Source organism: Musa acuminata, chromosome BXJ2-4 (genome assembly GCF_036884655.1).
Source record: "Musa acuminata AAA Group cultivar baxijiao chromosome BXJ2-4, Cavendish_Baxijiao_AAA, whole genome shotgun sequence".
Classification (NCBI taxonomy): Eukaryota; Viridiplantae; Streptophyta; class Magnoliopsida; order Zingiberales; family Musaceae; genus Musa; species Musa acuminata.
Window position 1 is genome coordinate 23,034,039 of NC_088341.1, and position 72,089 is coordinate 23,106,127.

Below are 72,089 nucleotides of genomic sequence, written 5' to 3' on the forward strand. Positions count from 1 at the left end.
CGCAGGCCGAACCTTCGCAGGGTGTCGAATGTTTCAGCTAGGTCGGAAGGATGGGCCTCCGCCGTTCGGCTCTTTACGATCATGTCGTCGACATATATCTCCATGTTTCGTCCAATCTGGTGGGCGAATATCCTGTTCACCGTCCTCTGGTAGGTCGCCCCGGCATTTTTCAACCCGAACGGCATGACTTTGTAAAAATATATCCCTTGCTCGGTGAGGAAGGCTGTGTGTTCTTGGTCTTCGGGTGCCATCCTGACCTGGTTGTACCCAGAGAATGCGTCCATAAACGAAAGACGGGCGTGGCCGGCCGTGGCGTCAACTAGCTGGTCGATCTTCGGTAGGGGGTAGCAATCTTTTGGGCAAGCATTATTGAGACTGGTGTAGTCAATGCACATCCACCAGCTTCCATTAGGCTTTTTGACAAGGACTACATTGGAGAGCCACTGTGGGTACCTCGCCTCTTCTATGAAACCGGCCGCCAGAAGTCGGTTTACCTCTTCTCGGATGGCCAGTTGCCGATCCGGGGCCTGCCGCCTGGGTCTCTGTTTTACCGGGCGGGCGTCGGACGAGATGTTCAAGTGGTGCAGCGCGACTTCCGGGTGGACTCCGACTAGGTCAGTCGGCGTCCAAGCGAAGATGTCGGCGTTGGCTCGCAGAAGGCCGATGAGCTGCTGTTGCTCTTGTTCGGGCAGTCCCGACCCGACTTTGACTGTTTGGTCGGGCCTTCCTTCGATCAGTGGTAAGTCAATGGTGGATTCCTTCGGCTCGGGGCGGGGGGTCAGTTTTTTTCCCTCCCGGGGGTCTTCCAGCGGGGATTGGATCCTCGCTCTCTTGTTTAGTGACACAGCGGTCAAGTAGCAGCGCCTGGACTCCCAGGAGTTCCCCGCCACTTCCCCGACCCCATCGTGGGTCGGGAAGTTGATGGTTTGGTAGTAAGTTGAGATGACGGCTCGGGTCTTGTTGAGGGTTGGCCGTCCGAGGATGGCGTTGTATGCCGTGGGGAGGTCGACCACCAGAAAGGAGGTCATCACTGTTTTTGCCTTCGGGAAGACTCCCAAGGTTAGGGGCAGAGTGATGACCCCTAGTGACGAGATTGAGGCGCCGGTGAACCCCGTGAGTGTTGAGCATACCGGCTTCAGGTTCTCCTTTACCAGACCGAGCTTTTGGAAGGCGTCCTAGTAAAGTATATCGGCCGAGCTTCCAGTGTCGACCATGATCCTTCTCACTTGCGCGTTGGCGATTCTGGCTGATATTACCAACGCGTCATCATGTTCGGCTGGTTCAGGTTCCCCGGTCGGGAAGGTGACTTCGGGGCCTTTTTCATGTTTGGAGGCTTCAGCCCGGGAGGCCCTGGCGTATGCCCTTCCGCCCGCCATGGAACTCCCTCCGGACACTGGTCCGCCGGTTATGACATCTATGTGCCGCTCGATGGGGCCTTCCGGGCGTGGCGAGAGCTCCTTGTCTGGTCGGAGGTATGAGCCGAGGTGCCCTCGGCGGATGAGCTCCTCAATTTGCCTTTTTAATTCTCGACACTCCTCGGTGTCGTGACCGGGCTGTCGGTGGAAACGGTAGTATTTAGAGCGGTCCGCGAGTTCGCGTGGGCTCCTCATCGGGTAGGGGTCTTTGAGAAGGCCTTTCTCCTTAATGTGGAGAAATATTTCGGTCCGAGAGGAGTTCAGGCCCGGGGGGGGGGACCTAGGTGTCACGTCATTGAGGCCGCCGGCCCTACGCCGGGAGGTAGCGGGCTGTTGTTGTTGGGACTGCTCTGGCTTGACCCTCTTGCGCTCGTCGCGCCTCCCGACCATCCATGCCTCAGCAGCGATGTACTGGTTCGCACGCTGCAACATTTCGGGAACCGAAGTGGGGGGTCGCTCCAACAGAGACCAAAAGAATCGGGTAGGGCGCAGGCCCATCATGAATGCCTGCATCGTCAAAGAAGGGTGAGCGTCAGACAGCCCGCGGATTTGTGTGGTGAAGCGGTTCACAAAGTGAGAGAGGGGCTCATCCTCCCTCTGGTTGAGCCCGAGGAGCATCGCCACCGACAGCTTCGGTTTGGCATGAGCCAGGAAGTTAAGCTCAAAGTCCCTGGCCAATTGGTCGAAAGAGGCGATGGTCGCGGTCTTCAGATTGCTGTACCACGCTCGAGCTGGGCCCCGCAGGGTTGTCGGGAATGCCCTGCACATCAGGGCATCGGATGTCCCGTATAGCGCCATTTGGGCGCGGAAAGCAGCTACGTGGTCCGTCGGATCGGTGGCACCGTCATAGGCATCCAATGACGGGAGCCGAAAATGCGGCGGGATTGCTTGCTCTTGAATCTCGGGGGTGAAGGGGGACCCCTGGTGTCGCTCGGCCCCCGGGTCTCCCCTGGTCCGGCGAACCTCATGCTGCACCTCGTCCAGCCGGCGGCCTACGAGGCGTAGCTGGGCCCACAGGCCCTCCGCCGAGTCTGAAAGTGGGGCCACGGGCGTCGGGTGCGTCGCTGGTTCCTCCGCTCCTCGGCTCTCGGGTTGGGTCGATTGGTCCGGAGGCGAAGCGGGAGACTCGGGGAGCGGTGCGGGGTTTTGAGCGGCGGGCCGTTGTCGTGGTGGAGGTAGGGTTGAGTGTGAAGACGTCGGGGGAGAGACCAGCGGGATGATGGTCTGCATCACTCCCGTAAGAGCCCGGACCTGGTGCGTGAGGTCGTAGAAGGCTTCGGGTGGCACGGGTGACGGGCCACCGGGATTGGCGATGGGTGGCGATAGACCCGGATCGTTGAACAATCGCCAATAGCGCTCCGAGATCGCAGCGGGGCGCTCGTCCCGAACCCCCTCCTGTTGGGGATGTTCTTCCGTTGCGTCGGTCGTGTGCGACCGGACGGCTGGGGGTTCGTCGGAGTGAGCCTGTTGATCGTTTGACATTCGGACCGGCCCTCCTTCTAGCGCCATTATGTTAGTGTAAACACCTTTTTTTCTTAGCCGTGGCCCGGGAGGTCGTCTCGGCTCGTTCGGGGGTCCGAATGGCGGGGATCTCCCTGGGGCGATGCTCGTCTCCACCGGGGTGGTCGAGTGCGGCCTCGGACTCGGGGCGATGCAGCGACTTCCTCCGGGTGGGGACTCCTTGCCTGCGTGTCCCGAACGGGAGACCTCGGCTTTATACCTGCACAAAGGTCGGGTCGGTTCGACCCGACCCCTCCGACGATCAAGTTAGAGAGATGAAGTGGCGGTTGTTCTGGGCGTCCAGTCTGCTCTCTTCCCTCTGGCTCGAGGACGTTTATAGGGGAACTCGGCATTATCGGGCGCGCCATCCCGTCGGTCGGGGTCGTATCTCTGATGGCGTCCGACATCGCCGAGGATGTTGCGTATGGGATCGGGGAATCGCAGGGTATGGGCGAGCTTCAACCGCTACCTACTTCTGTCTCGTCCTACTGTGCTGGGTTGACTGAGGGGTTGCGGGCTCAGTGAGGCTGACGTCCGGACGCAGACCGTTGCCCTCGTTGCTCTCCCTGGGGCGCCGCGCCTATCCACGTGCGGGGGGCGTTGCCGGGAGTGGGGTTTACCATTTTTTGCCATATCAGGGGAGACTCTACCGGGAGAGATGAGCCGACGGGGGTCGATGATGCCGAGGCCGAGCTTGTTGCTGGGAGAGGGGGGAGCTGTGCAAGTACCACTGGTGAGATGGCTTCGGCGAGGGCTTGTGGGTGCGGAGGTCGCCTCGGGATGAGGAGCGGCAGCGGCGGTCGGGACTTTGTAGGACCGCGGCGAAGGAGCAGCACCAGACGCGGCGGATGTCGGGGGCCCGGCGGCCTCCGGAGGCTGATCTCCGGCCTCCGGCATCCGCCATTGCTACGAGGGGCGACGAGGAGCAGAAAACTAATGGCGTCAGGGTTGGGGGTTCGTCTTCGGCGCCAATGGAGAGTCCGGAGAGAGGCGGCAAGAAACCAGGATCCAATCCAAAGCGGAGTGTAGATGAATAATCAAAATCCTGTTCGTTTCGATACACGTGGGCAAACGATACACGTGAGTTGTGCAACTCCGCTGTGAATCTGATTTTGTTCTTGTGATCGTAATGGGCATTAGGTTTGCTCAAAATCCCTGCTGACAGTTCTCTGATGTGATGAAAGTGTTGGAAAAAATACGACAAGAGGATAAAATTATTATGAAAATAAATAATAAATATAAGATCAAAAATATTATAGAAAATATATTTAGTGTATAAATATTTTTTAAAAAATAATATTTATATTTTCTTCTCGATAAATTTGCTATGGGTTTGATATAAATAGTTTTAGTGGATATAACAAACCTTTAGAATATATGTATTGAACAAATAATAAAGAATCTTCAAAAAAGAATTAGAAAATATCTAATTTAATCACTTGAAGAGTAAAGAAGAAGAGTATGAAAGAGATGTATACATTATTTACCCTCAAATACCTATTTATAGATATTTTTCTTAAAACACACCATCTTTGAAAAATAACTATCAAACTAACTATAAAAGAAACCATCTTTTCAAATAAATCTTTTTTAAAAAAAATTCTTTTTTCTTTTTAATTTGAATAATTTATAACAATCCCTCACTTGTTCAAATTTAAAATTTTCTCCAAGTGATTAAATAGTATTTATGAATAACGTAATATATCTTTCAATTTGAATAATACGTTAGTGTAAACAACACAAAGTGAAGTCGAAATCACAAATAACATAAAAGTTTTGAATTTATTATTCATAATGACAACACTAGTGATACCACACACATAAATACAACATCCTTGTATTCCTCATAAAATCTCGCTCAGCTTTAATATGGCCTTGAGCTCATCCAAGTTCATGAACTTTTACTTGTCCTAATTTGACTGAACTTCATTAAGAATATAATTAACTCAACCCTCATTTGATAACAACCAGCACTTTAACATCTTTAGATGAGACTCGTAAAATTTTTTAAAGTGCCGAACCACTCCACATGTCAATGACTTGTTCATAAAATTATATCTCACTCGTAAAATTGAGATGAGACTGCTCCATTTCAATCACATAATAAAAACTAGCACCAAACAACCTATTGCTTTGATACCACTTGTTGGGAAAAAGCCTGTTAAAACAGAATATTCTTTTATCTCTCTTTGTGTATCAAAATGGGTTCCTCATCAAAATACCAATTTGATATCCAAATGAAAATATCAACCACCACAACATAAATAATAGAGCAAAAAATCAATCACACAGTGAGACCAAATCTTTTAACATGGAAAATCCAATATGGGAAAAACCACGGGACCGTAGTCCACCTCAAACTTCCATTATCAATAGTAATGATAACAGGTTTACAATAGGTCTTCTCTAGAATAACTAAAGGATCACAATAGTATCAAGATTATAAATCTTGGCTCAAGAATAGCATATCTTCATAAGGTGGATCTTCTCATAAGAGAATTCTAGATCTCACAAAGTAGATATAGTAGAAAAGTACCTTAGAGAGGGTAAATTATAGATCAACACCGTTAGGATTATAGAGTTTTCTACAAGGATTCTCCACATAAAATTTGAGCAAAAACTGACAATGTTTGACCACCGATCGTCATTCAAAAATCTCAGAAACCTTACTTTCTCTCTCCTCTTTTCTTTACACGCCGTCGCACACGTTCACTGCTCACACACACACACGCTGCACTCTAATTTTTCTACCCTCACCTTTTCCCCTTTCTCTCTTAATTATTGATTTGGGCTTATGATCCAAATTGTCCCCTTTACCAAAGTCATTTTGGGGGGAGGCTATGAGAACTACAGTTGATCTAATAAATCTTTCTCCATCAGTTCCTCTGAAAGGTGATGTTCCAAATATAGTATGGAGAGGAAAAGATATATCTTATAATCACTTAAGAGTCTTTGGGTGTAAAGCATTTGTTCATATTCCCAAAGATGAGAGGTCCAAGCTTGATAGTAAAGCAAAAGCATGTATCTTCTTGGGATATGGTCATGAAGAGTTTGGGCACAGATTATGGGATCCAGTGAATAAAAAGATTATTAGAAGTAGAGATGTTGTGTTTCTTGAAGACCAATTGTTTTATGATGGTGATAATGTTGAGAAGCCAGAAACCTCTATTTATATTCCTTAGAGTTTGGGTCCAGTTCCTTCACTATAGTTCATGATGATCATGGGGGAGATGAACAAGAAGATCATGGTGAGAATGTAAGTGATGATACTCCTACAATTGATGATGCTGAACCAACTGAACAAGCACCTTCACCACCAGTTGAGATTCCATTGAGAAGATCCACTAGAGAGCGACAACCATCTACTAGATATCCTCCACATGAGTATGTTATACTTACTGACGGCGTGTAAAGTTGCCTAAAGAAAAGAAAGCTCTCAAGAATAAGTGGGTTTACAAATTGAAGACTGAAAACAATAGCTCACAACAAAGATACAAGGCATGACTAGTTGTGAAAGGATTCAGTAAGAAGAAAGGTATTGACTTTGAAGAAATATTTTCTCCAATTGTGAAAATGTCCTCTATCCGAGTTGTTCTTGGTTTGGCTGCCCGCTTGAATTTAGAAGTTGAACAACTTGATGTAAAAACAACATTTCTTCATGATGACTTAGAAGAAGAAATTTACATGGAGCAACCAGAAGGTTTCAAACTCAAGGGAAAAGAAAATATGGTGTGTAAGCTTAGGAAAAGCTTATATGGACTCAAACAGGCACCTAGACAATGGTATAAGAAGTTTGATTCCTTTATGATGAGCCAAGGGTATGATAGAACCACATCTGATCATTGTGTGTTTATGAAGAAATTTTCAGATGATGATTTTATTATTTTACTGCTATATGTTGATGATATGCTGATTGTTGGCCATGATGTTGGAAAAATTGGAAAGCTTAAAAGAGAGCTAAGTAAGTCTTTTGTCATGAAAGACTTGGGATCGGTGAAACAAATACTTGGCATGAAGATTCTTCGTGATAGGAAGAAAAAGAAGATTTGGCTATCTCAAGAGACTTACATTGAAATAGTTCTTGAAAGATTCAACATGAGTAAAGCCAAAGTAGTTTGTTCTCCACTTGTAGGTCATTTCAAGCTTAGTTCGAAACAATGTCCTACAAGAGAGAAAGAAAAAGAAGAAATGTCCATAGTGCCTTACTCATCTACAGTAGGTAGTTTGATGTATACTATGGTTTGTACTAGGCTAGATATAGCTCATACAGTTGGAGTTGTCCGTCGATTTCTCTCTAATCCTGGAAAGGAACATTGGGCAGCAGTGAAATAGATATTAAAATATCTAAGAGGTACTTCCAGGTTATGTTTATGTTTTAGCAGTGATAAGCTTGTGTTAGAAGGGTACACAGATGCAGATATGGCAAGTGATACTGATTGTCCACTTCGGGGTTCTTGATGACATTTGTAGGGGGAGCAGTCTCTTGGCAATCAAAATTACAGAATTGTGTTGCTCTATCAACCACAGAAGCAGAATACATAGCAATTCCTAAAGCCTACAAGGAAGCTTTATAGATGAAAAAGTTTCTACATGAATTGGGCTTGAAACAGGAAGGATATATTGTTTGCTATGATAGTCAGAGTGTCATTCACCTCTCCAAGAATTCAACATATCATTCTAGATCCAAGCATATTGATGTGAGATATCACTGGATTCATGATGTGCTTGAGATGAAAGAATTACAGTTGGAAAAAGTGCATACTAATGAGAATAGATCATATATGTTGACAAAGTCTTTGCCTAAGGTGAAGCTTGAACCATGTAGGCGAAGAGCGGGCTTAGTACAGCCCATCATATAAGTTAGAGGGGGAGAATTGTTAGGTCCAACCGATATGTGGGCTTGGACAATTTGGGCCATAAGCCCAAATCAATAATTAGGAGAGAAAGGGCAAAAGGTGAGGGTAGAAAAATTAGAGAGTGCAGCGTGTGTGTGTGCGCGCAGTGAACGTGTGCGGCGGCGTGCAGAGAAAAGAAGAGAGAGAAAGTAAGGTTTCTAAGTTTTCTGCTTGACGATCGGTGGTCAAAAGTTGTCAGTTTTGGCTCAAATTTTATGTGAAGAATCCTTGCAGTAAACACTACAATCTTAACGGTGTTGATCTACAATTTACCCTCTCTAAGGTACTTTCCTACTATATCCACTTTGTGAGATCTAATATCTATGATCTTGATGTTATTGTAATCCTCTAGTTATTCTAGAGAAGACCTATTGTAAACCTATTATCATTACTATTGATAGTGGAAGTTTGAGGTGGACTACGGTCCCATGGTTTTTTCCACATTCGATTTTTCACGTTAAAAGATTTAGTCTCACTATGTGATTGATTTTTTGCTCTATTGTTTATGCTGTGCTGGTTGATATTTTCATTTGGATGTCAAATTGGTATTTTGATGAAGAACCCATTTTGATACACAAAGAGGAAAAAGAATATTTCGCTTTAACAGGTTTTTTCCCAACAAGTAGTGTTGCTATCATTGGTGAATCTTTTATTCAAGGAGTTTTAGCTCCATCCATTTTGATGTTGATCTTACAACTTCTCTTGTAAGAGGTTTGGTGAATGGATCAGCCAAATTCCCACTTGTTTTCACAAATGTGAGTGAAATAATCCTACTCTTGATTAATTTCCTCACATAATCATATCTAAGACTTATATGTCTTGACTTTCCATTATATATTTCACTATACACACAAGCTAAAGTGGCTTGACTATCATAAAGTATAGAAATTGAATTCACTCTCTTAGAAGTCAATGGAATTTCTAATAGAAAGTCTCTCAACCTTTCAGCCTCCTTTCCTGCATTTGCTAGAACAACAAATTCTGATTCCATAGTTGAGTGAGTTATACACGTTTGTTTCTTGCTCTTTCAAGAAATAGCACCACCTCCTAAGGCGAACACCCAACCAGTAGTAGATTTGTTATCTCCAAAACTCGATATCTAACTTGCATCAGTATATCCTTCTAAAATAACAAAAAAATTTGAGTATTGTAGGCTATGATCTTTGGTTCGTTTAAGGTACCCAAGAACTCTTTCAATAGCCTTCCAATGCTCTACATTTAGATTGCTAATAAATCTACTCAATTTACTAACTGCAAATGCTATATCAGGTCTTGTGCATTACGTTGCATACATAAGACCTCTTATAGCACTTGAATATTCTAATTGAGTCACTATTCTTTCAACATTCTTGACTAATTTGATACTTGGGCAAACGGGGTATTTGTTTCTTTGATTTTTAAGTGACTGATCCAGTACTTTCTCTATGTAATGAGTTTGACTTAAAATATATCCCCCACTATTTCTTTTTACCTTGATACCTAGTATAGTATCAACTTGCCGAAGATCTTTCATCTTAAATGTTGAAGATAGAAACCTTTTTGTTTCTACAATACCTTTCATGTCGTTATTCACTATTAGCATATCATCAACATAAAGGCAAACTATCACCATATAGTTATCATAAATTTTGAGATAAACACATTTATCTGCAATATTATGAACAAATCCAATAAAAAAATTATTATATCAAATTTCTCATGCCACTGTTTTGGAGCCTGCTTTAAACCATATAATAATTTAATAAGTTTATATACTTTATGTTCATTTCCCGGTAGAACAAAACCTTCGGGTTGTTCCATATATGCCTCCTCATCGATGTCTCCATTTAGAAATATTGTTTTGACATCCATTTGATAAATATAAAGATAAAAAATTGATGTTAAAGCAAAAATAATTCTAATAGATGTTATCCTAGCCACAGGAGCATATGTGTCAAAATAATATATTCCTTCCTTTTTGTTGAAATCTTTTAGCAACTAACCTTGCTTTGAACGAGAGTACTATTTGTATGATACTTCCTACAAAATACCCATCTACAACTAATAGGTTTATAGGCAAAAGGTAAATCGATAAGTTCCCAAGTATGGTTTGACATAATAGAATTCATCTCATCATTAATAGCATCTTTCTAAAAAGTAGCATCACGAGAGGCCATAGCTTCTTTAAATGTTTTAGGATCATCTTTCACTCGTAAAACAAGAGGAATTGTTTTGAAGACTCTCTCATTAGTTCCTTCTACAAGGTAAAAGGAAATACTTTGAAAATCAATCTCATCTGATCTTAATGTTTTTACTTTTCATACACGAGTGCTTCTCCTTAATTCATAAGATTGCTCTCCAACCTCTTGTGAACTTAATTAATGTTCAATCAAAGAAATATTAGGTTGCTCACCAACCTTTTGAGATGTCTCCACTAGTGACTCTTCACTAGTTGGAGGATGAACATTATTACTTAAAGTCATTAAATGTTTAAAGAACTTCACATCTCGAGATTCTATTATGATATTAGACTTCAAATTAAGAAGTCTATATGCTTTACTATTTGAGGCATAGCTTATAAATACACATTTGATTCCTCTATGTCCCAATTTTATCTTTTGATGATCATTATTCTTACAATATGCAAGACATCCCCACACTTTAAAATAACCAATGTTAGGCTGTCTTCCTTTTCATAACTCATATGGAGAGATTTTATTCTTTTTAAAGGGAATACTATTTAAAATATGACATGCAGCCAATAAAACTTCTCTCCACAAATTATAAGATAATTTAGCATGCAACAACATAGCATTAATCATCTTTAGATAAGTTCTATTTTTTCTTTCTGCTAATCCATTTTGCTCAGGTGTTTTAGGTGCTGAACATTCATGAATTATGCCATGTTGTTCACAAAACAAGTTAAATTCATTAGGAAAATATTATCCTCCTCTATTATTTCTTAAAGCTTTAATTTTCTTCCCAAATTGATTTTCAACTTCTGCTTTATATGCCTTAAAAGTATTATTTTTATGTTTCAATAAGTACACATATACGAATCTAGACATATCATCTATAAAAGTAATGAAATATCTATTACCTCCTCTCGTTAATATGTCATTTAATTCACATATCTCATAATGTAATAAGTCTAATAAATTAGTATATCTTTCAACACTTTTGAAGGGTTTCTTCATCATTTTTGATTTAACATAAATTTCATATTTATTAAGATCATCAAAATGATAATTTATTAAGCCACACTTAACCATTCTTCTAATGGTGCTAGTTCCAATATGTGCTAATCTATCATGTCATAATGAATAAGAATCAATAATATAAATAGTGTTGAATCTCGTATTTTGATGATGAAACTCCTTGAGATATGTTTATGATTTAATCTGCGTTTTGAGTGACGCAGGGTGCTTCGATCAGGATGAGACAATTAAAGCAGGAACATCATGTTGTGCCGAAGGAACATGTCAGAAGATTGGACGTCGGGCCGGTGGATCGGTCGACGTATCGACAGAAGGCTTCGGGTCGTGGACTCGGGCATCGGGCCAAGAAGAGCGGGTATTGTGCCAAGGATATCGGAGTTGCGGAGTCAACTGGCCAATTGGGCAATAGGCTGCAGGAAAGGACGATGCGCCGAAGAATCGGACGAAGCGTCGAGGGACCAATGACATGCCGGACAACTTGGTTAATTGCTTAGGATTAATTGTCTCGATCGAAGTTTTTGTTTTGAGTGTGCAGGATTAACTACGATGGAAGAAAGACATGCAGAAGGAGTTGCGCCGGAGTCAAGTTCATGATCACGTTGGGAGTTCGAGAGTTCGATGGAAGTTTGGACGGTCGTCGGAGGTTCTACGAGAACAGATCCGAGAAGTCCAGAAGCTTGCCAAGCGAAGCTCGTCGGAACTTGCCAAGTGGATCGTCGCAAAGTCCAGGAGTTTGCCGGAAGTCCGCAGGAGCATCACCGAGGGTTCATCGGATGATCGACGGAAGTTCGCCGGAAACTCGCCGGAAGGAGCGACTGACGCACCGAAGCAAAGCTGCAGAAATTGTCTTAGATCTAATCGTAGTTAGCACGTTGATTAAGTTGGAAAATGGGAGGTGATCCCATTAACTTAATCTTGGGCCAATTGGGCCCGAATTCGGACTGGTTTGGGCCAAGTTTGGAGCCCAACCAGTGATCTGGAATAGTGCCAGGAGGTGCAACCGCCTAAGCCAGGAGGTGGCACCGCCTGCGCTAAGCCTCCCAGCGAGACTGGGCGGTGCAACCTCTCCAGCCGGGAGGTGGCACCGCCTGAGCTCAGTCTTCGAGCAAGACTGGGCGGTGCAACCTCCCTGACAGAGAGGTGGCACCGCCTGAGCTCAGTCTTCGAGCTCTGGCAGAGAGGTGCAACCGCCTCTGTCGAGAGGTAGCACCGCCTGAGCTCAGTCTTCGAGCTCTGCCAGGCGGTGCAACCTCTCCAATCAGGAGGTGCAACCGCCTGATCCCGGAATTCCGGGATTTGATCGTTTTGAGCTCCAAATTTGAACTGGGTTGGGGCCTATAAATACCCCACCCATTCAGCACTGAAAGAGCAAGAACTCAAGCCGAAATCTTGATCTTTTCAGTGGTTCTTAGAGCTCAAAACTGCTAGTTTTCCTCCTCCTTCTGTTCTTCAAGTTTATGTTGTAAAATGAGGAGAGAAAACATCTGTAAGGGTTGTCTCCTGAGCCCGTCAAAAGGAGTGAATCTGTAAGAGGGTAGTTGGCCTTCGCCTATTGAAGGAAGGCTTCTAGTTGACGTCGGTGACCTCATCGGTGGAGGAAGCCAAAAGTGGAGTAGGTCAAGACTGACCGAACCACTCTAAATCTCTGGTTTGCGTTTATTTTGAGCACTTTATCATTACTGCAAACCTCCTACTTAGCCTCTGCTCTCTGCGCTTTTACGAACGAATTCTGTGCAGTTTACGTTTACGTCTTGATTTCATTTACAACTGCAAACTGTCTTCTGCGCTTTAACGAACAAGGTTCTGTGCAGTTTACGTTTACGTCTTGATTTCATTTACAACTGCAAACTGTCTTCTGCGTTTTTACGAATAAGGTTCTGTGCAGTTTTCGTTTACGTCTTGATTCCATTTAGACGCAAACTGCGTTTTAGACGTAAAACTGCGTTTGGACGTAAATCTGCGTTTAGACGTAAAACTGCGTTTAGACGTAAATCTGCGTTTAGACGTAAAATTGCGTTTAGACGTAAAACTGCTCAAACTGTGTTTAGACGTTTTAGACGTAAACTGAGTTTAGACGTAAATCTGCGTTTAGACGTAAATCTGCATTTAGACGTAAAACTGCGTTTAGACGTAAATCTGCGTTTAGACGCAAACTGCGCTTAGACGCAATCTGCGCTTAGACGCAAACTGCACTTAGATACAAACTGAGAATTAGCTTTTGCATCATAATAGTTTTTATTGAACGAACGCGGCTTTTGGTTTTAAATCGCTGTAAGTTTTCCGCTACACTAATTCACCCCCCCCCCCTCTTAGTGCTCTCGATCCTAACAATTGGTATCAGAGCGGGGTATTTCTCATTTCGGATTTACACCCGAGAGAAATGGCTCTTCAAGAGGGCTTTTCGGTCTTTCGTCCACCATTCTTTAACGGATTGGACTACACTTATTGGAAAACTCGAATGAGAGTTTTCTTGATTTCTCTAAATCTGGATTTATGGAATATCGTTGAAAATGGTTTTCAACTTCCCTCTAAACCGATGAACGAATGGTCGGATTTAGAGAAGAAGTATTTTTCTTTAAACGCAAAGGCTATGAATGCCTTATTTTGCGCTTTGGACAAAAATGAATTCAATCGGGTTTCTTTGTGCGAAACGGCTTTCGATATTTGGCGCACTCTTGAAATCACGCACGAGGGAACTAGTAGAGTCAAAGACTCGAAAGTTAATATTTTACTGCATGATTTCGAGCTTTTTCATATGAAACCAAGCGAAACCGTTGTTGACATGTACACCCGTTTTACGGATGTCGTCAATGGTTTAAAATCACTTGGTAAAAGCTTTTCGGATTTTGAACTCGTTAACAAAGTTTTGCGCTCACTTTCTAAAACTTGGGATTCAAAAGTAACTGCTATTCAAGAATCGAAAAACTTGAACCAATTTCCACTTGAAGAACTAATTGGTTCATTGATCACCTATGAAATGACGTGCAATGCACGTGAAGAACTTGAGAACCACCTTCCAAAGAACAGGAAGGATTTGGGACATAGAACATTTGAAGACCACTCGAGCATAAGCTCAAGTGATGGTGAACTTAAACTACAAATGAAACAAAAATTAAAAAATAAAAAAAACGGAACTACTTGCTTTGAACGCAAGAAGAAGAATAAAAATTGGGATGAATCGAGCTCCTCCGAAGACGAGGAGAAAATCAACAAAGGCGAGGTGGCAAACTACGCCTTTACGCCTTTCGACGCTGAGGTAATCAAAATGCCTTTAATTTACTTCGAAATTACATGATGCTTTTCATGATGCAATTTTCTTTTTCTTTAAATTTTCTTGAAAATTACATTTTTAATAATTTAATAATGAAAATGCAAAAATATGATCATGCTTGTAATTTTGAAAATGATAATAAAAACTGCATGTCTTATGTTAATGCAAGATAGAAATCTAATGATTGTACACCTTGTGAGATTAATCTTATTTATGTGCTTGAAAAGCAAGAATGTATATTTTGATGATTTTCATATTGCTTTTCAATGACGATACATGGTTTTTGATATTTTTCATTGTCTTTGATTGTTAGAGATGATGTATGGTTTTGACATAAGAATAAAGATTTGAGCATGTTATTATTAAGTCAATCATATAAATTAAAGCTAAAGAAGTTTTAGGCATTTATAAGAATCATTCAAAATTAAGTTCAATGAAACCTTGCTTAATGTTGCAATGAAAATATTAAAGTTTTGATACTATGATTTGATGATTTTATGCATGAGATTTTAAAGTTATACATGATGATTTTTGTGATTGATGGTTTTATGATGAAATTCATTTTACGATCCTAAACGTTGATGCATGTCTTTATTTGACATAAATGAAAAGGCATGCTAACATGAAATCAATCACTTAAGATGAAACGCTTAAAAAAAGGGGAGAAATATATGAATTGATATGATTGCCATATTTATATGAATTGATGCTATGATTGCCAAATTTGCATTATGCCATGTTTGCATCATGCGTTAAGATATCAAGAACTTGTATCGTAATTTTACGCATTGATATCTTACCATGTGATGAAATGCTACAATTGATAAACACTTGAAATATAATCCTCTATCTTATTGATTTTTCAATAAATCTATGCTTGTCATATATGAATTTATTGAATGTAATTTTGAGGATGATTTCAGATTTTACAAATGCTTGATTCGTATTTACGACATAAGATACACTTTAAATATGAATCATGCTTCAATCATGTTAAATGCTTCAATCATTTTCTATCTCTAGAGTTCTCTATTTTGATGAAATACAAGTGATAAATTCATTTATAATATCTTGTAAATCACTTGAATTATGAATGAGTTTTTTATGATCACTTAAAAAGAAAATACTTTTCCCATCTTATCGAGATTAATGATTTCATGATATTGTGTGAATCTCGAAATTGATTTTGATAAAATAGTAATAACGTTATTCATGTTACGAATCTCAAAAATGATAATATGCTTCATGTGATAATATGAATACATGAAACACTTATGATATGATTTTTATACAATTCCGTGTATTCATAAAATATTTATCTCATCATCCAATAATTCTTCTTGATATTCCTCATGAGATGAAATGAAATAATGCATGAAATACAAATGAGGAGTTAATGATCATGCATAATAAGGATGTAATGAATTCTGACATTTAGATACCATCGTTTGAATATCTATGATCATGTTGCCAAAATGATATATCATGAATACTTGAATATCATGTTTGATATGCTCATGATGATGATTGATTTTTCGGTATCAAAAAAAAAAAAAAATGAAATGTAATGTTAATGAATTTGTGCATTGAAACTATAATGATGCACAAATAAGAATGATTACTTACCTTTGTCATGATTTAGAAATTGATGTAAAGGGTTTTTCCCTTCTTTTTGACAATGACAAAGGGGGAGATAGATTGCTAGCACAATTCAAGAAAAAGGCAAAAATTATAAAGGAGAAGAAATTGCTATCTTGAACATCACCGATAATTGCTAGCTTGAAATGTCAAGAAAATGCAAAAACTTGTTTATTTTCTTGCACATCTAAAGAGAAGATGCAAATGTAACACTTGCCAAATTGTTTGCTTGCCTCATGTAAAACATCATCTCTTGCTAGTTTGGCATTTTGCTAGCTTGCACTTTGCAAAGAAAGCAAAAATGACACTTCTCAAAAGAGAAGAAAGAGCTTGTTATCTTGAACATCACAAGCTTGCCAAACAAAAATTGCAAAAGTGCTATCTTGCCTATCTCAAGAGGCAAAAATGCTAACTTGCACATCTAGCAAAACTTGACAAATTTGCATATCTCAAGAAGCAAGAGTTGCTTTCTTGAACATCTCTAAATTGCTAGCTTGCATGTTCTAAAAGTGCTATCTTGTATGCTGTAAAACTTGCATATCTAAAACTTGATAGCCTGAATATTCTAAGCATGATGTAACATTTGCTAAATTTTCTGGCTTCAAAACTGCATGATGATAAAACTTGATAATATGTTTTTCATGCAATGAGTTGAACCAATATCACAAACACTTGATTGTGATACTTCTCCTTTTTGTTGATGACAAAGGGGGAGAAGTATGTTGATGAAAGTATGTTGATGACATGACATGTTATGCATAAGTTTATGCATATGTTCATGTTGACGTGTTGCAAGTATTCATGATGAATATTGCAATGACTTGAATACAGTTTGAATTCAAGGTTCTATCAATATGGCATATTGATAGGGGGAGTTTGTTTAAACTCTGGGAGTTAAGGTTAACTCCGATTATGATGACATGTTGCTTAGATTTTTGAATCTAAGAGTTTCTATCAATAAGGTATATTGATAGGGGGAGTTTGTTTAAACTCCGGGAGTTAAGTTTAACTCCGTCATCAAGTAGTTGTCATCATCAAAAAGGGGGAGATTGTTGAATCTCGTATTTTGATGATGAAACTCCTTGAGATATGTTTATGATTTAATCTGCGTTTTGAGTGACGCTGGGTGCTTCGATCAGGATGAGACAATTAAAGCAGGAACATCATGTTGTGCCGAAGGAACATGTCAGAAGATTGGACGTCGGGCCGGTGGATCGGTCGACGTATCGACAGAAGGCTTCGGGTCGTGGACTCGGGCATCGGGCCAAGAAGAGCGGGTATTGTGCCAAGGATATCGGAGTTGCGGAGTCAACTGGCCAATTGGGCAATAGGCTGCAGGAAAGGACGATGCGCCGAAGAATCGGACGAAGCGTCGAGGGACCAATGACATGCCGGACAACTTGGTTAATTGCTTAGGATTAATTGTCTCGATCGAAGTTTTTGTTTTGAGTGTGCAGGATTAACTACGATGGAAGAAAGACATGCAGCAGGAGTTGCGCCGGAGTCAAGTTCATGATCACGTTGGGAGTTCGAGAGTTCGACGGAAGTTCGGACGGTCGTCGGAGGTTCTGCGAGAACAGATCCGAGAAGTCCAGAAGCTTGCCAAGCGAAGCTCGTCGGAACTTGCCAAGTGGATCGTCGCAAAGTCCAGGAGTTTGCCGGAAGTCCGCAGGAGCATCACCGAGGGTTCATCGGATGATCGACGGAAGTTCGTCGGAAACTCGCCGGAAGGAGCGATTGACGCACCGAAGCAAAGCTGCAGAAATTGTCTTAGATCTAATCGTAGTTAGCACGTTGATTAAGTTGGAAAATGGGAGGTGATCCCATTAACTTAATCTTGGGCCAATTGGGCCCGAATTCGGACTGGTTTGGGCCAAGTTTGGAGCCCAACCAGTGATCTGGAATAGTGCTAGGAGGTGCAACCGCCTAGGCCAGGAGGTGGCACCGCCTGGGCTAAGCCTCCCAGCGAGACTGGGCGGTGCAACCTCTCCAGCCGGGAGGTGGCACCGCCTGAGCTCAGTCTTCGAGCAAGACTGGGCGGTGCAACCTCCCTGATAGAGAGGTGGCACCGCCTGAGCTCAGTCTTCGAGCTCTGGCAGAGAGGTGCAACCGCCTCTGTCGAGAGGTAGCACCGCCTGAGCTCAGTCTTCGAGCTCTGCCAGGCGGTGCAACCTCTCCAGTCAGGAGGTGCAACCGCCTGATCCCGGAATTCCGGGATTTGATCGTTTTGAGCTCCAAATTTGAACTGGGTTGGGGCCTATAAATACCCCACCCATTCAGCACTGAAAGAGCAAGAACTCAAGCCGAAATCTTGATCTTTTCAGTGGTTCTTAGAGCTCAAAACTGCTAGTTTTCCTCCTCCTTCTGTTCTTCAAGTTTGTGTTGTAAAGTGAGGAGAGAAAACATCTGTAAGGGTTGTCTCCTGAGCCCGTCAAAAGGAGTGAATCTGTAAGAGGGTAGTTTGGCCTTCTCCTATTGAAGGAAGGCTTCTAGTTGACGTCGGTGACCTCATCGGTGGAGGAAGCCAAAAGTGGAGTAGGTCAAGACTGACCGAACCACTCTAAATCTCTGGTTTGCGTTTATTTTGAGCACTTTATCATTACTGCAAACCTCCTACTTAGCCTTTGCTCTCTGCGCTTTTACGAACGAATTCTGTGCAGTTTACGTTTACGTCTTGATTTCATTTACAACTGCAAACTGTCTTCTGCCCTTTAACGAACAAGGTTCTGTGCAGTTTACGTTTACGTCTTGATTTCATTTACAACTGCAAACTGTCTTCTGCGTTTTTACGAATAAGGTTCTGTGCAGTTTTCGTTTACGTCTTGATTCCATTTAGACGTAAACTGCGTTTTAGACGTAAAACTGCGTTTGGACGTAAATCTGCGTTTAGACGTAAAACTGCGTTTAGACGTAAATCTGCGTTTAGACGTAAAATTGCGTTTAGACGTAAAACTGCTCAAACTGTGTTTAGACGTTTTAGACGTAAACTGAGTTTAGACGTAAATCTGCGTTTAGACGTAAAACTGCGTTTAGACGTAAATCTGCGTTTAGATGTAAAACTGTGTTTAAACGTAAATCTGCGTTTAGACGCAAACTGCGCTTAGACGCAAACTGCGCTTAAATGCAAACTGTGTTTAGACGCAAACTGCGCTTAGACGCAATCTGCGCTTAGACGCAAACTGCACTTAGATACAAACTGAGAATTAGCTTTTGCATCATAATAGTTTTTATTGAACGAACGCGGCTTTTGGTTTTAAATCGCTGTAAGTTTTCCGCTGCACTAATTCACCCCCCCCCCTCTTAGTGCTCTCGATCCTAACAAATAGAAGAAACATCTTTATTAAATTTAAAATCATTGTCAACAATAGATAATTTGATCATTCCCTCGGAATAGCCTTTTCCAATAAAAGTTCCATTACGGGATAGAATTAATTTCTCTGATTCAAATATAGATTTAATTACATGTTTGCCAAGGAGATTCCCACTCAATAAATTTCTACTCATATCCGGTACATGAAGAACATTAATAAGAGTGACTTTCTTACCCGAAGTGAAAGTGAGTTCCATATTTCCCTTGCCATTCACCTTAGAACGAACTTCATTTTCCATTTGAATCTCTTGCCCTTCTGTGACTTCTTTGTAAGTCTTGAAGAGTGCCTTATCATAGCAAACATGGATGGTAGTACAAGTGTCATACCACCAACCAGAATCTTTACCAAATATGGCATTTACTTCGCTCACCGTAGCAATTATATTATCATCTTCCTCAATGTAGTTGACTTCCGATTTTTGGCCCTTTTTAAATCTGCAATCCTTAGCAAAATGACCAGGTTTTCCATAAACAAAATAACCTCCACTCTTTAGCTTCTTAAATTTTCTTTGATCCCTTTTGGGGCTAAAATGATTTTCCTTGTTTTGCTTGTCTTTGTTCGAATTCTTAGGTTGATTCATAATATTTATTTTTATATTACCAAAAGAGTTCTCGCTCTTGTCTCTCATCCTTGATTTCTCCTCGATTCGAAGATGTTTTTGAATTTGCTCGAAAGTGATATTCTTGGAGTCATGCAAAATCTTCTTCCTATACCCTTTCCAAGATGAAGGCAACTTAGCTATTACAGCCCCTACTTGAAAAGGTTCAGGAAGTTTAATTTTTTTAGCCTTCAATTGATTAACAATGACCTACAACTAATGCACTTGTGCCAAGATTGGCTTGTCATCCACAAACTTATAATCAAAATATTTAGAAATTAAAAAAAATTTTGTACCTTCTCCCTTGGCATGATACTTGAATTCCAAAGTATTCCAAATTGCTTTTGAAGATGGTTCCACTGTATAAAGATCATAAAGGCATATAGAAAGAGCATTGAGAATGTGTCCTCTACACATGACTTCATCTTCATTTCTCTTCTTTTGTTTAGCCTTGACTTCATCGATGTCATCATCGGTTGGATCAGGAATTGGTTAAAGATTTGGATCAAGTACATAGAAGATCTTCAAAGCAGTCAACATGAACTTCATCTTGTCTTGCCAACGGGTAAAATTCGTTTTATCAAAACGATCCAAATGAACAAAATCTTGATTCAATAATTTGATGGTATTTGTAGCCTCCATGGTGAATTTGTATAAACTCACAAAATATCATTTTTAGATTGTTGGAAAAATACGACAAAGAAGATGATAAAAACACTATGGAAACAAATAATAAACACAAGATAAAGAATACTATAGGAAATATATTTAAGCTTGAAACGTGTATAAACACTTTCCTAAAAAAATGATATTTGTACCCTCTTCTCAATAAGATTGCTATGTGTTTGATGTAAATAATTTTAATGAATATGACAAGTCTTTATAAGATTTGTATTGATCAAACAATAAAGAATCTTTAAAGAGGAATCAAGAATGTCTAATTGTAAAGAAGAAGAGTATAAAAGAGATGTATACATTATTTACCCTCAAATACTTATTTATAGATATTTTTCTCAAAAAATATAATCTTTCAAAAATAACTATCAAAATAATTAAAAAATATATATTTTCAAATAAATCTTTTGAAAAGAAATTTTTTTTCTTTTTAATTTGAACAATTTATAACAGACAGTTCGCTTGACATCTTGTAAGCCGTCACGGAGTCGTATACGTGGGCTGTATGTGCTAAAGAAGACGGGCATCGCCGATGATGATGGTGTGCTAAGTAGATCGAGCAGTGGACGATGTGTGCGACCCGTTCCAGTGCTGCAGCACGTCCTCCCACCGGCAAAACTTCTCGAAGCACAGATGCCGTCTGGGATCGGTCACGTTGCGGCGCCAGTGCTGGTCGGGGAAGTTGGCCTTCTCGGCCTTGTGCCGGTTGTACTCCAGCCCGGCCTTCGTCACCGTGGACAGCAGGCAGAAGCGTTGGAGGCCTTCCGGCATGCTGTCGTGCACGCGCCACCACGTCGCGTGGGCTTCGTCGCTGGCGAAACTCCGGTAGAGGACGGAGTTCCAGTTGCAGTCGAAGTCCCGGAAGCAGAGCCATGGCTTCAGCCCCAGGTAGTGCAGGACGTAGAGGCCGGGCGTCTCGGCCGCGAATAGCCTCGTCTTCCTCGCCTTCACGCTCTGGCTGTCGCCCTCCCAGAAGTGCTTCAGGAAGTTCATCTGCCTCGGGATGCGGTGCCACCACGTGAAGATCTCGTTGAGGTATCCCTGGTCGCCACCATTATAAGACGTGATCTCGTCGATGTGATCCATCAGCAGCTGGAAGGTGCAATTGGAGGGCTCGACCACCATCACGCCGGAGTTGAAGATGGTGGCGTTGTTCCCCGTCGCGGATATCTCCGGCATCTTGAACAGGAAGTCGATGTTCCTCAGGATGAGGAGGTCGGCGTCGATGAAGATGACCTTGTCGTAGTCGGTGAGCTGCCACAACCGGAACTTGCTGTAGTTCCACTCGTTGTACGCGTTCTTCTCCGCCTTGGGGTTTCGGATCCGTTGGATCGTTCTGACCTTCCATCCTGCGGCTTCGAGGCCGCCCAGGTGGTGGTCGCTTATGGATTCGTCGACCAGTATGACGAGGTCCCTCTTCGACCCCGCCAAGCGGATGCTCCGAGCCACGGCGATGGCGCCGCAGACGTAGACCTCTGCAGAGTGCAGTATCGTCGCATATGCTTCTCTCGTTCCACTCCCAGTCTGTGGCCGCACTGCAGGGAGAAACAAGCAGCTCCGTCAAGCTTCCTTCAATTTAGGCTGACGAAGATGATCGAGTAGCTGACCTCGTGCTTTCAGTGGAACAGCGAGTTCGCATGACCCGATCGGAAGCCGGAGCTTCTCCCTCAACGTCGCTACGCTGGGCTTGTACAGCCAAGCGGTTCCTTCTCTTCTGACGAGGTCTCTGAAGATGAACAGGTTGGGGATCGGGAAGCACTCGGTGACGAAGAGGACATGGACCGGGGAGCGTCCTGCTGCGGCGAGTTTGGCTGCAGAGAGCTGCAAATGCAATCTGGCAACGTCTCTCGACCAGCTGCCTGACCTACGGCAGGGCAGCTTAACAGCGACGACGTCGAGTTCTAATCCATTCTTCACTCGGGGCTCAGGAAGCGATGGACAGGCAGGCACTTCGTTGTCTTCTTCCTCATCGATCCACTCCGGGTACAGAACATTCCAAGTGATGCTCGCGTCGGCGTACTCAAGGTGGACGCCGGAAAACTCAGCATTTGGCACCGCGCGCCGCCAGACGCCGACCTCGGTGAAGTTGAAGTTGAGCAAGCCGATCTTGAGACTATGCTCTGTGCCATCAACACTTGGCAGAGCGCTCGATACTTGTTGCCAATCGACACCCGTATCTGATACGTATCGAGGATCTGACGATGTGTTCTGCCAAATCGACCCAACGTCCACAAATCTAGACCTGGAATCGGACTGCTGGCGATGCTCATTGCGCTCTGTTGGCGAGTAGAGGAGGGTTAACACCGTGCAACATGTAATGACAAAGAGGGCCAGTTTCAGGGAGTGAAACTTGCAGCTGGAGAACACGATTCTGTACTTGTCTCCGAGTTTGTGATGCTTCAACTTCATCTTTCTTTTGCTTGTGTCGTCGCTGCACCAGAAAACAAATCCAAATGGAAGCATCAAGATGAAGAAGGCCATGGCACAAAAGATACAAGAACAAAAACAATTTGTCATCCCGTAACTAAACAAAGGCAGCATGTGTAGATAAGGATCTGATGTACCCTCTAAATTGGAAGTATGCTAACTTCCATTTCCACCATGACCATCGAAGTTACCAAACAAAAAAGAACGATTAGGCTTACAGCTGAAGCTTAAATGAACAGAGAAGAAGACCTATATTTCGCAGTGCCTCATTTGAAGGAATCTTCCTTTCCATAGTGCATGTCCCTCTCATCCTGTCATTCTTGTCCAGCTAAATTAAATGGGTGGGTGGAAGAATTAAATGGGAGGATCGATAAGAATGAAAGATGATGAGCGTTGATGACACAGTGAAATTACTGATTTACGATACGAAAGACCATGATTCGATGCGTTCATTCCGTGAAGGTTTGCGAGTGAGAATTCTCAAGGTTTGGGGATTCCGGAGGAGAAAGAAAGACTACAGCCATACTTGAACCTCAGTTCAGGCAAAATTAGTCAGTCAATGTTTCAGACCAGACTTCGTTGCTATTCCCAAGTCTTCTTTCGGATTTGCTCATTCATTTTCCGTGTTTTCTGGGTAGAATTTCTTGGTCAATCTTGAGCGCCCATGGTTACGATCAAAAGACTTCTTCAAAGCAAAGCATAGGAGCTCATTCTCCTCGTAGCAAATCCTTCTTCTCGTGTATTGAAGAACACGTACAGAGAAGTTTCGGATGAAATAGAAACCATAAGCGCTTCTAAGATGAGCACAACATATGAAGATACAAATCAGGTAAAACGAATAGAGCAACAAGACCAAGAACTCAGTACTAACCAAGGAAACAGACGGAACCATCAGGCACGAGAGAGAACAGTATCAGAGGAACAATTTATAATGGCTTCTGCACCGAACCAATAAAACCAGGAACAAGTAGCCAGGAAAAGAAGACAAGGTTGTGGCCAGTGCATACCGTGCTTCGTGGAGGCTGGGGGATGTAATGGTTAGCCCTTTCATATCGATCGGTGGGACGCAGAGGAAGGTTTCATCTGCTCTCCCATCAACATAAAGAAGAAGAAGAAGAAGAAGAAGAAGAAGAAATCATTCTTATGATGACCACTGACCACTGTTGGCGCAACCACAAATAGGTGCAATCTGAGGGTCTTCAGACTGCACTGCAGCATGGAAGGAAGACAAAACCACAATTAGAGAGAGGGAGAGAGTAAAGAAAGATGTGGTTGGCAACTGCAAGAAGGAACTGTTCCACTGGCAATCGATTATGGTGGTAGACCAAATTAAAAGAATATAAATGGGAAAGAGAGGCAGGTTGACAACTCATTTCATGGGAAGAAATAGTCCAACAAGTACATTAATGCCAACAGATATCTGTTGGAAATCAATAAATTATAAGCTATCAACCTTCTGGTGGTAACAAAGCACATTAAACAGTGATAGCAAATTTGCAGTAGAAACAAATTAAGTCTGAAAAAGAAGACAATGTCAGTTTGGTCAAATCTTATCGTAATCTTCGTGCCGTCTCTGAAGACTTATACCGAAAATTCGCATAAATAATCATTCTTATACCGAAAAATAGTAATAATAGATAACTTTGAATGATATAATCATTCTTTTTAAGAAAAAATATATATATCTATCTTTTGTATTTAGCTCAATATAAATAAAGAATCGGGAAACAGACCTACATGTTCTTCTTTTTCCTGATTAGACAGACCACTGAATCCGAAGCCAGTTTCTCAAGATTCTTGTTGGGGAATAAATTAGTGAGAACTCCAAAGCTTAATAATTTGGAGCACATGGGAAAGGATGATAAATAATAATGGGAAGAGAATCTAAAAGATGTTCACATCTTGAAAAGAATAAGAGTGTAGGAGATAGGAAGAATTGGTAGCATTTGATGCTAATTTCAATCAATTGTGTAAGACTCGTCCGCGAACAATCCAATAGCTCTCTATTATTGTTTTTCATGTAGCCTACACAAGAATGGTTTGACTTGACAAAACTTGGAGAACTTTGTTGCTCATAAATGTGATAAAAATATATCCATCCAACCAATCATACCTCTCTCTCACTCTCGTATAACATTTATACCACACTGACTTCATATTCTATAAACATCCTAAGGGTTAAGGAGGTACCACAATCGAATCGATTGATCAAAAGTTTTAGTCTCATCAGGCCAATTAACTCTCAACATGAGATGCAATTAACACGACTCAGAACATGTAGCAGCGCGTCTGTATATACATATTATATGATCAATTAAATTAATTGGCATCATCAAATTTTATTAGATATGATACGATGATTATGACATATATATATATATAGATGATTGTCTCGTCATATTCAATCTCATTCGATCAATGTCTACATGATGTCAACCAAGAGATCGAATGTCGACTCGGGGAGTTTACCATGTCATTTAAATGAGAAGTTGGCTCAATCGATACTAACCCTATGCCTTCCGTGTTAATCATTACATGATCGCAATTATTTTTGAAACCATTCTCGACATTTAACCGTTAACTCAAATGTAATAGTATCATATAATATTATAAAAGGCTCCTCGATACACTTTCAAACATATAAAGTATTACAGTACCATTTGATCGAGTCCTTAAAAAAAATATGACTTAAATTTTTTTTTTATCTAATATCATATCTATTGAAGTTAGACACGAAAGATGATCTAGATTAGATCCGAATCAACATCCATATCGAATAATCAAAATATGATTTAATAAGATGAAATTTAAAATCTTGAATCATAGATCTAATAATATCATATTAATGTTTTAAATGGAAAGTTAACGCAGTCGGTACTTACCCCCCATGCCTTTCGTATTAACATTTATTGTCGAAACCATTCTCGACATGTAATCATGAAATCAAATATAATAATAAAGCATCATAGTTCCATTGCATCTATATAAATTCTCAAGCATTAAAGAGATTATCGGTCTACCAGTACAGTTTTCGGCTCAAACTTTCTCTTGTTTGATCCCATAGCTAACTACATGTCAAAAAATCAAAATTTGATTTAACAAGATGAAACTTCAAAATCTTCGATCATTGATCTAACAGTATCATATTAGTGTTTTAATTCATTTGTTCAAGAGCATCGACAAATAATTAATCCCTGTGTTTCTTCCCTCCCCGCGGACACGTCGTCTTGGAGGCTTCTTCTCCTTTGTGTGACACGCTGTTGTGCGCATTGAATGCATGGAGTGAGTAGTCTTCGGAAGGCAATGCCTCGCTACATGCTAATCTGCTGCCTTAGTCTCCGTCCCGAGTACAAGTCATCGACTCGAGGAGTAGCGGACAAGTTGGGCTCCGGAGAAAGGTAGTGAGTTGTGTCATTGCCGTGGTCGTCGGTGACGAAAGAGCCATGGATTCATTCCCTTATCATGGTCGAGACAGGTCCCCCATCATAAAACTTAGACCTGGTTCGATTTGGATCGAAACCTAATTGGGTCAATGGTTCTAGAGTTTCGAATCGAACTGAAATCGGAACCATAACTAAAACCCATGATTCTAAACCGATTAAATAAATAAATAAATATATATATATATATATAATATAAATAGGCTGCATGCTAAAATGCTATGGAAAGTGTGTTTCGTGTCTCGGCCGTGATAGCGTCGAGGGCTTGGCCCTATCAATACTTGACCAACTAATGACAGTGTGTTCTTCACTTAGGCAAGGAGAAAAAAAGAAGAAGGATGAAATAAAAATAAATGGAAGTAAATGACATGGGGATGTAATGTGGAAAGGACATATTTCGTATATGAAGGAAAGAAAGTTCTTTGATGTTCTGGTCAAAATAAAGTCAATATTTTTTTGATAAGTTAACCTCCATTGATCTAAATGTTGATTCCCGGCACCCCAATTCCAAGATCCTAAATTCTTTTTTAGTAATATGATATTCATATATGTGATAAAATATTCGTATATTTCTATCGATTAATCATGTCATATAGTTTGAGTCGAACATTTAATTGTTTCGATTTGAATATTTTGTAAGATATCTCATACATAATAAAAAATATATATAATCAGATATATTTCTTCGTTCCATAAAAATCTGACAAATTTATCAAAAGTTGAAGTTTTAAATTTCACCCGACCCGATACATTTTTTATGACATCTCATCGGATAATTTTGTGGAAAAAAGGAAAATCATAGACATGAATAAAAAAAGAGTGGTAGTGTGCTCTTTGAATGGCTATAAGGAAACAATCAGTATCAATTTTGTAGGTATTGTTGAACCATAACCTCGACAATGCTGCAAACATCTTTTAAGATGGATGAGGAGTGTGAATCGAATCGGGTCATAGTGATGTTGAAGTAAACCAAATGACATTTAATGGAGCAAATCCATTCCCCTTGTCTCATAGACCTTAGTTATGTCATTTGCTTGACTTGAAGACTTCTTCACCTAATGAATCAAATAGGGAGGTGAGGAAGTATGAGTCTGTCTTTTGGACCATTAGAGCACCAATGTGTGTGATCGAGGCATTGATACTAAATTTCTAGGTCTCTCTATCCATATATGTGGACCAATGTGACCAGTGATCATTAACGAATGATGCATGCCTAATAATTAATATTTCATCTACCTTGAGCTTGTTGAAACGTCGATATCAGTTTGTGTGTTTTGGAGCATATCTTAGCTACCATTAGGTAGGGTTAAATGGGCCTAAATCTATCGAAACATGAAGATACTTGTAAATTGGATAGGTTGGATTTATGGTCCTAAAAAGATTTACTGAATTGATGGAATTGAATCAAAATAATGTCATTCAATTCTGTAGCTTTCTGATGGAGATGCATAGGGCCATCAGAATACAGCATTCTTAGGCTGTAAAGCTACTGCTATCCTCCATTCAGTGAATGCTTTTGTGAATAGTGAAATTGTGCTTCTGAAGCTTTCTGATGCAGGTGCTAAAACAGAGAGTTGCCTTTGCATCGTGGATTACCGCTCGATCTTAGAAGTTTGGCTTTTCATTGTCTTCTACATTGTGCATCGACATTGGACCAGATTCTAATGGAAGCCAACATATGCATGTTTTACATGATGTTCAGGTTATTCGAATGAAATGCCTGTCTTTGTAAACCCTTTGCAAGCAACCTTAATCTCCTCATCAGGACTTCGTTAACACATAATTTGTCACTAATTCAAATATAAACTTGAAGAATCATTTTTTACCATCTCGATTAATTTGGATTACTAACGCTGCTATGCGACTATAAGATTTTTTTAATGCTTCTAATATATTTAAAAATAAAAAATTAAATTACTTGTTTGCTAGTGAGATAATGTACGCTAAGTGCTTTTTCATAGTGTAATAATGTCCATTAAGTTTGTCGATCGCTATCACTTTCTCACAAGAGATGTCGGTAAGGCGTATAGAGGTAGGGTCGACAGAGTCTGTGAAAGCCGCGATGGTCTTCGCATGAGGGTTGCGAGCAGCAAAGCCAAAAAGGGAAAGTTATTGCTATGGTTTAGAGTCCAAGAAGGGTTTAAGACTAGTGAATTTGTTTCGAGGAGGAGATGATGATGATGTAAGGTAGAGGTAGTAATGAGTTCTACAATAGTAGAGGTAAATAAAAGTAGGGATAAAATAATCTTTTCATAGGTAAGGAGTATTGAAAATTTTTAAAATTAAATGATTTTTTCGATGAGTCACCATATATATATATATATATATATATATATATATATATATATATATATATATATATATATATATATATGATGACGATGATGATGATGATTATTATTATTATTAAAAATAAATTCGCTTGAAAAGTTTTAGTATTTAATAAGGATGCATTTATTAGGTTTGAATTAAAGAGTAAATACAACTATTCAAGTATCTGTATTTTTATTTTTTTGAAATTGTCTTTGAAATAGATATTAACGTATAATATTATTTAATAATTGAAAATAGAATCGATTGAGGGTCCGATTCAATGGTTTTCCGGTCCGGTTTAATTGCTGTGCATACGACAACAGAGCCTCGACGTCTCTCCGCCATTCCCTCCCTTCCCCTCTATCGGAACCTATACAGCCGGGCGTGTCCCCTCGCCACCCATGCTTTGCGTGCAACCCTTTTGAATCTTTCAAGCCTCTCGAGAGGAGGAGGAGGAGGAGGAAGAAGAAGAAGAAGAAGAACAAGAACAAGAACAAGAATAAGATCCAACTCTCTCAGGAGAAGAGCAAGAGGAGGGACGTCAGATGGGGGCAGATCCACCGTCGCAGACGACGGCATCTCGAGGAAGGGCCGCCGACGTGTGCATATGGTTCGTGTCGATCCTCTTCTTCCTCCTCCTCCTCGCCGGCGGAGCCATGCTGGTCCTCTACATGGTCCTTCCTGAGACGAGCACCACCATGTGGTTCCCGGCCGCCGGCATGATCCTGGTCGGCATCCCCTGGGCCTTCTGGATCATGACTTGCTTCTACAGGTTCATGTCGTGGAGGGCGCCTCACGACGACGCATCCCCGGCCGCCGCCTCGGCCCCTCCCACCACCAACAAGTAGGAGCTACGTCGCTGGCATCATCTCATGGGAGCCAAGTGCGCCGTCCGCTGTCTCCGTAACTCCATGCTCTCATGCAGTAATATGGTGTAAGAGCTGCCTGTCATTGCTGTTGCTAAACCTAATGAATGGAGGGGGCTTCTGATATAGTGTTGTGATAGCATCAATACTTCCATCTTTCTACCATCTCATATGCAGCAACCATTGAAATGAACAAACCATCTAATTCATCCTAATTAGGTCATAAAAAGTTCCTCTACTTTGATTTTTTATATCTCTCCTCTCAAAATATTCATGCCGTTTTAAATATTTCTCTTATTTATCTCTTATAACATTCTCATATTACTTATAATTTCTTTTAATTTAATGCATTATTGGGTTTATAATTATCTTCTTCTTTTTTAGTCCAAGGGACATACTTTTCTACCTTAACTTTCCTATTGTTATTTTAGTTGGATGTTTTTTGGTCCATGTATCTTAATTACATATTTGATTCTTCCTCTACCATTCCTTCAATTTTAAATCAAATTCCATTTTGATTAAGATAATGCATCTTATATCTAACTTAGATTGGTGTCTACTAAATTAGTATTCTTAAAACAAAGATGATCACTAGCATCATGTTTAAAAGTGGGTATTTATAGATTTAAATATCACATAAACGGCTCAAAGTGGTAAAGAAAATGGTCCATCCTCACTCACCTCATCAGTCTTCAGGTTAAAGTAGTACGAAATTTTTATTTTTCTTTTCTCTGTAATGAATCAATCGATACTAATTTGATTATAAATTTTTTTTTAGATGCACTCTCTAATATAGTTTTTGTAAAGACTAACTATGATAAGATACACAAATTTCTTAATTTTGAGATAAATTCTTTATCGGCCGAGCTACGACTTTCGAGCTATATCTACTCGCGATAGTCTCCTCCTGACTATCTTATAGAAGCTAGAATGCTAAAAAATGATTGGGCAATCACTAATACCATCCAAGATATTCATGGAGTACTGTAGCAATTGAATTTATTAGATAACTCATATTTTTCGTGACACTTGATCGTTGCATAGAGTGGATTGAATCTATAACCTAAAAATTAAAGTTTTTGGGTTAAATTATTATTGGATTTGATACATATTAACTGATCAAGTTTGATTCAAACTCATAGATATTTGATTTTTTAACATGGTATCAAAGTTAAGCATATAAAATTTTTATACACATGCAACTCATTCTTTCATAGATTAACTTTGTTCCTTTCTCATCTTCATCTTATACATTAATATTCTTTAACATATCTCTTTATTTATGAATGGCTCAATCGTCTCCCCCTTTTTCGTAAGATATATCAAGTTTTGACTTTATTTTTAGATCTAGCCGTGATCAGCATTTAGCTTTCTTTTTTAATCTTTTTTTCTCATTCATTTTTTTCGAACTTTGATGTTGAAATTGATGAGTTCGAATCAAACTAACGAGGGTTAACATATCCGAGAAGCTGACGTCTTATAAATTGTGAATTAAACCAGTATATATATAGCTCGGTTCTTTTATAACTTAACAAGATGAGACTAAAAGATTATTATTTTAGTCCTCTATTAATCTCCACCTTACACATGAATGTTTTCTAATAATTCTGTCTTTGGTGCGATACTAAACTTCAAAAGAAGTTGACTGAATTCCATATTAAATTTTATAATTATTCCTATAGATTATAAATTATAGACACATATGTTTCCAAGTTGAGAATATGTTTCCTAAGTAAACAGTTGTAAGTTTTATATGTAATTGAATCTCCTGACATGATAATTACTGGAGAGCTTCTTGATCCGACATGGATCCTCATGATGAACACAGCCTCTGATCTGTCCTGGTTTTGTTTGTTCAATCATGATCAGATTTTGTTCGTGCTATCAGGTCTTTCTCCATTAAACCGGCACAGAAATGTGGTGGCCATCAGGTCTTCCACCACTTTTGAGGAAGATGCATCCTTCATTTGAATCCGTAGATAAAATAGGCTCGTCTTGGATTTCCACCACCTGCTTGCGAAGAAAATGACGTGCGGCATCGAAGGGGAAGGGGAAGGGGACCGATGATACCGATGGGGATGCGAGGCAGGTCGCGGTTGTCGAAGACTGCTGCAGCGTCGAGGTGGTGGGCGGGGCGGGGCGTGCCGGCGCCTACAATTGAAGATGTTGGGCAATCCAACAATTCTGTGGCCGTAAGGTGAGCACTCAACAAGCTCATGATTGCTCCGTGGACTGCCAGTTTCATCGTCCTCTTTCGACTTGTGCTAGTCAACGTTATCTTTTTTATTGATAATATCTAAAAGAATAATCTCAGTGCGAACAAAAAAAAAAAAAAATCTATCGGAAAGACATGAATCTCTTATCAACTAAAAATAAATTTATTTTTTTCTCGAAATGATCATCATCAATAAAAAAGATTTCAAATCGTTTTCTCACGAGTAGAGTGGTCGTCGAACTTAACATCGTCAATATTATTATTGGATCTTCGACACACATACAAGTGTAAGGAAGAATATTATAATAGGTTAACTATCATATCAACTTCGTTTGATCTAAATTATTAATTAAAATATTTAAATTAAAATTAATAATAATATATTTATCACATCTTTATATATAAGTTAATCTTAATATTATCTCTTTTTTTTTAACGTAAGAGCAATCTCGTGCTCGGTGGACTCTTTCTTAGCCACCGTCCCTTCTTCTACTGCGGTGGACTCTTTGCCACAGCCCACTCGACCACTGTTTATAAGTGGAATCCCGCAAAAGTGATGATTTGACTGGAGAAACCGGACAGCCTGGAAACTGCTGTGGAGTTATCGAGACACACAAGCTTCAACTGTTTCCAGGATCTATAATGATGTGAACTGTGATCCTCAGGTTAGTCTCAACCCATCCCCGCGTGTGAATTTCTGATCTACTGATCACAAGCAGCAGTAATAGCTCGTTGATAGAATCCAAAGCATGCCTCCCACACTTTTAATTTTACTTTGTGAAACGTTTGGGCCACGGCGCTCGCCATTGGACCTCGGTTTGATGATGATGATGATGACAGAATAAATCTCAGACCAACATGGACAGTTTCTCTCTTCCCTTCTCCCAAAGCGTCACATATGGGAGGAGAATAATAGCAGGAACTACTGTTTCTGCGCAGGTGGAAGAGAAGATGTCTCTCTCCTCTGCTCTTTCTTGGTTTCGTTTCTGGTTTTCCGATGAGAGTAGCGGTGCAAGGTGCCACCTTTATGGCCTGGCGTTCTGTTAAGGGGAGAAAGGAGCCGTCTTTGGCTATCATTTGACCTCTGCTCCGGTGCGTGATTGAGAAGAGGGGAGAAAGGAGCCAGCCATGCTGGATGGGGTGGCCACGCAGGTGGACTGCGGCTCCCGGCTTTTCCTCGCGCTTCCGGACGACGTGCTGGCGCTCGTCTCCGCCTACCTTCGCCCCCTCGACCTTTGCGCCTTAGCCCTCTGCTGCCGCGGCCTCCGAGCGGCCGTCGCCTCCTCCGAGAAGGCTTGGCTGGCCCAGTGCCGCCGCCTCGGCCCGCCGGCCCACGCCTTGCCTCTCTGGCGCGAGGGCGTGCGATCTTACCGTGCCCTCTGCCGCTTCCTCGCCGCCGTCGCTCCCCTCCTCGGGGTGTGGGTCCACCAGAACCCCGAGCTCGGCAACGTGGTCTCCGTCCTCTGGGGCTTCCTCTCCGTCGTCGGCGTCCGCATCATTCCACAGGAGCTGGGGCCGCTGGGCCTTGACGCCGGTCCTCTGCTGTGGGCACCGGTGTTCGAGATCCTTGCCGACGCCGATGGAGCGCCCTCCTGCTTCTTTCTCCATGGCCGCGGCGATCACGGCGAGGACTGCCTCTACCCCGGCTCTGTCCAATCCATCGACCCCTCCTGCAACATCCTCCTTCTCGAGGTCGACGTCCGTCACAAAGATCCCGCCCTTCCACCGGGCACCCTTCATTTGCCCCGCTCCCAGATCTTCTCGGCCGTTTCTGATCGCAAAGATCCAACCTTGGGGAGGAAACTTCGTTGGTCGGATTCTTCCAACACCATCTCAAGTCCCTCGGCGGCACCTCCATCCCCTCCTTCTATCCCATTTAGCCGGCTGCCCTTCAGCGACCGCCGTCGGCTTCTGGATCAGGTGGCCGGGAGAGTCCGCCTCGAGATCCCCTTGGATCTTGCCACTGCTCCTCTTTTCGATCGGTCTCCTCCATGCGACGACGCCAAGCTGTTGGCCCGTCGATGGTCCGAACTCGTTAACATGCACAAGCAGATCAGCGGAGGACGCATCGATCGGAAAGCGGCCGAACTGGCACCAGGCTTGATCGAGCATGCAGCCACCACTAATGGGGATGTGATTAGCCATCACCAGATCACCGTCTCCGGCAAAAGAAAGGCCCTTGTCTCTGTGGCGGCGTACCTGAGAGATGGATTCAAACAATTCATGAGCAGGTCGAATTCTTCCAAGGTAGCTGGGTTGATATCAAGAAACGGGAATTCTTGGGCGAGCGCCCAGAAGAAGCATGCGCAGCTCCACCAGTTCTTGATGTCCGGCGATGCCGTCGGACTAAGCTTAAGAGCGACGCACATGAGGCTGACCGCGTACAGGGCGTGGCCCGACATGCATGACAACTGGTTTGCTCTCTACAAGCTCCCAATGCAGGTCCCATCTGCCTGCCACGAGCACGCCGGTCTGTGGGCTGGCACCTTCGGCTGGCCTCCGGGGCAGCCTTCCGAAGACAAGCCTGGGAAGGCCTTGTTCTTCTTGTTGCTGTCGTACGAAGAGGTTGAGGGGCGCCCTCTTTTGATCGCAACCAAGATATTGGAAGGAACCCACTATGTCCTCCACCCCAATGGTTCTGCAATGTTCATTGCAAACCTTGACGAGACATCGTCGGATGCATTCCCATGGGAGACGGACAGCGAACCTCTTCAAGTGGAAGTCGAGCAAAGCTACAGCGGGGAGGGCATTGCGAGTGGCTATGGATTTCGGTATCCTGGCTCTAAGCCTGGCTCTTTGTTTGTTCTCCAGAATGGGCTACTTGCATTTGTTTGGAAAGAGTCCAGATCTGTGTTGACACTGCAAAGGATAGACTTGCAAGAGCTTCTGAAGAGAGGAGAAAGAGTGCCAATGCTGCCTCCAGTTGCCAACTTCTCCTATCTCACCAAGTCCTACTCCAATGTGTTTGCAGGAATTCTGAGCAATTCCAATTGTTCATATTGACCAAGGTATGATTGGTCCTCCTGATGCAAATCTTATGCAACTTGTTGGTATTACATGTTATCTTGTTAGCTCAGATTTAAGCTTAGCAGCGTCATGATGTAATCTTTAGCTTCTTACTAAGTTGATTCAAGTTGCATTCACTTCTTAGATTGTGTAAGCATATCGTATTGTTTAAATGATGGCATGAAGTGATTATGCTGCCTAGTTACCCTCTCGTTCTTGTTAATTAGACTGTGTATGAATACTCCGTGAAAATTATTTTTTCCCCTTTTAATGCATTTTGTCAACTTATGTGATATTTGATCCATTTGCAATTAAGTAGCAGCTTATCATAACATCAGCTTTGTGCTTGATTATTTTTTTCACTATTATGCATGGATCTTCAAACTATAAATTTCATGTAATCTTGAATGATGTCTCAAATTTGTGATAGTTCTACATCATTAGGCGCATTACGAGTACAATTCCCTTCACTATAAAATAGAAATACTTAGCTTTGTTGTTGAAAGAGGATCAAGAGGAGTGTGAAAGAGTCTAGGCATACAGGTACTCAAGCAAGTTATACATGCAGGTCTAAATCTTCTAAATTTAGTACACATGTTAGTATTAATACTTTGATGGTCTAAATTTGAGATCTTATATAAAAGAGATATGCTGCCAAGTGAGAAAAAATTGCTTGATTGTGTTGTTGAATGAAGGATAACAAGTCATGAAATCACAAAGATGTGGTGCATTGTGCATCGATATAGAAAGAGAAATACTGACACCGTGAAAGAGGCCTAATTTAGTACCAGACTGCATCATCAGAGAAAAATATAAAGGAAAAATAGGCTAAGGGAGTTGTTACCAAGCAACTTTATTGCAAGATGGTGCTCGGGTCAAAAATATAGTGCTTATGACAAGTATGGGTAGAAAGATTAATGAATCAAACAAAATCATTATCGTTAAAGGGTGAGAGAATTCTTGTATGCACTATTAGGTTGAGAGTGAGAGAAATAATTCACAAATGCACATATCATGGAATTGCTTTCTTCAGAATTTCTTTAAGTATGTTCAGCTCAACTAATACATCAGAAACATTTTGGTGCTGACATTGCAGTCGAGTCTTTATTATTTGCAACAGAGTTTGACGATCAGGCTACCCTTAGGATCTTCCACTACCCTACCCTAGCTAATCCATCTAACAGCTTGAACCTTTGAGATTAGTAGTAATCTAACTCATCATTTTGTCTTGGTAATAGATCATTGTTCGAGGATTTATAGAACACTGGGTTTTATGATTGTAGAGTGAACTCGATGTCAGAAACTAAACTATTATTTGGTGGTTTTAGGTGACTGATTGCGAGGAGGCACTCAAGCTTCCTACGATTCTCAGGTAATGTTTAGGTGTGATAGAAGGATTCTCAAACTCCACGAGCTCCCAGGTGGATTCGACCGCACAGGCTCGGAAGATTGTGCAAATCACCCAGGCAACTTTACATGTTTTGCTTGCTGCTCAGTTGTAGCAGGTTGACATCATGGGGCTACGGGTTGAGGTCAACACTAGGTTAGAACAGTTGAAGTGGTTTGGTTCTTCCACTTCTTGTTGAGGTTTAGATTCATCAGACAGAGAAGAATCTATTAGGCACTGTTCGATTCGTTAGGGCATTCCAGAATCTGGCATCAACGTTAGGTTAGAACAGTTGAAGTGGTTTGGTTCTTCCACTACTAGTCGAGGTTTGGATTCATCAGACAGAAGAATCCATTAGGTTGTGTTGGATTCGTTAGGGCATTGGAATCTGGCAAGAATGTGGATTAGTGATGCCTGATGGAGCATTATTTTGCATCAATCGTCGGTCACTGGAAGCGGCAGGAGTTCATCACCGTTCAGTAAGAGAATGAGACCATCACCGTTCAGTAAGAGAATGAGACCATCACATATAACAGATCAGGTAAGACCGTGAGAATTATTGAGGAGCATCAGAAACATAGAGACCAGAGAAATTAGAGTTGATCCTGATCGTGCCATCTCGCAATGTCTCGAAGAGCGTATTTACGGCCCTTTGAGAAGGAAGGCCAAGCAGCGGCAGCAGCACCGAAGGTATCGATAATCTTTCGGCTAGTTGTTTGATGGGACAATTTATTTGCTACTGCAGACACCAACCAGGGTACGAGAAGTTTTTCTTTTTAATGTATCGTTATCATTATTGTTTTTGTGATGAGGTCCCGATAATTAGCGACTGCATCAGGTCAGGGTTGATTATTTTTCTGCGGCATCGAACTACTTGCTTGATCCTATTTATACACTTCTTTCATTGTTTGCACTCAAGTTTCATTGAGATGCTGTCTAGTTAACGGGGTTACACAAAGGATAATTCTTTATGGACAATTGGGGTATCCAAGAATGTTTCTTTTTTATATTTTGAGTTTTCTAGATTTTGATGTTATAACATGAATTGATCTTGGTTTATCACTAGACAAATTGTCAAAACATTTTGTCTATTAATTTAGATTTTGATGCTAAACTATGTGAATTTGTAAAATCATTTCAAATCCAGTGAAATAGTCACGATTTTATTTATTAACTTGGATTTAAATATTATTTATTAACACACGTATATATATATATATATATACATGTATATACATGTATATATACATGTATATACATGTATATATACATGTATGTATGTATGTATGTATGTATGTATATACATTCATGCATACATACATATACATATACATATGTATATATATATATATACATGTATATACATATATACATATACATACATATACATATACATATGTATATATATACATATATATACATATATATACATGTATATACATATATATGCATGTATATATATATATATGTGCATGTATATATATATATATATATATATATATGCATGTATATATATATATGCATGTATATATATATGTATGTACATGTATATACATGTATGTACATATATACATATACATATACATGTATACATGTATATACATACATATACATGTATATACATACATATACATGTGTATATACATACATATACATGTGTATATACATACATATATATATATATATATATATATATATATATATATATATATATATATATATATATATATATATATATATATATATATATATATATATATATATATATATATATATGAATTCAATTATTTTATCATGAGGTTAGAAAAGCTAGTTAAATTAATGGATCATTTTTTTTAATTAGTTTTTTCCTCTTCAATCTCTTTATCTAATAAATGAGGTTATGAATTTTGCTTATTCCATAAATTGAACAGAAGACACATGAATTATGGCTTCAAACATGAGATCATTAACCTTTTTCTGTATCTTTTGAGTCGAAGAAATCAGACGTATAATCCTAATTCAATCAAATACTATGCACTAATAAAGCATTATATACACATTTCTTCTTTCTTAAGGAAAGAAGAAAAATTAGATTAAGTCAACTTAATTGAAGAAAAAAATATTTTCCTACATTAAGTTTGATAATAATTTATTCGATTTGAATCCGAACCCGATCTAATTTAGAATTCCTTTTCTTTCTATTTGGGCCACCCAACACACTACCAGCCCTGATGGGGGGGCCAACCCACTAGCCCAGCTGTTATCCTGTTCTCGCTGTGAAGGTGGTGATCCAAATCGGCTATTATCCCCTCGTAGCCATGGTGATTTGTATGAAGACTACTTCATGGATCGGCAACAAATCAATCGCAGGGTCTCTGTGCAATAAATTTGTGGGGTTGTCAAAGGAGGACTGCTTCCGAGAAGAAAGCAACCGAGACGAAAGAGATGGAAGGCTTCGAGGCCGGCGGCGCGCGGAGCAGACAAAGTAGCCGATGTGCCGCCCGTCACACCCCATCTCGACACGATTCGACACGGTGGAGGTGGCGGAGGCAGAATGACGGCTTGTCGCATGACACGGAGTCCCACTCCCCATCGGCGCACAACACCCTCCGCCCCCTCCCCACCCAAAGCCCACGTGAACACGCCCCGTCCCTATGCGCTCCCTGTCCCTCTTCCTCTGCAGACCGGCGCCGAGACTTCGTGGCCGAAACTGGTGCACACAGCTAATGCATGCCAAGTGTTTGATGGAATGCAGAAACGGGGATGGACAGAGTTAGACGGCGCTCTTTCATCACCAAAAGGTTTTACGTCAGCCGTATGGCGACGGGTGGTGCCCAGCAGTCGCGACGACTTCAATCTGGATCACGTGAACGGGATCCCGAGTTGTCGCTGTTGCGGAAGAGGGCCGACACTGCACCACCTCGCCGTGGAGGCTACCCACGGAAAGCGGCTGTTGATAATGCCCGGAATTGTGGTTGGGGGAATCAAAGACCGTGTTGTGACTCGGAGGTGGCATGCTATGAATTTTCTGTCCAATTAGTGACCTAAGGGGTTACATGCAAAAGATGCATACACAGAACCCGAAGAGAACCCAAAGGTTGCTCATACAAAATGCCACAGAAAGCTCATAAGTCCGACGAGGCCAATTTGTTGTCAGATGAAACAAAGGACATTGGATTTTATGAGCTCCTGTTGTCACCATGTACACAATCTTGGATTGGGCACTCGGGACTGATGTAACATAGTCCAGCCTTTCTGATAAAAAGGAACGTAGTGCAGACAGAAGCTGTGAGTTTGGAGCTCAGAGAAGAATGGGGTGGCAGCATCAGAAAAGCCCAACTCCTGCCAGATTTTTTGTTGGCAGACTGCAAGATTGAGTGAGAGACCACCATAACCAGCCATGGCCAAGGGCTCCACCACCCACACCCTGTTCTTATCACCACCCAACTGTATACGGCAGCAGCCCGACCTGCTTCTGACTTCAAAAAGACCTCACATCACCTGTTCTTCACTTGTTTGCTACTTCATATCCATCTGAGCACTTAAACTCGGTAGATAGTTGTTCTGCTAGCATCTTAGATTTCTTTAGACGAGACATGCATACACATAATATGATCTTTGATATACAAACATGTGTTCTCAAATTTGGATTTTACCAAACATGAATTATGTGTGAACAATTAAGTCAGAGACGATGCGACTATATTGGTTTCGGAATCGGAATCGATCGAGATTTGGTCCACATTATTATTTTAGGTGTATCTTAGAAAATATTTTAATTCTTCTCTGTATAATATGTCCAACATATCAAGATAAGGCTGTCAAAGAGGTAAAGTTCGGCAAGGGAGTATGTGTGCCTTGAGAAGATTGCAGTAGTCGGAAGGCATGCATGGGGTAGATTGGGACACTGCATGGGAATAACAACAAACACCTTGGGGGCCGCCTCCTGAGACTTCTTGTACTGGCCGATAAACTCGAGTCCGCACCACTTGTTCTTTTATGTTGCTAAGTCCAAACCTCGCATCATAATAATTATTTCTTGAGAGACCTAAACGTGATATACTGTCTCCTCCACAATCAATTTTGTTGCCTTCCATGTTTTGGACGTGTCTGAGACAAGAGGATATTTATGGGCAGGCCCTGGCCAATTGGAGATATATATAGATATATCTCTTGAAAAGTGTTCTTATTTTTAGAATTTTCTGATGATGTCATTTTCTTCCTAATACTTGTAATACTCTTGATTTATTATTGATTTCCACCTCTTTTTTTTTCTTCTCTTTTTCTATTGATTGGTCTGAGCGAACTGGTCCAGTTATAATGATTTTACATCGTGTTTTCGACAATACAAGAAAAGCACTATAACGTAATACAAAGATATTAAATTATAATATAATATTTTTTTAATATTATATCATTATAATATTTTTTTTAATAATATTAAAAAATATATTGTAACATAGCATAAAAATAGTTATATAATTTTTTTATTATTACTAAAAGTATTATAAATAGATCAACTCCAAAAGAGAGAGAAAAGACGTATGTGGATGACTATGATATTCCAAGTATTATGCAACAAGGAATATTCTAAAAATATGGGGCAATTTTTGAAAAAGCTAGAAAAGATGAGTTTTTTCTGGAACTCATGTTATATATAATAGATATCACTTTACAAGATGGGTATTTAAAATAAAAAAATTACTTACTTATTTGCGATATGGAAAATATAATTGACTAACTTCACTGTTTGAAGTATTAATTTTTTTCTTTAATATATTTAATTAAATTAATAATCATGCAATAAACCTATTCTTACTTTGATCTTACAATAACAAGAAAAGATTGTTCTTTTCTCTAGTAGAAGCATTTCATAAGTTCTTCTCTTGAGGATATTATAAGTTACAACCATTTCTTCCTACGCATACATATACAAGAGAGAAAAAATTATTTACTATTCCTAATTGTTTAATTCATAAGTTGCTTCTTTTAGGAAAAAGTTTACATTGCCACTGAACACTTAAAGTAGAATGAGATCAAGCTAGCAATAGGGTTTTCATTTCTTCATCCCATCCGATCATTATGAGTCCAATAAATATGCTATAAGATTAAAGGCAAAACCTAGTAAATTATCAATCCATAATTGATTTTAGGCTCACTCTAGTTGAGCATCTAGTGAAAACAATCTATAAGTTGCTGCATGACAAACAACATTACTCTTAATAGAAAATATATATAGCATAAAATCAAATTATTGTTTATTATATATATATATATATATATATATATATATATATATATATATATATATATATATATATATTATGATAAAGGATACACATGACTCTACTCATGATTATGGTATTCTTCAGATATCCATTCAATAGGAAGAGTATTCTCTCAATAAAATAAGATAATTAAAAAAATTATGTATATATCTTTCATTTAAATACTCTAAGCATCATGAGATATGTTTGGATCTATAAATTTACCGGGATTGGATACATATCCAATTAGGATATGTTGTGGTTTCTTTATTACTAATATCAGCAATGTTACTATACCATGAATTACATATAAATTTTAGTTGACTTTTCACATCCTTTGAAAGCCATCGCTATCATGAACGGATGGCTATAAAATTTATCTATTGTCTTACTACAATAATTCATAGATTGATCTTTTAATTTAGAATGACTCGAACTATTTATCTAATTTAAAATTTTTTTGGTGATAAAAAAGGTGTACACCCAAAAGAACAGAATTTGAGTTAAGGGACTCTAATCCTTCATCTCAATTTTGTGTTAACATGTTATAGAAATATTCTAATAATTAGGCGTTGTATGTACCCTTCGCCCTCCAAAGGCTATCACTGGCGGCGTTTGCCCTTTCTCCAAACCCAAACTATGCTCCATACCCTTTCTATCCCTTCCTTTGTCCTTATCCTGCCTCGCACCCTTACAAATACCTCATCTTGACGCCACATCCTTCTTGTCTCTCTCCTGCGCTCCCTCCAATCACGCACCCAGAAACTACATTCTGCTGTCTCCTCCTCCTCATGGACTGCAATCCCACCTCCATCCTCCTGCGCACTCCCTTGGACCTCAACAAGGAGCGAGACGCTGGCGCCGGCGGCGTCGTCTTCAACTCTTCGGTCCTCGGGAACCAAGCCAGCATACCCAAGGCATTCATCTGGCCGCAGTGCCACAGACCCGCCACCATCGACGATCTCGACGCCCCGGTGGTGGACCTCGGCGGCTTTCTCCGCGGCGACGAAGCGTCGACGGCGCGCGCGGTGGAGTACGTCAGGGCCGCCTGCTCCACCCACGGCTTCTTCCAGGTCGCCAACCATGGCGTCGACGCGTCGCTGGCCCGAGAGGCGATGGACTGCGTTGACGGGTTCTTTAAGCTCCCTCTCTGTCACAAGCTACGCGCCCGGCGGAAGCCCGGTAGCGTGTGGGGCTACACCGGGGCGCACGCCGACCGCTTCTCCTCCGAGCTGCCATGGAAGGAGACCCTCTCCTTTGGCTACCACGAGGCCGGCGGCGGCGACCGCGTCGTCGTCGACTACTTCGCTTCCATCTTAGGCCCTGATTTCGATAGGACGGGGTAAGCCATCGCACCATCTTACGATAAGCACGAATCGGCGAAATCCACTGGCATTGCCGCTGAAGCTTTCTTGTACACCAGGCTGGTTCTTCAGAGGTACTGCGAGGCGATGAAGAAGCTATCGCTGGTGATCATGGAGCTCCTGGCAATAAGCTTAGGAGTGGAAAGAAGCCACTACAGAGACTTCTTCGAGGACAGTTGCTCAATAATGAGATGCAACTACTATCCTCCATGTCAGGAGCCGGAGCTGACGCTCGGCACCGGCCCGCACTGCGACCCCACCTCGCTGACCATCCTTCAACAGGACCAGGTGGAGGGCCTCGAGGTCTTCTCCGCCAACAAGTGGCGGTCGGTCCGGCCGATTCGCGACGCTTTGGTGATCAACATTGGTGACACCTTCATGGTACGTAACCTGCTGCCTCTCTTTCTTTCTATAGACAAGACTAATAGTAGTGGAGACGCCAAAGGGCAAACACCATGGAGTAACAGTGCAGAGTTGCTGGTCGCTGTCTCCTCTTCTTTACTGTTTGCTTGATCACGGTAGGACCAGATGGAAACATTAGCATCAAATAATTAAGCCAGGATTAAGCTCAAAAAAAAGAAAAAAGAAAAAAAAAGACACATACATACATACATACATACATACATCATCAACTACACCAATGCTTGTCTTAGGTTCACAGGATTGAGTATGTGCTAGACGACAGGGTTCGATGTGCAGCGCTCAAAATGATGTGGGTGCGTCCCCGAGAGGGACAGCTGCTTATGTATTTTACGTACCCGTTTTATATGTGCTATGCTATAAAACGTGTTTGGCCCAATTTTACTACGAGTGCACTCAGATGCATATATCCTTTTCTAAGTGATTGAAGCGTCCGACTCCAAAACACTATCGAACAGGACGTGTGTTTTGTATTTAATATCTAATGTCTCAGATATTGTACACTAAAATTCGATCTTTGCAAGTTGGTGTACCTATTCAAAGTTTGCTTTTAGATTTTATAGGAAGCTTCCAAAGAAATTAAAGAGAAAAGAGAGAGAGAGAGAGAGAGAGAGAGAGAGAGAGAGAGAGAGAGAGAACCAAGGAAGAACCTGAATGTTCTATTGCGATGATGAAGAATGGCTCCCATGTCTAATTATTGTATGCCCCCCTGTCTTTGTTCTGCAACATAGGCGTTGTCCAATGGAAGGTACAAAAGCTGCCTGCACCGGGCTGTGGTGAACAGGCATCGGGAACGGAAGTCGCTGGCTTTCTTCGTGTGCCCCAGGGAGGACCGCACCATCCGGCCACCGCCGGGGGACCTCGGCGGCTCGCGGCTGTACCCGGACTTCACGTGGGCGGAGTTCATGCAGTTCACGCAGCGCCACTACCGGTCTGACACGAGGACACTCCACAGCTTCACCAATTGGCTCTCCTCCTCTAACTCCCTCCGCCAGTCCACCTAGAGGTGCAGATCAGGAGGTCACCTGATGCTCTCCGTTCATGTCTTTTCTTTCTTCGTGTACAGCGCATGACAGCAGCGGTAAAGACGAGGGTGATGAACTCATGATTGCATGCAGCACCCATTCTGCATCACATATGTATGGAGAGCTCGATATGATTGGTCGCTTCATAGTGTTTTATGCTTCTGTGTTACAAGTTGAGTTACGCAACTGGATCTGAGGAGGTAAATGCCAAGCCCAGATAAGATCCAAGAGCTCCTCTCGCGAGCTTGTTGTCATGTGCGGGTAGAGAGAGAGAGAGAGAGAGAGAGAGAGACGTTGTCATTGTTAGGGCAGAAGCGACCAACGCGTGTAGTTCGAGGAGGAGATCCAGTATCTCACAAGCGACGACCTATCAAACTCCGAGGTGGGCCACGGAGAGGAACACGATTGTACCAAATATTTGATGAGATGTTGTATTGGCCAACATGCTCCAAAGTCCAAAGTCTTTTTCTGCGCAGGCTGGAACGAGCAAGGGAGGAAGAAGCTGATGCCGTAAGCCTTGGACGCAACCGGGAGAGGCCAGCAATTGGCCTCTCGGCTCCTTTGCCCTTGTCATGCATGCCTTGTATTTTTACCTTGGTTTTGCTGCCTCTTCTTCTTCTTCTTCTTCTTCTTCTTCTTCTTCTGGTGGCCTCACCAATTCACCTTTGGCTTGTCAACAACACATCACATGAAGTCGATAAAAACCTTATACAATGATGCTAAGTGCATATTTGTAGTGATTGCCCACAGAATCCTTCTTGCCTTCAATTATAAAGTGGACTTTACTACAAGAATATCAGTTTACTTGTTGACTGATCACCCTCACATCACGCATCCATGACCATATTCTAAGAGGATATCAATATTTTTATAGAGTGCAGGAAGATTAACTGACGGTCGCATATAGACTCATTTCTCCAATGATGGCTGGCTGGCTGAGTAGATGTCAAGAGAAGGATATAATAATATTGATTTACTTCTTAGAAAACTAGAACTAGTAACAACTGATAATCGAATTTTTTTTCCTGAGTAACATCCATCACAATCCAAACTCAAAATCACAATAAAACAAATATCTTCTAAGTTCTTTGTGGTATTAATCTGATTGTTAACTGTGTGTTGCATGCAACTGAATTGAATCTTGCAGAGAGAGAAGAGAAAGGACTTGCAGAATCAAATCCCTTGTTATATACAAGTATTATACTGTAACAGCCCTACCCTGGCATGAAGATGGACATGATACAAAGTACAAGGAGACAGATCAGACTTTAATCAACTTAACATGTATACGTATGTACATATATGTAGCTTTCTTCTCCCAAAGAAACAGCAGGTTCTACCCACTGATATTGATCATGAGGCTACTGGCTTTGGACGTTTGATGCAACCCCTCCTAAGCTTTCCTACCTTTTCGGAGACCCTTAACCATGGCAATAGTTCTTAATGAGATTGGCCAAGAGCAAAATGCCCCTAATTAGTTCAGAAAAGATCCGAAGCTTGATGCGGCCATGTCTCGGCTTCGTCGTCCCTCCCTTCCTGCCCTCCTTATTAACTCCACTACTGCAGGTTGCACCTCCACCACATCTGGCTCCCTCCATCACTCTCTGAGCACAGAACACGAGAGGAAGAAGAGCAGAAGTAGAGACGGGAGAGGGGAGAGGGGAGAGAGGCGAAGAACTCCGTATATATAAGTGGGTTTGAGAGAACGTTCAACGCGGTTTTCTTCTTCCTGACGACGGCCGCTACGATGAGCTTTGCAGTGCAAAGGGAAGAGGGTGTTGCGAGGCAGCAACCCTGGGACCCAGGTGAATGCGATGGGTGAGAAGCGTTGCAGCCGGACGATCGTGATCTGACGTTCGAGGGAGCCCTGCGAGAAAGCACATGATGCTGCGTGATCTGACGTGGGCCCACGCGGTTCCTGTGGGCCCTGTGGGGATCCATCAAGTGACGACGTTGCTCTTCCTTCCCGGTTGGTTGACCAAGTCATGCTGAGCTCCTCGCTTGACTTGACTTGATTCCTTTGACTAAGAAAAAAATGATAAAAAAAGAGGACTCTGTGGGCTTTGTTTTAATGTTTTGTATATGTACACATAAACACACTCAAGTTTGCTTAGCATATATAATTCCTGTAATAATCAAATTTAAAAGGACATCCTTGGATTTTTTTAATTTTTATTGGTAGAATGTTGTTTGACTAATAGATTAGTGTTGCGAGGTGCGAACCTCTGCCTCTGGCAAGCGATCATCGCCGCTGCAGCCACATTCCCAAACGAGACTCCGCGGTTAGTCCTCATCTTCCTCACCGCGGAAGTCTTCGCTAATCTGCCACAACAGTCTGCGAACTTAAGGAGATAGAAGGGGACACCTATGCCCTCAACAGTCCTGCACGCTGGGACTCAACGGTCCAATGCTCTCCTCCGCGTATACGTACAGCCGCGCCATGCACAGCACCGCGTGGATCGCTGTTGCGTGCACAAACCCAAGCCCTGCTGCATTATCCACCCTTTCCTCCCTTACTCCAACCCAACAGCCACTCCGCACCCCATCCTCCGAGACCCCCCTTTCCACTACGGAGCGAAGCCGATTGAATTCGAGAAGAAGCTTTATTCAAGTAGCTTTAACTTTAATACATTAATATGTCCCTCTCCTATTTATACAGATTATGAGGGAAGATTTTCCTCAACAGAATAGAGGATTTCCCTCAACAAAGTAGAGAGATTTCCTCGTATAGTTGAGTCACTGCTACTGTTGTTGCTATTGTTACGGCTGTGACGGCGACGACTACAGCAAAGGAGAAAGCTGCAGCAATGGAAAAAGCTATAGCAATGCTGTAGCAAAGGAATAAGTTGCAGCAGAGGAGGAAGTTGCAGCGATGTTACAGCAATACTATAGCAGAGGAGGAAGCTACAACAGAGGTGCAGTAGAGGAGAAAGCTGCAATAGAGGTGCAATAGAGGAGGAAACTGCATCGATGCTACAATAGAGAAGAAAGCTACAGCAGAGGAGGAAAGGTGGGGTAGTGCTGGTGAGCGCAGCACTAGAGACACCACAGCGGAAGGGAACAGACGTTGGCGCAAAGTGGCAGTGGAGAAGACAATTGCCGTTCGCCGAGGAGGAAAGATCTGTCGCACCGACGACCTGACGATAGAAAAGCAATAGTAGAAAGCTTTTCTTTTGCCGCCGGAGGTGGAGAAACTATAGTGATGAGTCGGTAGCAAGAAGAGAACTTGCTCCAAGCAAATGACTTTGATACCATGATGGAAAGAATAGAAGATAAGAACAATTATTGAAGAAGCTTTATTAAAGAAGCTTTATTGAAGTAGCTTTAGCTTTAATACATTAATATGTCCCTCTCCTATTTATACAGATTATGTGGGAAGATTTTCCTTAGCAGAATAAAGATTTCCTTAGAGATTTCCTGAGAAATCTTATCTTATCTGCTTTCAGATATTATTTAAAAATTTATATTTGTAAGAATTAAAGGAAGAGATATACAAATGTTAATATTTCAAATTAACAAGTAAGATATTTATGAATTTAGTTTATCATTTTTTAATTTTATCAATTATCCAAGTATTCAAAATTAACTTATTCGATTACCTACTTTTAATATGTTAGTATCAAAATCGATCAATAACTTATCTTTGACTCATGTTAATATGATGAGTCTAGTTATACTGGTTGTCTCTTAGTACCAATTGATTTAAGTATTGATTATCTAGTCCAAATATATATGAATATCCATTAAAAAAATATTATCATCTTTATATTAATAAAAAAAATTGATTAAGATTCATCATCAATACATCCTCATTGATTCTTTCTGAATTAATATTTATTTTGTTGAAAAACTTAAATAAAGCATCACATGTGCAATGGAAAAATAGAAAATAAAAATATCAGATTCATTGCAAAAAAATAAATTTCGTTGTCGTATGAAGATTGGTACGCGAAAAACTTACGAAACAAAAAATTACGCATATATGAAAGATGTGTTACCTAGGGAGATCGTATATCCCTAAAAATTTTCAAATCTGTAGGAGAGGATGAAGGAGGTCAGATGTCCTCCTCTCTAGCAGTGATCCATATGGCATATGTGGCGAAGACGCTCCTCAAATCGATGCATAATCTTCCTCTCCACACGCACCATGTGCAGTAGAAAACTTTCGTCGGTTAAAATATGATTTTGTCAAAAACCATTTCGGAAAGATCTTTAAATTGAGAGTGTGTGGAAATGTAGTTGATGTAAAGCAATGAAGGTAGTTTGCAATTAAGATAAATAGTAGAAAGTAAATGCAAACTGAGATTTAGAGTGGTTCGATCAATCTTGACCTACATCCATTTTTGGCTTCCTCCTCCGATGAGGTCACCAACGTCCATTAGAGGCCTTCCTTTAATAGGCGAAGGCCAATCACCTTTTACACCCCTCTTCTCCTTTTACTGGGTTTAGGAGATAACCCTTACAAGCACTCACTCTCCTCTCTAAACAAAAATCTAAGTTTCAACTAGAGGAGGGAATACACTTATGATCGCGATAGCGTTTTCTCTCTTTTAATCTCTCTGTGCTTGTGTGCTTTAACTAGGGATGAGAGGGGTATTCATAGGCTTCAAGTTGATTCAAACTTGGAGCCTAAAACTTTCCCATCCCGGGTTCCCCAGGCACGGGCGGTATCACCGCCCAGTTTCAGTCTAGCTGACATTGCCCTGGGCGGTACCACCGCCTAGGTCTGGCGGTACCACCACCTGGGGGGCAGTGCTGGGTGGTACCACCGCCCAAACTAGCGGTACCACCACCTGGCACCCTGCCAAGGGCGGTACAACCGCCCAGACTGGCGGTACCACCGCCTGACACAGTCTTGAAGATTGTGCCACGACGGTGAGACTTCTTGAGGCACTATTTAGGCTTCTTATTGGGCCCAACACAGTTCTTACACGGGCTTAGCTGGCCCCTAATTGGGTTGGCCCAAATCTAAGCCCAATTACGTGCTAACTACGAAATCCTAAGACATTTGCTAAGCTAAACAAGTCCCTATGTCTATTCTTCTAGCGAGCTTCCGGCGATCTTCCGGCAAACTTCCGACGATCTCTCGATAATGTTCCGGCGGACTCGCGGCAAGCTCCTGGAATTCACGATGATCTTCTTGGCGAGTTCCGACAAGCTTCTCTGGCACGCTCCGAGACTTCTCGGCTAGTTCCTCCAGAACTTCCGACGAACTCTCGAACTCCCAACGTAATCGCGTCCTTGATTCTAGGACTTCATTTTGCTTTATGCCTTGCTATCATAGTTAATCCTACACATGTAAAATACACTTCAATCTAGATAATTAATACTAAGCATTAATTAATTTGTCCAGCATGTCATTGGTCCCTCGACGCTTCATCTGATTCTTCGACGCATCGTCCTCTCTTGTGGCCTATTGCCCAATTGACCAGTTGACTCTGCAACTCCAATATCCTTGGCGCAATATCCGCTCTTCTTGGCCCAATGCCCGAATCCACGGCCCGAAGCCTTCTGTCGATACGTCGACCGATCCACCGGCCCGACGTCTAATCTTCTGACATGTTCCTCTGGCCTAACATGATTTTTCCTGCTTTAATTGTCTCATCCTGATCGAAGCATCCTACATCACTCAAAACATAGATTAAAACATAAACACATATTAATTGGTTTCATCATCAAAATACGAGATTCAACAGGGGGGAGATTAGTGCAGCAGATAAAAATGATAGATTTAAACAATTTCAGAAAACTTCATACGATGAAACTCTTAGTCATTTTGGAAAGGCATTTGACTCGAATATGTTTGTAAGTGAGTAGAGAGGAGGGGATTGGACAGTTTGCAATGAAGTAAAGTAGAATGCAGCAAAAGTGAAGTATGCACCAAGAAGAAAACATGCCAATTTTATAGTGGTTCGGTCGTCCAACCTACATCCACTGCCGACACTTCCTCCAATAAGATCACCGGTTTCCACTATTGATCTTTCTTGAAGGACAAAGATCAATCACCGCTTTACAAAACTTTCACAAGTGGCTCACTCTCCTTTTATAAACTTTCACGCTTAGAAACGATGGAGGTGAACTCTCAACTTTTGCAAGTTATTTCACTATAGTTTCGGTTCAGTTCTTATCACTTCTCTATGCTTTACCAGCTGAGAAGTAAGGGGTATTTATAGCTCTCAATTGGCTTCAGAATTGGAGCCAAAAAGTATCACATTCCTAGTTTTTGGGGTATTGGCGGTACCACCGTCAATATTAGGCGGTACTATCGCCTGATACTCTGACATTGGGCGATACCATCACTTGACAAAACCTTGGAGACTGGGCTTTGGTGGTACCATCGCCTAACAGGGTGGTACCACCACTTGATAGCCTTTATGGCCAACGATACCACTGCCCAGACCTCCTTGGAGGCTAAGCCTCAAACGGTTCCACTGCCTACCTTAGGCGGTGCCATCGCCTGGCATGGCTCCAAGTGGCCGAGTGGGCCTTCCATTTGGCCCAACTCAGCCCTAACTTAGGCCTAGTGGCCCCCTAATTGAGTTGGTCTAATTCTAACCTAATTATAACTTTACACTACTTCGATCTAGACAATTATTACAAAGCATTAATCAAATATTTTCTGGCATGTCATTGGTTTATCAGCACTTCGTCCAATCCTTCGACACATCATCCTATTTTGTGGCCTTTTGCCTAATTGGTATGTTGACCTCTACAAATTGATCTTCTTGGTGCAATGTCCGCTGTTCTAGGCTCGATGCCTGAACTCATGGCACAAAGTCTTCTACCGACTCGTCGACCGATCCTCCGGCTCGACATCCAATTTTCTGACATATTTCACTATGACCCAACATTGATTCTTCTTGCTTTAATTGTCTTTCCTGATCAAAGCTAGTCCTACGTCACTCAAAACACAGATTAGATCATAACATTGGTTTCATCATCAAAATCCGAGATTTAATAAGTAAGGCTCGTAAGTTGTATATGACTCATAGCCGAATGGATCTAAGTATCCATCTTTTAGCAACTTTTGAATCCTTTCCTCATGGATGTGACCTAGCCTATAATGTCATAAGTATGCATTGTTTACCTCATCTCGTTTCCTCTTGGATACACTTATATTTATGATATGTGGAGCAATGTCTAACATAAACAAACTATTATGCAGTGTTCATCTGGTGATGATCTTATCATTTAATATTATTGAATAATCATTATTCTCAAAAACTAATTTATATCCACTAACTATTAAACATGAAATGAAAATAATATTTTTGATAATAGAAGGAACAAAATAACAAGCATCTAATTCAATAATAGCTCCACCAGGTAGATGTCGGGTGACCTCGCCAACAGCCACTACAACAACTTTTGCTCCATTGTTCATCTTGAGGTCCATCTCCCCTCTCACCAATCTCCTAAGTCCTGCTAGAACCCGCAATGAATTGCATATGTAATAAACACTGCTAGTATCCAATACCCATATGCTATCATAAGATTCTAACAAATAGAGACTGATCATGAATGTACCTAAAGCTTCTCCAAGCTTCTATTTTGCCCTCTCTGCAAGGTACTCTTTGTAGCTCCTCTTCTAGTGCCCATCTTTGTCGTAGTGGAAGCACTAGCCTTTGTCCTTTGTTGGGTCTTTCTTAGCAACCTTTGCTTTACCCAATTTGCCCTTACCCTTCTTAAGGGACTTTTCTGCTTTCATTTTCTTTCTGGTCTCATCAGTATAGAGAACTAGCTTCTCTTTCTTGATGGTGCTCTATGTTGAATCCCGGATTTTAATGATGAAACCAATCGATAAGTGTTTATGTTTTAATATGCATTTTGAGTGACGTAGGATACTTCGATCAGGATGAGATAATTAAAGCAGGAAATATGATGTTGAGTCGGAGGAACATGTCAGAAGATTGGACGTCGGGCCTGTGGATCAATTGACGTATCGACAGAAGGCTTCGGGCATCGGGCCAAGAAGAGCGGACATTGCGACAAGGATATCGGAGTTGCGGAGTCAACTGGCCGATTAAGTAATAAGCTGCAAGAGAGGACGATGCGCCGAAGCGTCGAGGGACCAATGACATGCTGGACAAATTGATTAATGCTTAGTATTAATTGTCTAGATTGAAGTATGTTTTACATGTGCAGGATTAACTATGATAGCAAGGCATGAAGCAAAATGAAGTCCCGGAGTTAAGGTCGTGATTACGTTGGGAGTTTGAGAGTTCGTCGGAAGTCTGGACGTTCGTCGGAAGTTTTGGAGGAACTAGCCGAGAAATCTTAGAGCTTTCTAGAGAAGCTCATTGGAACTCGCCAAGAAGATCATCGTGAAGTCCAGGAGCTTGCCAAGAGTCCATCGGAAGTTCGTTGGAAGATTGCCGAAAGAATAGACATAGGGACTTGTTTTGCTTAGCAAATATCTTAGGATTTCGTAGTTAGCATGTAATTACGCTTGGATTGGGCCAACCAAATTACGGGCCAGCTAGGCCTATGTAAGAATTGTGTTGGGCCCAATAAGAAGCCCAAATAGTGCCCCAAGAAATCTCACCATCGTGGTATAGTCTTCGAGACTATGTCAAGTGGTGCTACCGCTAGTCTGGGCGGTTGTACCACCCCTGGCAGGGTGCCAGGCGATGGTACCACCAGTCTGGGTGGTGGTACCACCCAGCACTGCCCCCCAAGTGGTGGTACCGTCAGACCTGGGTGGTGGTACCACCTAGGGCAGTGTTAGTTAGACCAACACTAAGCGGTGGTACCGCCCAGCGCAGGCGATGGTACCGCCCGTGCTAGGGGAACCCAGGATGGAAAAGTTTTAGGCTCCAAGTTTGAATCAACTTGAAGCCTAGAAATACCCCTCTCATCCCTGGTTAAAGCACATAAGCACAGAGAGTCTAAAAGCAAAGAAATGCTACTGCAATCTCTTTAGAATTCTCTCCTCTACTCTAAGTGTTAAATTTCTATAAGAGAGGAGTGTGAGTGCTTGTAAGGGTTATCTCCTAAACCTGGTAAATGGAGAAGAGGGGTGTAAAAGGTGATTGGCCTTCGCCTATTGAAGGAAGGCCTCTAGTGGACGTCGGTAACCTCGTCGGAAGAGGAAGCCAAAAGTGGATGTAGGTCAAGATTGATCGAACCACTTTAAATCTCGGTTTGCATTTACTTTCTGCTATTTACCTTACTGCAAACCTCCATATGTGCTTTACTTCCTTATTACTTTTGCTGCACTCCTTTACGAACTCGCTTTCAAGTTAAGTTTTTGAAAATGATTTTATGTCGGAGATAATTTTATCGTACGAAAGTTTTTAAACTGTCGTTATCTTACCGCTGCACTAATTCACCCCCCCCTTCTTAGTGCCGACCTTGATCCTAACAATTAGTATCAGAGCCATGGTTTTCTAATTTGGTTTAACACCTAAATAGAAATGACTCTTTTCAGCTTTCAAGAGGGTCACTCTCTCATTCGTCCTCTCTTTTTCAATAGGATAGACTATACTTAGTGGAAAACTCGAATGAGAGTTTTCTTACTTTCTTTGGATTTGAATTTATGGCACATAGTTGAAAATGGATTTGAAATGTCTTCTCTTCCAATGAACTATTGGAATGGTTTGGAGAAGAAGATGTTTTCTCTAAATGCAAAGGCTATGAATGCCTTATTTTATGCCTCAGACAAAAACGAATTTAATCGGGTTTCTTTGTGCGAAATGACTTTCGATATTTGGCGCACTCTTGAAATCACACATGAAGGCACAAGTAGTGTAAAAAGTTCTAAAGTAAATCTTTTGATGTACGATTTTGAGATATTTTATATGGAACCAAGAGAGACTATTGGAGACATGTACACCCGTTTTATGGATGTCGTCAATAGTCTAAAAGCACTTGGTAAAAGTGTTTTGAACTTTGAACTCGTGAATAAGATTTTGCGTTCTCTTTCTAAGAATTGGGATTCAAAAGTAACAACTTTACATGAAACAAAAGATTTAAATATTTTTCCACTTAAAGAACTTATCGGTACATTGATGACATATGAAATGGTGCACAATGCACTTGATGAACAAAACCATCTTCTAAAGAACAGGAAGGATTTGGGACATAGAACATTTGAAGACCACCGAGCATAAGCTCAAGTGATGGTGAACAAGAACTACTCAATAAGAAATTTAAAAAGTTAATAAAATAAAAATTAAAGAACAAAAAGAACGAAACTACTTGCTTTAAATACAAGAAGAACAAAAATTGGGATGAATCAAGCTCCTCCAAAAACGAAGAGAAAATCAAGAAAGGCAAGGTGGCAAACTATGCCTTAACGGCATTCAACGATGAGGTAATCGAAACCCCCTTAATTTATTTTAAAATTACTTGATATTTTCTATGATGCATTTTTTTTAGAATAATTATTTTTCTTGAAAACTGCATGTTTAAAAAATTAAAAATGTAAGAATATGATCATGCTCGTAATTTTAAAAATAATAATTAAAATTACATGTTTTATGTTAATGCAATAAAATGTTAGATATAAATATAATGATTGTACACCTAGTAAGATTAATCTTATGTATGTGCTTAAGAAGCAAGAATGTGTATTTTAATGATTTCCATATTGCTTTTTAATGACGATGCATGGCTTTTATATGGAAGGCTTGATATTTTTTTTATGAACCTTATCTTTATTTTTCAAACATGATGTATGGTTTTGACATAAGAACAAAAATTTAAACATGCCAATATAAAGTCAATCATATAAATTAAAACTAAAGAAGTTTTAAATATCTATAAGAATCATTCAAAATTATGTTCAATGAAACCTTGCTTGATGCTATAATGAAAATATTGAAGTTTTGATACCATGATTTGATGATTTTATGCATGAGATTTTAAAGTTATACATGATGATTTTTGTGAGTTATTGGTCTTGATGGTTTTTATGACGAAATTCATTTTTCGATCCTAAACATTGATGTATATTTTTATTTGGCATAAATGAAATAAATCACATGAATTTAAACAACTAAAAAGGGAAAAGCATTATTCTTAAATTTTTTTTTTCTCTATCTTATTGATTCGTATGAATCTTTTGAAAACGATTTTGATTTGACGATTTGAATTTGAATGAGCTTTATCTTGATTTTTTAAGATTTATATTTAGAAATTTCTTATGCATTAATCAAGATATTATATCATTCTTTCTCTTATGTTTATTTGTGCAAATTGCTAAACAGAAAATAAATGATCAAAATGTTGATTTAACGATGAATGTTTGGTACCAACAATCATGAAGTGATAAATACTTGAAAATGTTGATTTAATGTTTGGTATCATGAATACTTTATTATCATACATGAAAATAATGATGAATATTTTGAAAATAAATGTTTGTATCATGATAGATGATTTTACATTTTGTGCATGATGAGTCATAGTGATGATTGAAATAATGATTGAAACAATATGAATGATGATTTGGAATCATGCATATAATGATGAGTTTATATATTTTGAAAATATATATGATGATTTGGTATGATGCATGCAATACTTATGCTCTTTATTATGATGATATATGTAATGCATATGATGTGTATCATGATCAAAATATTGATAAATGCTTAATGTTTTAGTATCATGTATGATATGCTCATAATGATGAATGATTTATTTTTCGGTATTGTGCATGAAAAATAAAATGTAAGGTTTTAAAATTGTGCATGTTCGAATTTGAAAATATTATGATGTACAAATAAGAACAATTACTTACCTTTGTCATAATTTGAAAATTGATGGGTCTTTCCTTCTTTTTGACAATGACAAAGGAGCAAGAATTTCTAGTGTGGACATCATGAAAAGAGGCAAACTAGCTTGTTTGCACAATTCAATAAGAAAGCAAAAATTACACTTCTCAAAAGAGAAGAAATTGCTATCTTGACCATCACCAATAATTGCTAGCTTGAAATATCAAGAAAATATAAAAATGTGCTATCTTGCCTATCTCAAGATGCTAAACATGCTAAACTTGCACTTTGCAATGGAAGCAAAATTGCTAGCTCAAACATTGCAAAGGAAGCAAAAAATTGCTAGCTTGCAACTTGCATATTTCAAGAAGCAAGTGTTGCTTTCTTGAACATCTCAAAACTGCTAGCTCGCATGTTCTAAAATGTTATAAAATTTGCTAGCTTGTATGTTATAGAAATTACTATCTTACTATCTTGCATATCTATGATGATAGCAAAAATTGCATTATGGTAGAACTTGAAGATTTATTATGCAACGATTTGAAACTGTTATGTCAAACACCTAGAAAGTGGACTTCTCCTTTTTGTTGATGACAAAGGGGGAGAAGTATGTTGATGACATGCATGATTTGATCATGACATGTTGCTTGAATTTTTGAATCCAAGAGTTTCTATCAATAAGGCATATTGATAGGGGGAGTTTGTTTAAACTCCGGGAGTTAAGGTTAACTCCATCGTCGATTAGTTGTCATCATCAAAAAGGGGGAGATTATTGAATCTGAGATTTTGATGATGAAACTAATCAATAAGTGTTTATGTTTTAATATACGTTTTGAGTGACGCAGGATGCTTCGATCAGGATGAGATAATTAAAGCAGGAAATATCATGTTGGGCTAGAGGAACATGTCAGAAAATTGGACATTGGGCCGGTAGATCGGTCGACGTATCGACAGAAGGCTTCGGGCCGTGGATTTGGGCATTGGGCCAAGAAGAGTGGACATTGCGCCAAGGATATCGGAGTTGTGGAGTCAACTGGCCGATTGGGCAATAGGCCGCAAGAGAGGACGATACACCGAAGAATCAAACGAAGCGTCGAGGGACCAATGACATGCCGGACAACTTGATTAGTGCTTAGTATTAATTGTCTATATTGAAGTATGTTTTACATATGCAGGATTAACTATGATAGCAAGGCATGAAGCAAAATAAAGTCCCAAAGTCAAGGACGCGATTACGTTGGGAGTTTGAGAGTTCGTCGGAAGTCCGGACACTCGTCGGAAGTTCTGGAGGAATCAGCCGAGAAGTCTCAGAGCTTGCTAGAGAAGCTTGTTAGAACTCACCAAGAAGATCATTGTGAAGTCCAGGAGCTTGCCGGGAGTCCATCGGAAGTTCACCGGAAGATCGTCGGAAGCTCGCCGGAAGAATAGACATAGGGACTTGTTTTACTTAGCAAATGTCTTAGGATTTCGTAATTAGCATGTAATTGGGCTTGGATTGGGCCAACCCAATTACGGGCCAGCTAGGCCCATGTAAGAATTATGTTGGGCCCAATAAGAAGCCCAAACAGCGCCCCAAGAAGTCTCACCGTCGTGGCACAATCTTCGAGACTACGTCAGGCGGTGGTATCACTAGTTTGGGCGGTGGTACCGCTAGTCTGGGCAGTGGTACCGCCTAGTACTGCCCCCTACCGCTAGACGTAGGTAGTGGTACCGCCCAGGGCAGTGTCAGCTAGGCTGACACTAGGCGGTGGTACTGCTCGTGCTCGGGGAACCTAGGATGGGAAAGTTTTAGGCTCAAAGTTTGAATCAACTTGAAGCCTATAAATACCCCTCTCATCCCTGGTTAAAGCACATAAGCACAGAGAGTCTAAAAGCAAAGAAATGCTGCTGCAATCTCTTTAGAATTCCCTCCTCTACTCTAAGTGTTAAATTTCTGTAAGAGAGGAGTGTGAGTGCTTGTAAGGGTTATCTCCTAATCCCGGTAAAAGGAGAAGAGGGGTGTAAAAGGTGATTCGCCTTCACCTATTGAAGGAAGGCCTCTAGTGGACGTTGGTGACCTTGTCGGAGGAGGAAGCCAAAAGTGGATGTAGGTCAAGATTGACTGAACCACTCTAAATCTCAGTTTGCATTTACTTTCTGCTATTTATCTTACTACAAACCTCCATATGTGCTTTACTTCCTCATTACTTTTGCTGCACTCCTTACGAACTCACTTTCAAGTTAAGTTTCCAAAAATGATTTTACGTCGGAGACGATTTTATTGTATGAAAGTTTTGAAACCATCGTTATCTTACCGCTGCACTAATTCACCCCCTCCCTTCCTAGTGCCGACCCTGATCCTAACACTCTCTGCCTCCCTCAACATATTGAGGAGCTCAGAGAGAGTCACCTTAAGCTTGTTCATATTAAAATTCATTATGAACTGAGAAAAGAAATCTGGTAGGGACTAAAGTACAAGGTCTACACATAGGTCATCCTCTAGAGCCATCCCTAGACCTGTGAGTTTCTCTATCTATTTAATTATCTTTAGGACATTATTATGAACTAGTGTCCCCTCAGTCATCCTAGCACAAAAGAAACTCTTAGATATCTTATATCGTTGAGTTCTTCCCCGTTCCTCAAACAATTTATGGAGATGCAGGAGAATGGATTTGGCATCCATATTTTCATGTTGTCTCTGTAACTCAAGAGTCATAGAGCCCAATATGTAATACTGAACAAGAGTGGAATCATCTATTTACTTCATGTAGCAAGCGATTTCATCCTTGCTTGCCCCTTCCTCGGGCATAGGTATCACTGTATCAAGGACATACGTGATTTTCTTCGCCGTGATAACGATTCTCAGGTTACGGAGCCAATCAGTATAATTTGGACCAATAAGATGGTTGACATCAAGTATGCTATATAAGGAATTTGAGTACGACATATTTCTAAAAATAAACATATAGTAGAAATAAATAACATGTAAATTTTGTATAAAAATAAATAATTAAGATAAGAACTTCTATCTTAATCTACTCCCACTATTTTCTTGGGAATCACACAACTCCCTCTGGTATGTGAATATGAGACCCTCAATAAATCTTTAGTGGGGATCGGGATCCAATTAGCGTCTTAACATAACCTTGAGTGACTCGACCAATTACGTTAAGCCCGTAAAGGTAGGTAACTCTTGCCAATCACAACTCCTTGTGATGCCCTCGAGTGACTCAACCAAGCATACCATGTCCTCAGGTCAACCGTGACATCTCTATGTCATAGGCAAGATAGCAAATCGTGAAATATATAAGCCTTGAGCTTAGAACTTTAAATGACCACTTGAGAGAAAACTCAAGTGATGAGGACTGTGACGATGACTTGGCACTTCTAACAAGGAAATTCAAAAAATTCATTAAGAGAAACAAGTTTAAAAATGACACAAAAAATAAATTTGAATCCAAAAAGGACCAAGTTATTTGCTACAAGTGCAAAAAGCTGGGATACTACAAAAGTAATTGTCCCCAAGCCAAGAAGAGAATATCAAATAAGAAGGCGCTCAAAGCAACGTGGGATGACTCAAGTGCGTCCGAAGAAGAGGAGTTCAATACCGAGCAAGTTGCTCACTACGCCCTAATGGCCATCGAAGAGGAGGTAACAAATTTAATTAATGCAGATTTATCATTTGATGAATTATTAAATGCCTTTCATGACTTATTTGATGAATGCAAAATAATTAGTAAAAAATATAAATTGTTAAAAAAGAAGCATGATAGTCTTATTAGTAATTTCGATAAATTAAAAACTAAATATCATGATAGTTTAGCTCCATGTATAAAATGTCATGATCTAGAAACTCTCCAAAAGGAGAACTTGCTACTTAAGGACACCTTGAAGAAATTCGAGATTGGTAGCAAGTCTTTGAATATGATCCTTACAAATAAGGGTCACATTCCTAAAAGAAGTGGAATCGGATTTGTAAGAAGTCCTCACCAAAATCCAACCACCTTCATTAAAGGCCCTATCTTACATGTTCGGTACCAAAGCAAATGCAACTTTTGTTGCAAACATGGACATAGAACTTATCATTGTCCATTCAAGAATGTTAGTCCGAACAAACTAATTTGGGTTCCTAAAGGAACCATGATAAATTCTATGCAACATGATAAACAATTTAGATCAATTTTTGAGGCACTCAAAAGTAAAAGGGTACCTAAATATCATCCTTTCTTGTAGAAACATATACCATCACAAGCTAGGAGCAAGAGATGGTACCTCGATAGTGGATGCTCAAGGTATATGACCAAAGATCCATCTTAATTCTCTAAGCTCACTAGCATAGACGAAGGCTATGTCACCTTCGGAGACAACAACAAGGGTAAAATTATTGGCAAAGGAACCATAGGTAACAAATCCAACTTCTTTATTGAAGATGTTTTGTTAGTTGATGGTTTAAAACATAACCTCTTGAGCATTAGTCAACTATGTGATAAAGGATATATTGTCAAATTCGAATCTAATACTTGCATCATTGAAAAATCACAAAAAACACATCTATGATTGCATTAAAACAAAATAACGTATACACCATTAACATCAATGATCTTTGTAATGAAATGTGTTTCTCGGTTTTGAATGAGGATGCTTGGCTCTGGCATAGGAGATTAGGTCATGCTAGAATAAAACTAATCACTCAAAAATCATCCAAAGAACTTGTAAGAGGAATTCCTCATATCAAGTTCATCAAAGATAATTTGTGTGATGCTTGTCAACTAGGAAAATAAATTAAAGGTAGTTTCAAATCTAAGAATCAAATAAGCACCTCTAGGCCCTTGCAATTGATCCATATGGACTTGTTCGGACTAATCCCTACATCAAGCCTAGGAGGTAGCAAATGTGCCTTTGTTATTGTAGATGACTACAGTAGATACACATGGACTTATTTCTTGAAACACAAAAATGAATGCTTTAGATATTTCATCAAATTTTGTAAACTTATTCAAAATGAAAAGGGTTTTATGATTTCATCAATTCGAAGTGATTATGGTGGTGAATTTCAAAACCGTGATTTCCAAGAATTTGGTGAATCTAATTGATACAACCACAATTTCTCTACTCTAAGAAATCCTCAACAAAATGGAGTAGTAGAAAGAAAGAATAAAAATTTATAAGAAATGACAAGAACCATGTTGAATGAACATAGCCTACCCAAATATTTTTGGGCCGAAGCCGTAAACACTACATGCTATATTTTGAATAAAGTTCTAGTAAGACCCTTACTCACCAAAACTCCCTATGAGTTGTGAAACAACAAAAAACCTAATGTTTCATATTTTAAAGTTTTTGGGTGTAAGTGTTTTATCTTGAATAAAAAAGATGCCTTAGGAAAATTTGATGCTAAATCCGATAAAGGAATTTTTCTTGGTTATTCTTCGATTTCTAAAGATTTTCATATCTTTAATAAAAAAACTTTAATTATAGAAGAATCCATTCATATTGTTTTCAATGAGATTTTTAAAATCAAGAAAAATAATTTTGATGATGATGTTAATTTCGATTCTTTGAATTTAAATGAAACCTCTTCTCCAACTAGCAACTTGGATGCATCCACTTCTGAAACATCCTTAGGAAAATTTGATTCTAAATCCGATGAAGGAATTTTTCTTGGTTATTCTTCGATTTCTAAATATTTTTATATCTTTAATAAAAAAACTTTAATTATAGAAGAATCCATTCATATTGTTTTCAATGAGATTTTTAAAATCAAGAAAAATGATTTTGATGATGATGTTAATTTCGATTCTTTGAATTTAAATGAAACCTCTTCTCCAACTAGCAACTTGGATGCATCCACTTCTGAAACATCCTTACCTAAGGATTGGAAGTATGTAGATGCTCATCCTAAGGAGCTAATCCTAGGAGATACATCTAAGAGGGTTCAAACACGTTCTTCTCTTAAAAATTTTTGTGTCAACGCCGCTTTTGTCTCCCAAATTGAACCTAAATGTATTGACAAAGCCATGAAAGATTATTCATGGATTATCGCAATGCAAGATGAGTTAAATAAATTTGAGAGAAATGAGGTGTGGAAGCTTGTTCCTAGACCAAATTACCATTTAGTTATTGCTACTAAATGGATCTTTAGAAACAAGCAAGATGAATATGGTATCGTGGTTAGAAACAAGACTAGATTAGTGGCCAAAGATTTCAACCAAGAAGAAGGTATCGATTATGAAGAAACCTTCGCTCCTATGGCTCGATTAGAAGCCATAAGGATGCTCCTTGCCTATTCTAGTAATAACAATTTTAAGTTGTTTCAAATGGATGTTAAAAGCGCTTTTCTGAATGGCTTTATTTTCGAAGAAGTTTATGTTGAACAACCTCCCAGATTTAAAAATAATAGCCTCCCTAATCATATGTTTAAATTAACTAAAGCTCTTTATGGTTTAAAACAAGCCCCAAGGGCTTGGTATGAGAGACTTAGTTTTTTTCTTATTGAAAATAATTTTACAAAAGGCAAGGTCGATACTACATTGTTTATCAAGAATTTTGAAAATAATTTTCTCGTTGTTCAGATTTATGTTGATGATATTATCTTCGATTCTACGAATGAATCTCTTTGTGAATCTTTTGCTAAAACCATGAGTCTCGAATTTGAAATGAGTTTGATGGGAGAATTAATCTTTTTCTTAGGCTTACAAATTAAGCAACTAAGCAATGACATCTATATTAGTCAAACTAAATATGCTTTAGATTTGTTGAAAAGATTTAATATGGATAGCTCAAAAGCTATTAACATTCCTATGAGCACCTCTACTAAGTTAGAAGTTGATGAAAGTGGAGAAAGCTTCGATCAAAAAACCTATAAGGGTATGATAGGAAGTTTATTTTACCTCACTGCAACTAGACCAGATATCATGTTCAGTGTAGGACTTTGTGCTAGATTTCAATCGAACCCAAAGATATCTCATCTCAAAGCGATTAAAAGAATACTTAGATATCTTAAAGGTACTATAAATCTAGGATTATAGTATCCAAAAATTGAGAATTTTGAGTTAATTGCTTATGCTGATGCGGATTTTGCAAGGTGTAGACTAGATAGAAAAAGAACATTAGGAACATGTCAATTTTTGGGACATTCCCTTGTTTCTTGGTCATCTAAGAAACAAAACTTGATTGCACTATCAACAACTAAAGCTGAGTATATTGCAGCTAGTGCATGCTGTGCACAAGTTGTGTGGATGAAAAACACCTTAGAAGATTATAAAGTCCATCTTAAAAACATTCACATTAAATGTGATAACACAAGTGCAGTATGTTTAACAAAGAATCTCATTCAACACTCAAGAACAAAACATATTGATATTATACATCACTTTATACAAGATCATGTCACTAATCATGATATAATCATAGAGTTCATTGATACTAAGCATCAACTAGCTGATATTTTTACAAAACCTCTAAGTAAAGAATAATTTGATTTCATTAGAAGAGAATTATGAATGTTAATGTGTCCAAATACATGAACTTGTTAAGATTATTTTTCGGACTTTCTTGATTTAATGATTAAATCACTTAATTGCCGTGATGATTTTATATGATTACATGTCTTAATAACATGTTGGAAATTATGTGTTTTGGATATAAAAATTTCCATGATGATAAGCATGTTTTATCTTTATGATTATGTTTGAAAATCTATAGCAAAACCATGTCCGAATGCATGAAAGTGTTAAATTTCATTCTCGGATCTTCTTGATCCTAACAATCAAATTTTCTCGATACATTATTGTCTTCCGGACTTAATAAACATATGTCATATCGAGTTTTGATTCACATCATTGATTTTTGACATATGGAATCAACTAGCAAATGCATCTCTCATAGACTTATCATGTGAAAAATATCTTTCGAGAAATGGATTTGATGATTCCTTCTTATATCTTTTGAGAAATAGTTTTACGTGCAAGGATTTGATTCACACACATATCTTGATTTTTATAATAATAAAGTGTGCTTTAATATCTTATCAATTTTAACTTCATTCGAGTAAGCTCACAAATGGCTTTCCTACTTCATGCAAAAAAATAATAACAAATAAAGAGGAAGAAGTAATGAAAGTTATCTCTATGTCATGTTTTCCTTGAGATGTTTGTATAATTGGTATCCTATCACTCATTGTTGAAAAATGACATAAACCTAGTTAAAATTTGCTTATATCATTCTCCTTTTTTTGATGACAAAGGGGGAGAAATATATGAATTGATACTATGAGTGTCATATTTGAATGAGAAATATATGAATTGATGCTATGAGTGTCATATTTAAATTTAATGTTATATGAATTGATGCTATAAGTGCCATATTTGAATTTAAATTATGTTAAGATATCAAAAGCTTGCATCAAAATATATGATAAATTGGTGATAGAATTGCTATGATTGCCATATTTGCACTATGCCATATTTGTACTATGTTAAGATATCTAGAGCTTACATCATAATTCTACAAATTGATATCTTGTCATATGATGAAATGCTATGATTGCTAAACACTTGAAATATTTGCATTATGTTAAGATATCAAGAACTTACATCGTAATTTTACATGTTGATATCATACCATATGATGAATTGCTATGATTGCTATCTTTCACATTTGAAATGTAAAACCTGAAAATGGATGTCAAGCCTCGACATCATTTTCAGAGAGATACATCATGATAGGAATCAGAATGGGAGTATTGATAAGGTTAAAGGATCTTAACTTATCAATATGTCTCTTGAATTTAAAGGCTTTGAATTCAAGAATGGCTTATCTCAAGTATGGCATATAGATAGGGGGAGTCAGTGTTAACTCCATTATCAATTGATTATCATCATCAAAAAGGGAGAGATTGTTGAATCTCAGATTTTGATGATGAAGTCAATTGTCATTTGTTATCTAATCCATATGTTGAGATAAGTGTGCAGGATTAACTATGATGGCAGTAAGACATGCAGCAGGAGTTGCACTGGAGTCAAAACCATAATCATATTGGGGGTTCGAGAGTTCGACGGAAGTCCGAACGATCATCGGAGGTTCTACGGGAACAAATCCGAGAAGTCCAGGAGCTTGCTAAAGAAGCTCATCAGAACTCGCCAAGTGGATCATCGCAAGTCCAAGAGTTTGCCGGAAGTCCACCGGAGCATCGCCGAGGGTTCGTCGGATATTCGCCGGAAGTTCGTCGGAAGCTCGCCGGAAGAAGCGATTGACGCACCGGAGCAAGTTACAGTATTAATGTCTTAAATATTGTAGTTAGAATATAGATTAAGTCAGGAATGGGAGGTGATCTCATTAACTTAATCTGAGGGCAAGCCCTTGACAGACCCAAATTGAGCCGAATGGATCAGCCCATTCGGACCCAGAATTCCTACCAGGCGGTGGCACTGCTAGGGTCGGCGGTGGCACCGCCCAGGAGACTTGGTCTCCTAGAAATTCTGGGTGGTAGTACCGCCCCTGTCAGGCGGTGGTACCGCCTGAGCTCGATCTCCGAGCAATGTTAGGTGGTAGTATCGCCCAGACTGAGCAGTAGTACTACTCAGTGACAGATGACAGGTGGCAGTACCGCCTAGTTATGGTGGTAGTACCGCCAGGACCCCGAAAAACCGGGAGATGACACTTTTTAGCTCCAAATTCAAACTAGTTAGGGCCTATATAAACCCCACCATTTCCTGCATGAAAGGGCACCGAAAGCTTGATTTACTTTATGATTTTAGAGCTCAAAAGTGTTGTAAAGGCCAAAAGTTCTCCTCCCTCTTTTCTTTCAAGTTTTGATCATTCAAGAGAGGAGTGAAAATTCTGTAAGGATTGTCTCCTAAGCTCGTCAAAAGGAGTGAAACTGTAAAAGGGTGGTTGGCCTTCGCCTATTGAAGGAAAGCCTGTAGTAGATGTCGGTGACCTCGTCGGTAGAGGAAGCCGAAAGTGGATGTAGGTCACGTTTGACCTATGAAATGATGTACAAAGCATATGATGAACTTGATAAATATGATAACAACCTTCCAAAGAACAGGAAGAATTTGACACTTAGAACAAATGAAGACCACTCGAGCGAAAGCTGAAGTGATGATAACTTTAAACTCTTAATAATAAAGCTTAAAAAGTTCTTAAAATAAGAATCAAATAATAAAAACAAACTTAAAAAGAAGAAGCTAGCGAAGAAGAAGAAAGCACTCAAGGTGACTTGGGACGAAGCGAGTGCATCCGAAGACTAGGAGCAAAACAACAAAGACAAAGTGGCGAACTACACCTTGGTAGCTTTCGACAATAAGGTAAGTGACTCAACCAAAACCCTTTTACTTTACTATGATATCACTTGATGCATTTCATAAGTTATTTTTAAATTAGTATATAAAATGTAAACAAAATGGAGGGGATCATGCTTCTCTTTCTAGTAATTAAAAAAAAAATTATTATGACAATTGCATGTTTTATGATAAAGAAACAAAATGTTAGATTTAAATCTAATGATTATACACCTAATAAGATTAAACCTATATATGTTTTAAGAAGCAATAATGTATATCTTTATTATTTTCATATTATTTTTAAATTTTAAATGATGATGCATGGCTTTTGTATGGAAGACTAGAGCATGAAATCAATCACAAAATTTCGAACTAAAAGAACTTTAGCAACTTTTGATCTTATAGGAATCAATCTACGTTACTTTCAATAAATTTTCCGAATGAAAGAAAAGTGATTTTGATGATGATTTTGGATTTGATAATTTATTTTCTCATTTATCTAAAAACTTGATTTATTCAGATGTATTTTATATGAATCACTTCGTTCTCATATGATTTTATCTTCTAAGAGAAGACTTATCCAAACGAATCTTGATTCTCGATATTAATGATTTGAGATTTATTTTATGTGAATCAATATCTCTTATTGGATCTCCTAAGATTCTATTCACTATTTACTAAAGAGAATATCATTTTCAGAATTCATAACTTAAGATTTTCCTTACTATTTGATCTCCTATGGTTTCTTTTTTATTATTTAAGATGATATTTGTTAAAATAAATCATGTTTTTTAGTATTCACATGATATTTGACATTATATTTCTTGACATGATTTTCATTATAAATAATTATTTTATATTTATGGTTGTAAACCTTATATTACGAGTAGAGCATTGATGTAAAGGGAAATGAATTGCACCAATATATGATTCCCCTCTTCTTCTTTCTTGTTTACAATGACAAAGGGGAGAAAGAAAATTGCTAGTATCTGAAGAGATTGATAAATCTATTTATGTTATTTTAAATCTCTTGAAAGTGATTTTGATGATTTGATGATTTGATGATTTGAATTTGAATGAGTTATTAATCCAAATCATGATCTTATTTTCTTGGAATTATAACTTGAGATTTTCTTTATACGAGTCAAGATTGTTTATCTATGATTCTTTTTTTTGCTATTTGATTTATTCAAATGAATCATAATTTTCCTCTTGATCAACTTGAAAGTTATTTTAATACTCCCTTATATTTATGAAGTGTATATCTCATCATAAATTATTTTTTCTCGATATTCTTCATGTGATGATTTGATAATTGATGTAAAGGGAAATGAACTACAATATTGTATTCTTCCATTCTTTTTAACAATAACAAAGGGGGAGAAAGTATTGCTAGCTTGCACATTTCAAAGAGAAAAAAAACTTGCTAGCTTGCATGTTCTAAAATGATGTAAAATTTGCTAGCTTGCCTGTTGTAAAAAGATATAAAATTTGCTAGCTTGCATGATGTAAAACTTGCTAAAATTGCTAGCTTGCTCAAGCAAAGTTTGCTAGCTTTCATATCTCAAGAAAATGCAAAAACATGCTATTTGCTACTTTGCATGATGTAAAACTTACTAAAATTGCCAGCTTGCTTATCTCAAAATAGAAGCAAAGTTTGCTAGCTTTCATATCTCAAGAAAATGTAAAAACTTGCTAGCTTGCATGTTTAAAATTTGCTTTCTTACTAGCTTACATATCTAAAAACTTGTTAGCTGTACTTCTCCTTTTTGTTGATGATAAAGGGGGAGAATGTATGATGATAATCATGCATATTATGCCTAAAATGATGATTTAAAATTATATATGATGATTTGGATTCATGCATGTAATGATTTTGAAATTTTGAATGATGTAGGAAATGATGAATGTAATGAATTGCTGCACATGATTATTTTGATATGACATATTGATAAGGGGAGTTTAGTTAAACTCTATCATCAATTAGTTGTCATCATCAAAAGGGGGAGATTGTTGAATCTCGAATTTTGATGATAAAATCAATTGATAAGTTTGTGATCTAATATGCGTTTTGAGTGACGCGGGACTAGCTTCGATCATGGAGAGATAATTTTGATTAAAGTAGGAAGAATCAATGTTGGGCCAAAGTAGAACATGTCAGAAAATTAGATGTCGAGCCGAAGGATCGATCGATGTATCGGTAGAATACTTCGTGTCATGAGTTCAGGCATCGAGCCAAGAAGATTGGATATTGCGCTAAGGAGATCGGATGTTGCGGAAAGACAACATATCGATTGGGCAATATTCTGAAGGAGAGGACGATGCGCCGAAGGGTCGGACAAAGCTCTGAATGAACCAATGACATATCGGACAACATATGATTAATGCTTTATAATAATTATCTAGATCAAACTAGTTTTAGATCTAATTGAGTCAGTATTGGAATTAAATAATATCAACTCAATTAGGGGCTAATTAGGCCTGAATCAGAGCTGAATTGGGCTTGTTGTTTGGCCCATTCAATGTCCTGTAGTAGGGTTTGACAATGGCATCGCCCGGACTAGGCGGTGGCACCGCTTAGACCCAATCTTCAATATTGTGTCAAGCGATAGTACCGTCCAGACCCAATCTCCAAGGCTTTGTTAGGCGGTGTATCGCTAGACTAGGTGGTGGTACCGCTTAGTGTTAGAGTGTCAAGCGGTAGTACTGCCCAATACTAGCGATGGTACCGCCAGTACCCCGAAGACTCGGGATAAGACTAGTTATGGCTCTAAGTTTAAATCCATTTGGGGCCTATAAATATCTCTTTCATCCCTGCTCAGTAAATACAAGAACTAAGAACAAAAACAAGGGAAAACTTTGTTGTAATCTTGTGAGAGTTCTCCTCCTTTAGTCTAAGTATTGATTTATATTTAAGAGAAGAGTGAGTGGGGTTGTAAAGGTTTTCTCCTGAGCTTGTCAAAAGGATAATAGAGTTATAAGGGTAGTGATAGTCATAAGTGCCCTATAAACCAATCATGTGAGTGATGACACGTGTGACTTAATATGCAGTATTTTTACTTATTATTATTATTTGATATTTTATCACTTTATATTGCCTGTTGTTTGAATATATTGTGATATCCATGGATATGTGCAATGGGAATCGGATCATGATAAGATCACGATAATGAGATCGATTCACCTTTAAACACATATCTTAAATAATCCGAATCATAGGTTACTCAAGAAAGATATCGAAATAACAAAATAGACCAGTGTGTTGTATACCTGTCCATATGATAGATATAGTTGGTCTCATAGCTGCTCGTGTGGGGATAGTATGGATACAGTACAGGTACTCATTGGAGAATGAGTTCACTGAATGATCCGTTTACGGAATACAGGATGGTTGATGATGCCTTATTATCAGACAACGATTCCGTAGTCCCAGTGGTGTATCTGGTCGTTAGACTTAGACACCAAGAATGTTCTGTATGAGTACTTTATTCTTTGATATCGAACTTATAGGTTTGGAGGTTCCAAATCTAGCACAATCGATCATCGAGAATAGTAGCTAACTTTACGAGGACTATTGAGTGTCGATAGAGGATCATCCACTCTCGGTGTCATAAGAGGAATATCTCATGTGTTTTTGGTCAAACAAATCCCTGGTTAGGATCATTCGGATTGAGAGAGAAAGAGTTCTCCGGGAGAATTCAATTAGAGTGAGACTCAAGTAAAAATCGTATAGGTCTGACAGCACCATGCTCGGTATATGGTCTCTAGGATATTAGATAGATTAGGGACTATAGATATACGGTAACTGAGGATGGACAGGTTCAATAGACTAGATTTCCTTGTATCGTTTGGGGACTACGACGTAATGGCCTAGTACGTCTGTAGTCGATAAGTCGAGTGAATTATTATGGAGATAATAATTCACTAAGCCAGAAGGAGTTCTAATAGGTGTGACTCACTATCAGCTCGATATTGGTCCTAGAGGGTAATATATATATGGTAGGCGTTACGATAAGTAGAGGTTCGGATATGAGATATCCGTTGGAGCCCCTATCTTGTTGGATATTCAATAAGCCCCTGAATTATTGGATCCTATGGATGAGATATAATAAGAACCAATGAGAGATTATTGGATAGAGATCAACTAATCTAAGAGGCTTGGGTAGTTGGATGGAGATCTAATACCCAATAGGATAGGATCAATTAGGGTTAAGTTGATAGGGGACCTCTATAAATAGGAGAGAACCAATGGTTCATAGGTTAGAGCCTTTTTGGGTTACCTCTCCTATTCTCCTCCCCTTCTCCTCCTCTGATAGCATGCCTGGAGATTTGATGAGCACCGTCACAGCCCTACTATATGGATCACCGCTAGAGAGGAGAACACTTGACCTCCTTCACCCTCTCCTACAGATTTGTAGGGATTAGGGATATACGATCTCCCTAGGTAACACTACTATCTCATGCATGGTTTTAAGTTTCATGGATTTTGGGCACCAATCTTGGCACGATGACGAACACATCTTTGGAAAATTGGGGATTTTATTTTTAATGTTCTTCCGCTGTGCATGTGATATCGCCCCCCCTAGATTTCTCTATAGATAGTTGGTACTCGCCCATTGAAAGAAGACGGTTAATAGATGCCGGTGGCCTCAACGGAAGAGGAATCGATAGTGGATGTAGGTCACAATAACTGAACCACTATAAAACTTAGTTTATAATTCTTTCATGCTTTTCATTTATATTGCAAACTGGTTTACTTGCTTATTACTTTCACTATACTTATGAACGTGCACTCTAAGTGAAGCTCATTTTCGATATCGGTTTTTATCGAACGTAATTTTTTAAATCTGGCATTTTTATCGATAGCACTAACTCACCCCACCCCCCCACCCCCCCCAGTACCGACTTGATCCTAATAGATCCAATACCCAATATGGTAAGATTCATTAAGGTTAAGTTGACAAAGAGGCCTCTATAAATAGGAGGGAACCAATGGGCCATGGGCTAGGTTCTTTTGGCTACCACCTTCTATTCTCCTCTCTCCCTCTCTTTCTTATATTGTAGCCCCTATTTAGAGCGTGTGGACAGCAAGAAGGGGCAGCCCTTTCTTGATTATGTGGTGTGCATAAGGAAGAGTTTTAGGTAGTGATTTGAGGAGCATCTTCGCAGCCCTTGTCATGTGGATCACCGCTAGAGAGGAGGGCATTTAAACTCTTTCATCCAATCCCATAGATCTGTATAAATTCAGGGATATATGATCTCCCTAGGTAATTCTCTTACACATAGTTTTTCAATTTTGTGGGTTTCTGCACACCAATCTTTGCACGATGAGAAACCTTATTTTCTGTGAGAATTCTAAGATTTTTGTTTTCTATTCTTCTACTGCGCATGTGTTGTCACCCTAGATTTCCCAACAATAGGGGATCTAGTGGATATCTCATATCTAAACCTCTACTCGTCGCAACACCTACTATATGTGTGTGACTCTCTAGGTCCAATATCGAGCTGGCCGTGAGTCATACCTGTCAGAACTCCTTCTAGCTTAGTGAACTATTATCTTCATAATTATTCATATGATTTATCGACTACAGACGTACTATGCCACTATGTTGCAGTCCCTAGACGATATAAGGAAATCCAATCCATTGGACCTATCTATCCTCAATTGTCATGTATCTATAATCCTTCATTCATTTAATATCCCAAAGATCATTTACCAAGCATAGTGCTATCAGACTCATATAGTTTCTACTCGAGTCTCGCTTTAATCGGATTCTCCTAGAAAACTCTTTCTCTCTCAATCCGAATAACTCTAGCTAGGAATTTGTTTGA

At 39.8% G+C, this 72,089-nt stretch overlaps 3 protein-coding genes across 5 annotated transcripts; 2 read left to right on the forward strand and 1 right to left on the reverse strand.

The window, feature by feature from the left end:
- Positions 1–21,028: 21,028 nt before the first annotated feature.
- On the reverse strand, positions 21,029–24,335 carry LOC135610125 (UDP-glucuronate:xylan alpha-glucuronosyltransferase 1-like). 3 transcript variants are annotated; one of them, XM_065104211.1, is made up of 3 exons: positions 23,995–24,335; positions 22,168–22,991; positions 21,029–22,095 (listed from the first exon to the last, which is right to left on the reverse strand). In XM_065104211.1, exons 1-3 carry the CDS (start codon positions 24,036–24,038, stop codon positions 21,107–21,109), a joined length of 1,857 nt encoding a protein of 618 aa, XP_064960283.1. In that variant the 5' UTR covers positions 24,039–24,335; the 3' UTR covers positions 21,029–21,106. The 3 variants fall into 3 exon arrangements, with proteins under 3 accessions (XP_064960283.1, XP_064960284.1, XP_064960282.1); XM_065104212.1 differs by lacking the exon at positions 23,995–24,335 and adding an exon at positions 23,125–23,987; XM_065104210.1 differs by lacking the exon at positions 23,995–24,335 and having other exon boundaries at positions 22,168–23,987.
- An 8,358-nt stretch (positions 24,336–32,693) lies between these two features.
- On the forward strand, positions 32,694–37,221 carry LOC135610126 (F-box protein At5g39450-like). Its single transcript, XM_065104213.1, has 2 exons — positions 32,694–34,829; positions 36,156–37,221. The coding sequence occupies exon 1, from the start codon at positions 32,950–32,952 to the stop codon at positions 34,822–34,824; it is 1,875 nt and encodes a 624-aa protein (XP_064960285.1). The 5' UTR covers positions 32,694–32,949; the 3' UTR covers positions 34,825–34,829; positions 36,156–37,221.
- A 4,979-nt stretch (positions 37,222–42,200) lies between these two features.
- LOC135609051 (gibberellin 20 oxidase 2-like) lies at positions 42,201–44,416 on the forward strand. Its single transcript, XM_065102137.1, has 3 exons — positions 42,201–42,805; positions 42,887–43,208; positions 43,979–44,416. The coding sequence occupies exons 1-3, from the start codon at positions 42,255–42,257 to the stop codon at positions 44,249–44,251; spliced, it is 1,146 nt and encodes a 381-aa protein (XP_064958209.1). The 5' UTR covers positions 42,201–42,254; the 3' UTR covers positions 44,252–44,416.
- The last annotated feature ends 27,673 nt before the right edge of the window (positions 44,417–72,089 follow it).

Coding starts and splice junctions, on each gene's coding strand:
- LOC135609051 (XM_065102137.1), top strand. CDS start 42,255: ATGGACTGCAATCCCACCTCCATCCTCCTGCGCACTCCCTTGGACCTC. Junction 42,806..42,886: donor CCTGATTTCGATAGGACGGG/GTAAGCCATCGC, acceptor CTTGTACACCAG/GCTGGTTCTTCAGAGGTACT. Junction 43,209..43,978: donor ACATTGGTGACACCTTCATG/GTACGTAACCTG, acceptor TCTGCAACATAG/GCGTTGTCCAATGGAAGGTA.
- LOC135610126 (XM_065104213.1), top strand. CDS start 32,950: ATGCTGGATGGGGTGGCCACGCAGGTGGACTGCGGCTCCCGGCTTTTC.
- LOC135610125 (XM_065104210.1), bottom strand. CDS start 23,101: ATGCTGCCTTTGTTTAGTTACGGGATGACAAATTGTTTTTGTTCTTGT. Junction 22,096..22,167: donor TGTTCCACTGAAAGCACGAG/GTCAGCTACTCG, acceptor TTCTCCCTGCAG/TGCGGCCACAGACTGGGAGT.